General features: G+C 42.1%; 1 protein-coding gene and 1 non-coding gene across 2 annotated transcripts; one reads left to right on the plus strand and one right to left on the minus strand.

The window, feature by feature from the left end:
* The first annotated feature begins 8,308 nt into the window (after window positions 1–8,308).
* On the plus strand, window positions 8,309–8,435 carry LOC128050116 (U6atac minor spliceosomal RNA). Its single transcript, XR_008199628.1, has one exon. It is a non-coding gene; the product is annotated as a U6atac minor spliceosomal RNA (small nuclear RNA).
* Window positions 8,436–24,983: 16,548 nt separating this feature from the next.
* On the minus strand, window positions 24,984–32,186 carry LOC128050067 (serine protease inhibitor Kazal-type 2-like). The gene is made up of 4 exons (XM_052642364.1): window positions 32,132–32,186; window positions 31,283–31,326; window positions 26,415–26,524; window positions 24,984–25,029 (listed from the first exon to the last, which is right to left on the minus strand). The coding sequence occupies exons 1-4, from the start codon at window positions 32,184–32,186 to the stop codon at window positions 24,984–24,986; spliced, it is 255 nt and encodes an 84-aa protein (XP_052498324.1).
* Between the last annotated feature and the right edge of the window lie 39,903 nt (window positions 32,187–72,089).

Raw genomic sequence — 72,089 nt, forward strand, 5'->3', positions numbered from 1 at the left:
GGGGCACCTCTGCAGAACCATTTTGGACCTGAACCTACCTGTGGGGTTGGTTAAAGCCCTTTGTTGGGTCTGCAGCATAACTCAGCTTCTCCCTTTGTCCAGCCCTGCTTCCTCTTCTTCCCTTTCAAGGGTGATGGTTTCAAGAGCACTGTGATGCCCTACCCAAACATACACACACACCCCCCACACACACAAACACACACTTTAATATGATGCTCCTCATCCTTGTTGCAAAACATCAAGGGCAGGGCTTCCCTGATGGATTAGTGGTAAAGAATCTGCCTGCCAGTGCAGAAGACATGGGTTTGATCCCTGGTCCGGGAAGATCCCACATGCCTTGGAACAACTAAGCCCATTGACCACAATGCTGAGTCTGTGCTCTAGAGCCCGGGAGCTGCAACTACATAGGCCAGCTACTGAAGACCACGCACTTAGAGCCCGCATTCCACAAGAGAAGTCACTGCAACGAGGGGCCCGTACACCACCGCTGGAGAGTAACCCTCAGACTAGAGAAAAGCCTGCGCAGCAACAAAGACCCAGCACAGCCAAAATAAATAAATAAATAAATTTTAAAAGAAGCATTAAGGGGTGGGGACCTGGGGCTCTAGATTCCTAAGTCAGTGAGACCTATGTTCTTCTTATAGGATTGGCTTTCAGTAATTCACTAGTGTGAGCCACATACACACTGGTTTCTTTACAAATGAATACATTAAATTAAACAAATAAAATGTGCATGCATACTAGAAAAAGGACATATTCAACAATTCTCCTCACCCAGGTTCTCATTTTCTTGGAGGGTACACTTTCCTTTTTCTTTGGGAAAGAGTTCTTTCCTCATCTGTAAAAGGGAACAAATAACCTCTTCAAACAGTTGAAGATTCAATGAGTGAGTGTATGTGCCCAGCATGCTGTGGGTGTTATGCCAGAACAGCAAAGAAATGAGAGTACTTCTGAAGAGCAGGTCCCTTTGTTATTCCAGGACTCTCAGACTTAATGTTCAAGGTTCTGCAGTTTCTCTCTGTGGGAGGAGGGTTGTCACTTCGGTCATCTTCACTTGAGACATTTACCTGCATGTGTGGGAGAGGCTCTTTCCTATAAATTTGCCTCATGAGAATGTATATTACGTTCCCCACAGGACCCACAGCAACATCATCACAGAGGTATGTGCCTTATGAATCTTGAAAAGGGTGATTGCGGTACGTGATGTTTCTTAGGCGTATTTGTCCATGAAATCCACCCCCTCCCTTGATTTTTGAGTCATACCTAGCAACTAAATAGTTTCCAGCAGAACACATTTCTGGAAACTCTTATCTCTTCCATCTGATTCTATTAATTTAGGAGAATATTTTCCCCAAATAACAGTAGGCTAGCCGCTACATAGAGCTTGCTGAACTCCAGTTTGCAGTCACAATGCTAATTGGTAGTCACAGCTACTCTTTGTTGAGCACCTAACTTTGTCCTGAGAGCTTTACAGGCGTCACCTCTTTCAACTCTCTCAATAGTCATTTTAGAGATGGCTCTGGAAAGTCCTACAGTAGAGATGAGAAAACTGAGGAGCAAGAAGGTTAAACAGCTTGTCACATGGCAAGTAGTGAAGTCAAGATTCAAATCCAGGTCTATCTGACTCGAAAGCCCATAAATTTCAATTTCTGGTTTGAACTATACATAGTGGTATAGAAGTAGCATCTCTCTTCTTCTCTTCATTGAAATCAGCTAAAAGCAACTGAGCTAGAGAAACAAAGACAAAATTCCTTTTCTTAGCAATGTTAATATGTTTCACTATGATTATATTTTTTCTTTTCCCTATTTCTTCTGATTTTTGCTTTATGTATCTTTGTTTCTTTGTTTTTTGGTGTCTAATGGTTTATGATGTCTATCTTCTTTGTGAATTGTACCTTTTATCATTAAAAAATTGATCTTTGTTTCATTTAAAAATAAATAAATTTAATTTAAAAATTCTTTTTCTTAGAAAGTAGAGGATACATAAAACCTCAGGTCCCCAGTTAGTTGGAAGGGCTGCCAAAACTGAAGGCCAAGGGCACATGTGGGAACAAGAAGAGAAAAAGACCTATAGTAAGGGGACAGAGTGGCTGTGTATCTCAAAAAGAGCTGGATGCTCTTCTCCAAATCAAGGAGCAAAACCTAACCCTCTTGTTTGCAATTTTGGGGCAAACGTGTCTGATGGTACCAAGAATTTCCCTGCACCCTGCTTGGTATCAAAATGAGCTTTCCAAAGAACAGAGACTAGTCACATTTTCGAGAAGCTCTGTCTCTGTGGCAGCAGAGAAGAGTCTTTGAGCCATTAAAACTTCACAGCTGCTCATCTTTGCGTAGGAGAAACAAAAGCTAAACAAACTCTGTTAAAACCCCAAATCAAGAAAAATTCCAGCTAGCCTGACCCTTCTCCTTCACAAACCTTCTGCAAACAGCTCATCAAGGAAAAATTCATATCCTGCAAGGATGAATAACATAAAAAAAAAAACAAAACTAGCACAGAAACCTACACAAAAATACTATAAGAGAAAAAAAAGGTAGAAAAGAGCAGGAAACCAGACAGGAGGCAAAGAATACACCCTGTATGTCACTATGAAACAGATAATAGTTATGATCAAATATTTCATCATGAATTTTTCAAACTTAATGAAGCAATTGTCTGTATGAAACCAGAACACAAAGCAAACAGTGCTAAAGATCAGGAAGGAAACAGTGGGACTGATGGGATGAAATGAACTGACAGAGTTCAGATGTCAGCACAAGCCCAGAAACAAAGCTCACCCATTTTTCTACATGCAGCACTACTACGGCACAAAAAAGGATGATGATAGCAAATGGAAACAGGGGAGTTTTCTCTTGTGACCAGAGCATGACTGGGGCTAGATGAGCTCACCAAAAGAAATCCAAGATGGTCTGCTATTGATTTCAGTTCAGCTTCAGGACTCTTGCTACAACTTTCATCAGATATGACCACTTCATAGAGCTGTAAGGTAGAAACAAGTAGATGGTGTCAAAATCTCTCCTGGCTGTCATATTGTTGCATGGGGAATTTAGTTTAAAAGAATCATGCCGGGGAACTAGATCCCCCATGACGCAACTGAGTTCACATGCTACAACTAAAAATTCTACTTGCTGTAACTAAGACCCAGCACAGCTAAATAAATAAATGAACATTTTTTTAAAAGAGCTGTAACTTTAAAAAGGAAAAAAATAAATTCATAGGAGAAAAAAGTTGTGAAACTGTATTTATTTCAAATGTTCGGACCAGTTTATATAGTTAAGGTTTGAGCTCAAAAGAACATCACCTTCTATCCCCTTAGCAGACTCAGTGTAAACCTGTAATTATGGTCCAGATTCTCCTTCCTCTTTCCATGCTTAACTCCAAAGGTCATGGCCTTTCTCCATTATAGTGAGTTAGTTCAATTAAACAACCTGCTTATGAAAGAGCACGTGTGTGTGTATGTGTGTGTGTGTTAAATTGCTTCAGTCTTGTACAACTTTTGGCAACCCCATGGGCTGCCAGGCTCCTCTATCCATGGGATTTTCCAGGCAAGAATACTGGATTGGTTTGCCATTTCCTCATCCAGGGGATCTTCTTAATCCAGGGATCAAACACGCACTGGCAGGTGGGTTCTTTACGACTACCACCAACTGGGATGCTACATTACATTACATTAAACTTCTGCAAGTATGAAAAAGAAAGATAAGAAACACATACCTATACATATATTGAAAATATTAAGCTAGAGCTATAGAACTGAAATGACAGGTAAATGTACTAGAATGAGGCATGTTTAGATTTAAATTAAAATGTTGTTCTAATATAAATTTACATGGCATTTGGTATAAGACAAGTCCATTTTGGCCAATGCCTAGAGGAATTACTGAGGCAATTGTTACACTGTGTGGCCATGTTATCTAAAGTATGTCCTTGCAACAGAGATCAAGAGGATAGTATTTTATCTCCACTAACCCAATGGCCAATTCCTAATTATCCAAAAGTAATATCCAGCAATTTTCCAAAAATAATATATGTTGCTAACAAGTGATCTTGCGTTTTACAAAGGGTTTCCCAGGTGGCACTGGTGGTAAAGAATTGGCCTGCCAATGCAGGAGATGCAAGAAACATGGGCTGGATCCCTGGGTGGGGAAGATCCCCCAGAGAAGGAAATGGCAACCCACTCCAGTACTCTTGCTTGGAAAATTCCATGGACAGAGGAGCTCAGTGGGCTACAGTCCACGGGGTCCCAAAGAGCCAGAGACAACTAAGCGACAGCCTGCATGCACGGTCTTATGTCAGTTAGCTCCTTCTCATCATTCCCAAGTCCATTATCTTTATCTTCAGAATGGCCTTCTCCTCCTGGCCCACAATTCACAAGGCCTATAAGAAGACAATTTGTGTCTATTCATTCCATCATCCATTCATTTAATAAATGCTCAGTACATACTTGGGCTTCCCAAGTGGCTCAGTGGTAAAGAATTTGCCTGCCAATGCAGGAGACACAAGAAACACGGGTTTGATCCCTGGGTTGGGAAGAGACCCTGGAGTAGGAAATGGCAATTCACTTCACTATTCTTGCCTGGAAAATTTCATGGACAGAGGAGCATGGTGGGCTACAGTCCCTGGAATTGCAAGGAGTCGGACACAACTGAGAACACACACAATGAGTACTTACTATAGGGTAGATATTCTTCAAACCACTCAAAACAGGGTAAAAACTCAATTCTAGCTTCCTATCACTGCTGCAACAATTACAGAACATTCTGTGTTTCACAAAGTGTTTCCAAATTACTTCTTTTGCTCTGTGAAATTTTTCACCAAACACTTTAACCTCTCAAAATGATACTAATTCTACCCACCCATCTCTAGGTTCACAGGATTTTTTTTCCCCCCTAACTTCAGTACCATTTAATGAGGGTTACTGAGGCCCTAAATTTTCCTAAACATAAGGAATAATAGTGATAGCTCTACACAGAAAGGCCTAATAGGAATTTCTTATTGATAAGTGGTTGCAAATGTAGGTGATGATGACATTGTAAAATCACCATTTATAAATAATACAATGCACTTGAAAACTAAGTGCATCTCTGAATAGCATATGATGCAAACTGACACAGAGAATCAAATGACCAGTGAGTTATGATAATAAGTGCTTTATAAATACTTACTTATATCATATTAAACTTGGGTAGAAAATGGGGTTGGGGGAAGCTATACTTACATGTATCTCTCTTTCTCTTGTTCCTGAATATTTCTCAGGCTTGTCCTTACAAGGTAGGCATTTGGTTTTAAACTCCATGTATTAGAACAATGGCCAAATTTCCTTAGATGGACCTGAAACGTTATTGAATAAACTCAAGTAAATGATAATATAAACACTTTATTAAAAGCAAGAAGAACATTTTGAACATGTAGCAACATTTTCTAAAAATAGATGATTCCTAGAAGCTTAAGGCTAAAAACAAAACGATTCAAATGATAGTGTGAATTTCTCAGATTTTTAAATGTAGACATTAGCATTATATTTGCTAAAATTTTATTGTTTGGTTTAATATGAAAAAATAATTTGAACACATTTGATATGGGTGGCTGAATGATAGTGGTCATTTGAAACTTGTTTCTCAGAGGCCATATCTAGAGGTCAAGAAATTTAAGATCTAGTTTTGTTTTTCAGTACAGAATGAAGGTAACAAATGTTAAAAGCTATTAATTTTACAGATGATGAAAATATAATGAGAAAGAAAAATGTAATACTCTGTTTTCTTATGACTTCAAAGAATGCTATAGACATAACTTCATTCATCTAAGAAAACAACCCTGCTAATTACATTATATGTAATTATATTATTATATATAATAAGCTAATTTCATAGTTGCCTGTTTTATAGAAAGAGAATTCAGGTCTTGGGAGGAAAGTTGAGCAAAAGTGGAAAAACAAGAAGCCCCTAGATCTTCCAGCTCTTTGGCCTAGAGTAACCCTCCTTGTACACAGAGACGCATTTTCCTTTTGATCTAACTGATCCAGTGGATTGTGAACCCCTCCATGGTGGGAATGTATCTTCTTCATCTCCCTGGTTTCCATGTCACCTCTCACTCACCTCAATTCTCTTCCTATCTCTCCAGTCACTTTCCAGTCTTTTGTAGGTTTGTCTTCTACTATGTACCTCCTACATCTTGCAGCAATTGGTCCTTCCTTGGCCCTTTTTCCTTTTTGATGCTCTTCATTCTCCCTGGGTAAATTTTCTTTCCCAGGTCTTCAACTACCAACCATATGCAGATGGGTTTCAGCTTGAATTCCCAATACCAGCTTCTCCTGACTTCCAAGCCTATGTGTCCAACTGTCTAGTGAATGTTTCCTGGAGTTCAGCATATTCAAAGCTAAGATCCTCGCCTTCCCCTGAAGATGTGCTCTTCATTTCTCCCATGTCACACATCTACTCAAACATTGAAACCAGAGAACTAGGGATCATCCAAGATTCCCTTTTTCCAACAGCATGTGTGTGCTAAGTGACCCTGTGGACTGTAGCCTGCTGGGCTCCTCTGTCCATGGGATTCTCCAGGCAAGAATCCTGGAGTGCCACCTGGGAAGCCCTCTCTCCACAGACCCTGCATCAAACAATCAAGTCCTGATCATCAGCTCTTGAAATCTTTCTCAGACTTACCTTTCCCTGTCTGTTCTTTTTTTTTTTAATATAAATTAATTTATTTTAATTGGAGGCTAATTACCTTACAATTCCCTGTCTGTTCCTATAGTTTCTGCCCTTTTCCCCCCCCAGATTTTCGTCATTTCTCTCCTGGATGAACACTATCCTCCTTTACTGGTCTCCCTGACTTCAGACCCAGTTCCTGCCCCTCCTCACCATGTACCACAGTGCCTCCAAAGCAGCTCTAGATATTAATTCTCTGCTAACTTTCAATGGATCTTCATCTAGGACAATATAACAGAGTCCTTCTCTACCTAAACTTCCTTGTCTTATGCCAACTTCATACTTTGATAAGTCCTTCCTTGCTGTATTTGATGCTCTAAGAGCGTCAAACTCTTTGTAACTCCTCAAATGTGCTAGCCCTTCCTGCCTTTGCATGTTCTTTTCTCTCTGCCCCATCCCGATGTGTAGCTGGCAACGCCCAGATGCCCTTCATGTCCTGGTTCAAGCATTTCCTCCTCTGTGAAAGGCTTCCCTCACTCTCCAAGGCAGATTTTATCCTTCCTTCTACAATTAAGAGGTGAATAGGTGGAGAAGAGAGTAACAGGTACCTGGAGATTGGGATAGGGACTCCATGCATAGAGAAAAAAAATAGAGACGCCTAGGGTGCAGGTTCTTTGTGGGATTTGCCTCGGGCCTACTGTACTTGTGCGTGAATAGGATTCAGTTCTGGACCTGGGAAGGCTCTGACAAGAGGATAGAGATGTTTTCCCCTTCCCCCACTTCCTCACAGTAGTCATTGACACTATGGGAATTTCCTGGCCTGCTTGGCAGCAGTTTTCTGTCTAGGATTATTTGGTGCTTTTCTAAGTAAGAAGAGAGCTGAATTGGACAACAATAGAAGCAAACCCTGGGGCATGTGTCAACTCACCAAATTGTTTCCTGGACTTGTGATGCAGAGGACTATGTAATTACGAGACTGTCATACACATATATGTTGGCTTGAAGAAATTAGACATAGACACCCAATTGCCAACAGCAATGAAAAGAGAGACTTGGCGGAACTGAGTGAATGGTGTGGTTTCCAAAGAAACTTGGAGGCCTGGGTTTTCTGATGAGAAGATACTGCTGAATTAAATCTAATTACCACAGGAAGTAGCCCCCACTTTTCAAAGCAAAGAGGTAGTAATGGCGTTGGCAAGGTTATGAAGGTGTGTCCCAAGATTTCCTAAAAAGATTGACTGCCAGAGCAGCCCATCGTTCTCCTATTTCATTGGGTCTTCTCAAATGGGGTGAAGAAGATCTATTTCTCTCCAAATTCACCTCAGTTGTGCTTCTGTCCTAGTTATTGAACAAGTGATGTACCCCTTGCTGTAGCTTAGAAACAATGCTACAGTCATTGATTGTAACTTCAGTGTTTTTGGAAACTCAGCATCTCTCTGCTCTTCACTTTTCTTGCCAATGGCTCTGTCAATTTCCCAACCTAACTAAGATCATGGCATCCGGGCCCATCACTTCATGGTAAATAGATGGAGAAAAAGTGGAAACAGTGGCAGATTTTATTATCTTGGACTCCAAAATCCCTGCAGATGGTGACTGCAGCCATGTAATACAAAGACACTTGCTCCTTGGAAGAGAAGCTACACAGCATATTAAAAAACAGAGACATGTGTTGTATGAAAGGAAAGAAGGTTAACACTACTCTTGACAAGGATGTAAGAGGCTCTCAGGCCTGACAACATGCATATGATTAAGGCATTGCCTACCTACTTTGTGGCATCTAACCAAATTCTTTTGTGCTTTCCAAAGTAGGGGGATGTATTTTAAAGGATGATTTATCTTGTGAAAAATAAATATTAAATTTGAAAAATAAAAATTTTTTTTTAAAAAGCAAAGACATCACTTCGCCAACAAAAGCCTGTGTAGTCAAAGCTATGGTTTTTCCATAGCTGGACCATAAAGAAGGCTGAACACCAAAGAACTGATCCTGGAGAAGACTCTTTAGAGTCCCTTGGACAGCAAGATCAAACGAGTCAATCCTAAAGGAAATCAGTCTTGAATATTCATTGGAAGGACTGATGCTGAAGCTGAAGCTCCAATACTCTGGCCACCTGATACCAAGAGCCAACTCACTGGAAAAGACCCTGATGCTGGGAAAGACTGAGGGCAGCAGGAGAAGGGAAAGACAGAGGATGAGATGGTTGGATGGCATCAATGGACATGAGTTTAAGCAAATTCTGGGAGATGGTAAAGGACAGGGAAGCCTGTCCAGGGGGTCGAAGAGAGTCAGACATGACTTAGAGACTGAACAACAGTTTTCACCAAGAGCCAAGGAAATGCTTGTTGACTCTATATCAAGAAAACAAGGCAATCACTTGTTCATCTCAGTATAGAGGTGGTGGTGGTTTAGTTGCTAAGTTGTGTCTGACTCCTGCGACACCATGGACTGTGGCCCACCAGGCTCCTCTGTTCATGGGATTTCCCAGGCAAGAATACCAGAGTGTTCTTGGGTTGCCATTTCCTTCTGCACAGTGTAGCGTTAGCAGGACCTTAGTGCTAAAGCTTGAAATGCAATGGGTACGTAGACACCCAGGGACTTCTCTTGCAGGTTTCACAGGGGAAGAAAAAAAATGGGGGGTGAAATGTCCCAACTCTGTGCTCAAGAGATAATTGCAGGTACAGGAATAAATAGGTGTGTAAGAATAAATCCACACTAATGTCTAGACAGAAAAAAGTATCAAAAAGAAATCAAGAGAAATTTGCCTTGCTGGGATTAGCATCTTAGAACCAGGACAATGAAAACATCAGCAATTGCTCCCAAAGATCACTGTATTAGTCAAAGTTCTCCAGAGACAGAACAAATAAGATAGAGGTAAAGACAGAGTCAGAGCCAGAGATTGAGGCAGAGGTACAGGTAGATTCATGGGGATTTCTTGTGAGGGATTGGCTCATGTGATTATGAAGGCTGAAAATGCTGAGAAGATTTGCTGTCTGTAAGCTGGAGACCCAGGAAAGCTAGCAGTGTAATTTAGTGATATTCCCCAAAACACCAAAGTTACAATCAATGACTGTTCATTTGTTTCTAAGCTACAGCAAGGGGTACATCACTTGTTCAATAACTGGGACTGAAGCTCAGCTGAGATGAACTTGGAGAGAGTTTTTCTTCTTATTTATTTTTTAGTTTAGCACTTTGAAGTGTTTCCTTCTTCACTTGGGTTTATGTGGTGAATACAAAATATTCATCAAAAATTTGTTATCTTTACATTTGGATTTACCTGACAAACATTTTCATTGAAAAATAACACTGGGGATATTTTTCAGTTGATGGCAAGGAAGAAAATGATGTGAAGGAAACCCTCCTCCCCCTTACTTGTAGTTCATATTCACAAGGTGTCTATCCCTACCCATTTCCTACACTTCCCTTGTTTTTACAGTTATCCCAAGATGAGGTGGCCATATTCCCTCTAGGGTGACAGCACATTTATAGGGAATCTCCCTTGTGATTATTTTGTATTATCACAGTTCCGAAGGAAGTAGATGCAGACGAGATGGAGCTGAGCCAGCTTCCTCTCTCCAGCCTTCCTGTTTCCTCGCCTCTGTCCCTGCATCGGGGCCCCCAGAGAGCAAGCAGTCTCTGCCACGGGTGGCAGAGGTAGCTGGGTGTCTACCCACGGCCATTTCCCCTGCCTCCCCACTGGTGAACATTTGTTTTACTGCGAACATCAGTATGGTCAGTTCAGTAAGGGAGGTCGATTACTTTTCCCAGCCTCTCAGGTTTTCAGGAGCGAGTGGCTCTGGCTGACGAGTTGGGAGCAGGAGTTGCTGAGCAGGGTATCTGCAAAGCTGCTCGAAAGTGGGAAACAGGGACTTCCCAGGTGGCCCAATAGCTAAGACTCTGCACTCCCAGTGCAGGGGGCCCAGGTTAGATCTCCTGTCAGAGGACTAGATCCCACATGTGGCAACTAAAAAAGATTCCACATGCTGGAACTAAGACCCAGTTCAATCAAATGAATAAATAAATAAATAAGGGGGAGGAAGCTTAACTGGGTCCCCTTTCTTGCTTGTGTATTTTAAGCACAAACATGCAACGCTCCATCTAGTACAAAGAGGTATGTATATTCAACAGAATATCCATCACATAGGAGTGGAATGCCTGCAGGGGGCAGGCAGTCGGATGAGTGGCTGGTGGGAATGGAGGGAAGCAAATTTTACAAAAGAGGAGGCTCTGTACAGTCTTCCCATGTGAAGGCGTTCTGAGATCAGTGCTTACTCACCTTAACTCTGCACCTGATGTCTCAAAGGAAACAGATTGGGGGTGGGGTGGGAAGGGGAGAGGAGAAAGATAAAGGAAAGCAGTGCAGAGAGTGATTGTCAATAATCCTATGAAACTGCAGGATGGTACAAGGATAAAGTTCATTTGGCGTCAACAGACCCAGGAATCCAGGACAGCTCTCCTAGGCTCAAATCTTCTCCGTCTTGCCAGGAGTCTGACTTCACCTGGGGAGCTCTTGGATTTCCGGCAGTCGGGGCAGCCAGCGCGCTGCGGATGACTCGGGGGAATTCTCTGCCTGCGGTACCTCTCCTTGCAGATGTGAACAAGAACCCCACGGCGCTCCTGCCGCAAGCACACGGGCTGCTGGCCAGCCCTAACGTCTAAATCCAAACCCTGGATTCCCTTTCCAGATCCTCTGTCCTGGGCTTGGGCCCCCACCCAGCCTTAAGGCCTGGGTCAGTCTTTATACAGCTGTCCCTTTTAAGATTCAGAGGACCTAACTTCCTGTTTAGGTTCTGTTCTCCGAGAAAACAGACGGTTGGCTGCCTTCTTCCTATAAGTAGAGGTGCATACAATTAGATGTTACATAAAACGTCCTGGTAAAAGAGATATTTGACAGAAGAGCCTTGAAATAGAAGCCTCAGGAGGAGCCCGGTAGCCTGCCATGATGGTAGCCCGCCATATTGGTAGCCCGCCATGTGGGTAGCCCCAGAGGAGACAGGCCTCTGGCGTTCGCATCCCATGTAGACCACTGTTCTTGATTCTCAGGGGCTCTGTGGCCTGTTTTAACCCAAAGGATGAGGCAGAAATGGTGATGAGTAGGTTTGGGGCCTGGAACTTAGGAAGGCCTGGGAACTTCCGGCTGTCTGTGCTCTGGGGCAGCCTGCTGCTAAGGAGGAAGGTGGATTCCCCTGAGGCCATCAGGCTGGGAGGCAGCCCAGGACAGGTTTTAGAGAGCTTTGTCCCCAACACTCATTAACCAAAACAAAGAGCTAAGACAGCCATTGTATTTAGGGTTTAAACATAGACATTGGATATCTTTCTACAGAAAATATAATGGAAAGATTTAGGAGGAAAGGTAGTATTTCTTCACTCAAGGGAAAGAGAGTGGTCTTTTGACAAATGGTCTTCCAACCCAAGCTTAAGAGAGTGCATGCTTCTGCAGAGCTTTGTGTGAGTGTGTGTTAAGGCTAACTGCATGCCCCCTCTCCTTCACCCCCTCTAAAGATGCTGTTGCCTGTCCCCTGGACTTGCCTAATGCTGCTCCCACTCCTGTGCTGTACCAACACTGGTATAGGCTCCTCCCATCACTCAGTTCAGTTCAGTTGCTTAGTCGTGTCCGGTTCTTTGTGACCCTGTGGACTGCAGCACACCAGGCCTCCCTGTCCATCACCAACTCCTGGAGTTTACCCAAACTCATGACTATTGAGTCGGTGACACCATCCAACCATCACATCCTCTGTCATCCCCTTTTCCTCCTGCCCTCAATCTTTTCCAGCATCAGGGTCTTTCAAATGAGTCAGTTCTTCGCATCAGGTGGCCAAAGTTTTGGAGTTTCAGCTTCAGCATCAGTCCTTCAAATGAATATTCAAGACTGATTTCCTTTAGGATGGACTGGTTGGATCTCCTTGCAGTCCAAGGGACTCTCAAGAGTCTTCTCCACACCACTGCTGTGATTCAAAAATCCCACCAGTTCTTGTGAACCACCATGAAGTAGGGCCACTGTATAACTGTTTCCCAGCAAGAGCTCTTCCTTTCCTCTGAGCTCCATTCCCATAGCAACTCTAAAATGGAAAATTGATGGGCTGTTAACCATTTTGTATCATCATTTCTCTTATCTTGAACTGACATGTAACTATATTTTGATTTAACTCTATACCGGTTTATTTCTTTTTCCTTAAATCAGATTGCAGCTTATTAATGATGGGAACATGTTCATCTCCCCTCAATAGAAAGTCAGTAAATATTTGTTGATGTCTACTATGCTTTTCAGCTATCCCCAATCCAAGGGATGCACTAGCTGCATTTCCTTTTTCTTGCTTTCTTTTTTTTTGGTATGAAACTTGAGATAGTGCTTTTGCAACATGCCGGTTTTAATTTGTTTTTGAAATTGAGATATAATTGACATAAAACATTGTGTTTTTTACTGAAGTATAGTTGATTGACAATGCTGTATTAGTTTGTAGTATACAGCAAAGTGATTCAGCTATATATATGTATATAGACATATGTACATATATGAAAAATATGTGTGTATACACATATGTGTATATACATAACATATGTATGTATACAAATATATGTAAATGCACATATGTATATATCCTTTCTCATATTTTTTATAATTTTTTGATATTGAATATAGTTCTCTATGCTATACAGTAGGACCTTGTTATCTATTTTGTGTACCACATTGAGCTGGCCAAAATGTTCGTTCAGGTTTTTCCATAATATCTCTGAATGTTTTGGGCAACCCAATAGTTTGTATCTGCTAATCCCAAACTACAAATTTATCCCTCCTTCACTCTCTTTCCCCTTTGATAACCATAAGTTTGTCTTCTATGTCTGTGAGTATGCCTCTGTTTCATAACTAAGTTCATTCTTACCATATTTTAGATTACACATAGAAGTGATATCACATGGTATTTCTCTTCCTCTATCTAGCTTACTTCCCTTAGAATGATGATTTCTAGGCCTATCAATGTTGCTGCAAATGACATCATTTCATTCTTTTTTATGGCTAATATTCCATTGTAACATTATAGTAGTTTTCTATTTTCCTTTTAAAGTTTCAAGTTCCTATTAAAATGGTTGTAATGAGGATTCTCTGGTGGCTCAAGAATCCACTTGCTAATGCAGAAGACGCAGGTTTGATCCCTGACCTGGGAAGATCCCACATGCATCAGAGCAACTAAGCCCATGTGCCACAATTGCTGAGTCAGTACTCTAGAACCCTCAAGCTGCAATAAGAGAAACCGCTGAAATGAGAAGCCGTGTACTGCAGTGAAGCGTAGCCCCCACTCGCTGCAACTGGAGAAAAAGCACACATAGCAAGAAAAACCCAGCACAGGCAAAAATAAATTTTAAAATAAAAATTTTATTTAAAATATGGTTGTAATGATTTTAACCTCTTGCGCGAGACTGAGGGGGTTCCTGGGAAGTGGGACCTTCACCGTTAAAACTGGCAAGGTCTCTTGCACACCAAGATGAGTTGTCTACCCTCCTTCTACAAGTTACTGCCATACCTAATTCACTTGGTGCCCCACCCGAGTTTCAACTGCAGAAACTGCAGAACAGGGGCCTAATCCTATTTTCACATAAACTGCCTTTGCACACTATAAAGTCCAAGCAAGTGGTCTCCTAAAGGAGTTTCAACATCATTTACGTTTGATAGGAAGGTTTTTTGAAAACTACTTGTGGTAATTATATGTTAGCATAATGATGGTTGTTTTCACAGCAGCACTTATAAAAAGGAAGATTAAAAACTTGCTGGATTTTCTCCAGCGTGGTTCTAGAGAGGGAAGTGATATGGCAAGCACATTCAGTCCAGAGCCCAGAGAGTTTACTCTAGTCCATTTGGCAGCAAAGAAAGTCCAGCACATCACTCATACCTTCATTATAGCATTTATTGCATCACATTGTATTCATTTCTTAGCACGTCACTCTTTATGCCCCAGGACTATGAGCTTCTTAAGACACAGGTGTATTTATGACAATGTTTATAAAAAATGTATATAATATACCAAATAATGTTCTCTGCTTTTTACAAATGTTAACTCATTTAATCCTCATATCTCTCATCAGATAGATGCCATTTTTATTCTCATTTTATGGATGAGGAAACTGAGGCACAAAGTAGTTAAGTAACTTGCCAAGCTAGTAAGTGACAGAGTTGGGATTTGAATCCAGGCAGTCTGGCTCCAAAATGTGCTTCAACCATGGCACAAGCCTGTCTAGCTGTTATTTATTGTTGTATCCACAGCGCCTAGACCCACCCCTGACCTAAGACTCAATGAATATGTATTAGAGAATGAATAAATGAACAATTATCATATGTAAGACAATCATAAGTCCAGGATATTATTGGAGAGTTCTAATTTTAAACGTTCTGCCATATTTTCAAAACATGTACGTGGACCATGTACGTGGACGATGTATCTAGATTTAGGGGTCAGAAACTGCGGCACAGTTTCCATAATATTATGAATTCCATTTATTCTAAGTTCAAATTGATATTCTTAGTCCAAAAAATATGATGCCAGGAATGAGGTGCCCTGGATAACAAGTTTCAAATACCAGATATTGGAAAAATATCAAGTGTTCTTTGTTCTTATTTACTGTGATCAAGTTTGAAGTTGAAATAGTAATGAAAATACCCATTCTATATGATTTTGTAAGGATTTCGGGCAAAGAATTTGAGAGAAGATATAAGAAGGCATCTTCTTAGATCTGTTATTATCAGATGTAAAAACCCTTGGAAAATCTTAGAAGGGTTGCCTGGCCAAGAATGCACTTTGTTAAGAAAAGGGCTGCTATCTCATGTTTCGATGTGGTCTCCAGAATATTTTCAGCTAAGGACTACCAGGTCCAGAAAATTATCTCCAGCAATGATTCTTAAAGTATGCTCCCTAACCAACAGAACCTCCAAAGAACTTGCTAAAAACAAATTCTAGACCCCACTCTAGACCTAAAGAATCAGAAATTCTGGGGTGGGGCGCAGCAACCTGTTTTAACAACAAGCCCTCCAGGTGATTCCGATGCCAGCTAAAGTTTAAGAATTACAGATCTACAGTAACTAAACTTGTTTTGTTTTTAACTTAATTCTTTAACAACAAAGATGATTTGAGAATAAGTGAACCAGTCTTTGAGGTGAACTAAACACAAAATTGTTGAGTTAGAAATGTAAACAAACATATATATTCACACTTGCTGTATGTGACAGTGTGACCCAAGTTTCAAAAGTCCACAAAGGGCTGAGAGGTGTGTTCATCTCACATTTAATCAGAGTCTGCAGCAAAAGCCTTCCATCTGTCTCAACGGGTCCTATTATTTCATACCATCCCACCAAGAGGAAAAGGTTTCCTAAGACTGAACTGGTGGCTCCCGGTACATGGTTCTTTCTTTTCTTTCCTTTATACCATGGCCCCCTCTTCCCAGGCGCAGATTTTGTCCCTGAAGGAGCTGGAAGCCAAGGTGCTTAAGATCAGCCACCCCTAGAACACTGCTTCCTGGGGACAGTCTCAAGTCCCAGTTATCAGTCCAGCTGGCTCTATAGAAAGTCCTACTGTCTCCCTTCTCAGTCTGTTCTTCTAGGCTCACAGTCATACATCCAGTTTCTACATGTCTGAACTGCAGCTCTACTGGATTCCACCTCTTTCTCACAGGGTTTCTGGATCCATGTAAAATGAGGGGTGTGACGGGATACATGTTCATCTGTATCCCTGAGTGTGGCAAAACAGTTTAAAAGCTCTCAGAAATGTCTACATAATTCTACCTGGGTAGAGTATGAACCCACCAACCGCCCCCCAACCTTTCTGTCAATGTAGTCTACATTTTTTGCTTGTACTCTTCAGTGGCTACATCATTCTTTTTTGGGAGGAACAATGCAAGACTTCTATGCTGGCCACTGAACCTTTGGTCTCAGGTCAAATATCAGGCCGAGAACAGAACTGATAGGACCTTCACAGCCTTCACTCCTGTTGCTATTATTTCTTATAAGCTTCCTTCATTTCCAAGGTGCTTTCTGCAATGTGCCAGCTGCAGCTGCTACTCTCTTAAAAGGACTTCTCTCTATATGATTGTTGCTCTGTTTTTATATGACAGGGGTCACAGGGACTGACTTTTGGTAGGAAGAGAACAAATTCAAGTTGTTCAAGCAACACCACAACACGTAGAACATCTCCCCCAGTGTGCAGGAGACATTGACCTCATTGTTTTTTTCTCAGTGACACTATCAAACTCCCCTTGGCAGTAGCTGCTCAACATTTTCCACTGAACGGTTTCAGGCCCACTATGTGTGGGCTTCACTTGGATTAGGAATAGAAAAATATCTGTGTGCAAGGCTTGATGAATGAGCTGTTGGGAGATGGATGGTTACCCATTTAGGAAGGTCTGACAATATCCTACTGTTGTAAAGTAAATGTTCCCTAAAGTTTTATTTTGTAGATCAGCCACCCCAATGTCTTATTTCTCCTACTAAAAATAGTATTGAGCAAAGAGCCTGGGGTGAAGTTGTGATGTAGGATAAGCTTGACCTTAATAGCTCCTCTCATACCCATATAAACCAGTTTTCCCGCTTCTAGAACCTACCAAGCAGATATTGTATTATCAACCCACTTGATTTACACTGCTAGAACAAGGATGCCAAATAGGTTTCAGCTCATGTGCCAACTTCGATAGGCCGGGGTAGGCTGCCAGGTGCAATGTGTTGAGGATTTAACTCCAGACTCCCCAAGAAAGCATGCACATCTGCCATAGACTGGGAATGTGCCAGATTTGCCTAGAATTAGCCATCCCTGTGTTCAGTTCAGTTCAGCCGCTCAGTCGTGTCTGACTCTGTGACCCCATGAACCGCAGCACGCCAGGCCTCCCTGTCCATTGCCATCTCCCGGAGTTCACTCAGACTCACGTCCATCAAGTCCGTGATGCCATCCAGCCATCTCATCCTCGGTCGTCCCCTTCTCCTCCTGCCCCCAATCCCTCCCAGCAGCAGAGTCTTTTCCAATGAGTCAACTCTTCGCATGAGGTGGCCAAAGTACTGGAGTTTCAGCTTTAGCATCATTCCTTCCAAAGAAATCCCAGGGCTGATCTCCTTCAGAATGGACTGGTTGCATCTCCTTGCAGTCCAAGGGACTCTCAAGAGTCTTCTCCAACACCACAGTTCAAAAGCATCCATTCTTCGGCGCTCAGCCTTCTTCACAGTCCGACTCTCACATCCATACATGACCACAGGAAAAACTATAGCCTTGACTAGACGGACCTTAGTCGGCAAAGTAATGTCTCTGCTCTTGAGTATGCTATCTAGATTGGTCATAACTTTTCTTCCAAGGAATAAGCGTCTTTCTATTTCATGGCTGCAGTCACCATCTGCAGTGATTTTGGAGCCCCAAAAATAAAGTCTGACACTGTTTCCACTGTTTCCCCATCTATTTCCCATGACGTGATGGGACCGGATGCCATGATCTTCGTTTTCTGAATGTTGAGCTTTAGGCCAACTTTTTCGCTCTCCTCTTTCACTTTCATCAAGAGGCTTTTTAGCTCCTCTTCACTTTCTGCCATAAGGGTGGTGTCATCTGCATATCTGAGGTTATTGATATTTCTCCCGGCAATCTTGATTCCAGCTTGTGTTTCTTCCAGTCCAGCATTTTTCATGATGTACTCTGCATATAAGTTAAATAAGCAATGGGATATCTGCACATTAAAAGAAGAAAGTGAAAGAGAGCAGTTTATTATGTCCAATAATAAGTGGATGTTCAGGCATTTGTTGAAGGCCAGTGTGATATGTAATTTGGGGAATCCTTAGAAAGAGAGCAGAAGAAAGTGAAAGGGAGATTTGTTGCAAAAGAGAGTCAGTTTGAAAAGATGCAGAGAAGTTGCGAATCCTAGCCTTGCAAACTACCATTTTATAGACTTATAATTAACTCTAATATTTTGGTTAAGAGTATAAAATGTATACAAGGTGTTTTGATTTGCTTTGCTGGTAATATTGTTTCTATTTAACAGCAACAACTTTCCAAGATTTACATTACCCCCTTTGGTCTATTGTTTGTCTTAGTCTCATGAGCCAAGTGACATGAGCCAAGGAGCCTGAGAAGGTGGTTTATGGGCTGTACCATATGGCACAGACTGTACCAAATGTCATTTTCCTACTGGACCAAGCACAGGCTTGGTGCTCAACAAATAATAAACTACTCAAGTGCTGCCACGTACTCTGTTGTTGTTGATTAGTTTGTAAGTCGTGTACGGCTCTTTTGCAACCCCACTGACTGTAGCCCACCAGGCTCCTCTGTCCATGGGATTTCCCAGACAAGAATACTGGAGTGGGTTGCCATTTCCTTCTCCAAGGGATCTTCCCAATCCAGGAATAGAACTCAGGTCTCCTGCATAGCAGGTGGATTCTTTACTGTTGAGCCACCAGCAGAGCCCCTATTTAGAGATCAACTTTTTTCCAAACAGGGTCTAGATAAAAAGTTCCTCATTCATCAGCACTGAAAATATCAAGTGCTTTTTGAGCCTTTGTTTTTTATGTTCAAAAATGGAAAACAGTAGCCACCAAATCCACTGCAGAAATACGAAGCAAAAGTGGTCTGGTGATAGCATTTTCTTAACAGAGTGTGTAATTTTCAGAGCACAATGATTAAAAAAAGAATCCCAAATTTAGAATCAAAAGATGTGCTGTGCCGTTTAGCTGACCATGACATTTAACCTGTTTGATTTTCTCCTAAACCATAAGCATAGAAACACAACAACCTCTAAGTTTCAATCAAATCATTCCTGGTTGACTATCAAAAGAGAAGACATCATGAATCGACCTCTCATTTCCTATAATCACAATGCTATTTCCTGTCACAAAAATTATAAAACTGATAGAAAAATAGGAAAAAACCTCCAAACATATGTGCATTGATTAAGTAGGTAAAACCACACAACCGTCAAAACTAGCAAATGCTTCTTTTGTGACATTCTGTGTGGCTTAGACTTGTTGCAGTTTATCAAGATACATAGTTTAGGAGACAAGTTTTCCTAATAAATCAACCCTATAGCAAACAAAGGATTTCTTCACTCCTCCAAAGACTAACACACCACATTGTAAGTTAGGGTCATCTGTCTCACGAATATTCATTGCCAATTTCATATGCATGCGTGCCCATGGAAAGTCTTTGAGTGGCAAATGCTTCTACAGAGTTGCCCTGCCCTTCCCTTCCTCTTCAGAAAGGAATTCATTCCTGAGCTTCGTAAACCAGATTCTGACACTTCCATTCTGCCCACATCACACCCTTTACCCTGCAGCTTGATCTGTAGGGTAAATGCGATGCAATGAGCTTGGCATTTGGTCCTCAGACTTTAATTTCTTGGTAATAACTTTGGTCAGTATGATGGAGTCTATCTCCAGTGATAAAGTTCACTGAAATGGGGAGTGAAAAGTCAAATCATTTCAAATGGAGTCAAATCATTTCAATGGTATGTGAAAAACATACTTGAAAGTGTTTTATAAAGTATGAAAGACTTTGGAAACTGTAAATAGCTAAGCTGATATTGGATATTATGAATTTTTCTGACTTAATAAATATACTCACTAGGGCAGAAGTTTTAGTCAAGATAAAAGACATTGAACCAGATGGGGACAGGGAAGCAGAAAACCTAGAGGAGAAAGGTTGGTGGCTTCTTCATAAACCTGCCCACCACAGAAAAGCAGTCTTCTCTGAGGCCTGTCAGGTCAGTTTTTTGTTCGAGTCAGATAAGCTTGCAGCCTATCCTCTGGAAGCTTTTCAAATTCCAGCTTTTCCAGCCACAGTCTGAGAGCATTTGCCTAACTCCTATTCAGAGGGTAAAATTGTTTTTATTTGTCATCATTTCACCTAGGTCCTTGACTCCACATTAGCTCCAACTGGACCATTCATTGTTAGTCACAGAAGTAGTGTCTTCAAAGAATCAAAGCATTGTTGTAAAGCAATTATCCTCCATCAAAAATAAATTTTAAAAATTAAAAGTATGAGTCTTTAAAACTGGTTTGCAAGTTAAATATGACTCCCAGGCCAGTGGCAATGCTCTAGAGAGACATCACTCAGCTGGTTTCAGGCTGAGTGGCAGGATTTGCTGGAAGTGGAAGTTCCCAGGGAGCCACTGCCCCCTTGTGTCTCAGCGCTGGCCAGGAATTGTTCCATGACAGGGAGAACACTTGGCAAAAGTCTGTAAAAGATTATTGGTGGGCTATTTCTGGCTCTTAATTTGTTGGTTCAATTAAGGTTTCCTTTCTTCTCATGGTTTGTTAAACTATAATCTTTCTTTTAAAAAATCAATTTTTAAAAGACATATTTATCATAATTATCAAAGTAGTATATATTCCTTGAAGATAAATGTGTACAATTGTTTAATTTTGTTAACCTTTTGATGTATCTCTTCCTTGTTTTTTTAGATCCTTTTCCATTTAAGGAAAACTAATTTTGCTTGGGGACAGAAAAAAAGCCACAGAACCATTGAATCTAATTTTATCACAAATATTTTGTAAACATGATCTCTGCTCCACAATAAGAAAAGAGACTTTTGAATATGCTAGAGTACTAAGACACACAATTTCCCTTTTTTTCTTACAAAATTTAAAAATTAAACTTAGGGACTTCCCTGGTAGTCCAGTGGCTAAGATTCCATGCTCTCAATGCAGGGGGCCCAAGTTTGATCCCTGGTCAGGGAACTAGATTCCACATGCTGCAACTAAGATCCAGTGCAGCCAAATAAATAAATATTTTTTTTAAAAAAACTTAAAATGTAAAGGGTAGCCCTTTAGCTCATAAAACCTCATATATTTTGCCTGTAATTTCAATTCTATGGAGTAAGAATACTATGAAAGTGAAAAGTGAAAGTTGCTCAGTCCAACTATGTGACCCCATGGACTGGAGTCCGCCAGGCTCCACTGTCCATGGGATTTCCCAGGCAAGAATCCTGGAGTGGGTAGCCATTCCCTTCTCCAGGGGATCTTCCCGACCCAGGGATCAAACCCAAGTCTCCACATTGCAGGCAGATTCTTTACCATCTGAGCCACCAGGGAAGCCCTAAGAATTCTGTATTGAATGCAACTATTAGACCCATTGAATATTATCTCATTTTCAAAACAGGAAAATAAAACTTCTTGCTCTAAAGATGAACTGTGGGAGCTATGGTAATTTGGCAGTCTAAATGATCCAGTCATTGGCAAATGCATCAGGTATGATTTCAGATGTGCTTTCACATGGGATTGGTCACATTTCTATATGTCATAGAGAGATGCTGCTTCTCCCCAACCATGAAGAATGAAGAAACAAAGGCATTATGGGAAGAGCTGAGAATGAGTCATCTGTGCCTCCAAACACCTTTCCTTCTGTATCTTGTTTGTTGTCTGTGCCATCTAGATGTGTATACCGCACAACATAAATATGGGCGGCAGTGTCAGAGACAGTCTGGACAAAATCTAGAATGAGTTGGGAGGAAGTTGACTGTATCTTTAGTTGCTTTATCTGATCCTTTATTTTCTCAAGAGTCAATCTTTTTGGACTTCCCTGCTGGTCCACAGGTTAAGAATCTTCCTGGCAATGTAGGGGACATAGGTTTGATTCTTGGTCCAGGAAAATTCCATGCGCCACAGGGCAACTGAGCCCATGTGCTACAGCTACTGAAGCCCACATGCCTAGAGCCTGTGCTCAGTAACAAGAGAAGCCACCGCAAAAAAAAAAAACAATTCTCAAATTTTTTGATTTGTGAAAAGTGAAAGTGAAGTCACTCAGTCGTGTCCGACTCTTTGAGACCCCATGGACTGTAGCCCACCAGGCTCCTCCATCCATGGAATTTTCTAGGCAAGAGTACTGAAGTGGGTTGCCATTTCCTCCTCCAGGGGATCTTCCCGACCCGGAGATTGAACCCGGGATTGAACCCGGGTCTCCCGCATTTCAGGCAGACGCTTTACCGTCCGACCCACCATAGGAAAAGTGTCCACAGTCCACCTACTTCTTGTATATTACTTAAAAATTGTATATGAATTGATTACCACTTTCAACATAGAAAAATAAAACTTTCTAAAAACAAACAAAAACTTCCTTCTGTAAAGTCAGCCCATGTGAATTATGTAATTTGTTCATTTAAACAATCCATTTATTGGTGATTGCAAATGGCTATCATTATGCGTACATACAAAATAATGCTGTATAAAAAAACTTTAACTAAAAGTCTATTGAATATCAAGCTATTAATTATAGCACTTCAAAATTTCTTATCATTGTTATGACACATTTCTACATGTTAACATGTAGATAATCTGTGCCCTATTTTTGGTACTCTTATTTCTAAATCCACTTTTATTCTTTGAAACACTAAATTCAAATCCAGACCTAGATGGTAGAAACTATCTATCCTGTGTATCTGAGTGGGATTTGCACTTTAAACAAGTCTATGAAGATGATCTGAAGGGTCCAGGGCGATCTACCTGACCAGTCTTTTATAAACACAGTTACACGGGGTGCTCTACTCTAGGGCACACGAGGGCAGAGTAAAAGATGAGGTCCACATTTCTCAAGATGCACATTTGAGCAGGCCACTCAAGATGGCTGTTCTCTTGCTCTCTGTACATCCTCTGCTCAGCCAGTCCCACCCTGCTTCACTCACAGGACTATCCAATCCTAATTACAGGGTTCAGTCTGTAACTACCTATGTGGCCCCAGCTGCTTGTTACCCCCATAGCCTGACATCAGTTCCCCCTATAAATGGCAGCCTCCCTCTCCCTGGTGCAGTGGAGGTTGCTGCCATGGCCTGCCTGCAGGTCTGCTCTCAACAGTGACGTGTCACCGCAAGACCCTTTAGCTTCTTGACATTTAAGTTCCCCCACATACTTAAGAAGACTGTGTTCCAAAAGGTTAATATTGGTCACCTCTAGAGGCTAGTATGGGCAAGAATTTCATTTTTAAAATAAATTTCGGTGTATTTTTAACTTTCTGAAAACCATATACTACTTTTATAAAACTTTTAAGCCAAAAATAACTACAGACATAATGTAGTTGTGGCACATTTATATTATACAACTTCCCACTTTATTGCCTCTATTCCACATAAGAACAGAGGTCTGGGAATTTGGAGACCAGGCTTCTAGTCCACACTGCTTCATAACCTTGTGCAAATTGGTTTGCCTCTGTGGGCCTCAGTTTCTGCCTCCTAAGAGGGACACTTGAACTAACTGTAGCTACTATTTCAGTAGTTTCCATGGACCAAGTGCTGTGCTAAGCAGTTTCCTCACAGCAGTTCCATGACTTGAACATGATCCCTCTTTTCCAGATAAAAAACAGAAGCCCAAGTAAGTGTTGGAATCAGAATTCAAATTCACATTTAGTCCACTTGCCAAAGCCAGGTTTTTTTCTACACACTCTCATCAGTTCTTGCCTCTTGTCTCACAGTTTCCTGACCCTAGAATGTACTTAAACCTAGGACTTGACTCAAAATCCTCTGCCTGGACAATATCTTTCTAAATCAACCTTTGGTCACTCTTATTATTGCAACATCTATTTATGTTGCATCCGACTCTTAAGACAGAGCGTCTCACCCTCAGCACTATTGACATTTTGGACCGAAAATTTCTTGGTTGTTGGGAGGTGTCCTGCTCACTGTAGAATGTCTGGTAGCATCCCTGGCTTCTACCTGCTAGAAGTCAGGAGCACCCACCCTACAAATTGTGATCCCCAAAATGCCTCCCAACATAGCCCCAGCATCATCTAGGGTTCAGAACCTCAGCTCTAGAAGAAGGAAAAGGGCAAGTTCCTGCATTAACTTGAAAGAAAGACTGCATTGGAAGGAATTCTAAAATCTTGTATTTTTATTGCATATTTTTTTGACTCTACCTGTTCAGGCTAGAGTCAATTTCAGCATCTCACATTATTTGCTCTGTGCACAACACTGTACCAATTACCATACACTCTATATCAAAGATTCAGGGAAACGGGAAGGAGAATAAACCTTAACCTCTCAAAAATGACTCTACTTCTCCTTTAGTGAAATTCACCTCCGTCTGAGAGGAAAAGAGCCCTGTGAGGCTGAATGAGAATAGGGAACAGTGGTAACTGAACACAATGCTGATTTTTATTCCAACTAAATTAAGCAATATATAAGTAATCTGGGCGATAAGCTTAACTCAAGGGGCAAATGCCAAGAAACAAGGACTTTTGTTTGTTTGCTTTAATTATCAATCACTGTCCATGGCTCTCTTCCACATCTCATCTCAGAAAATGTGGGTTAACAAGTCTCAGACAAAGAAACGCAGGAAAAGAGAAATGGGGAAAATAAAATCCATCTAGTATGCGGGGATGCTTCTCCAATTTCTCTTCTGTGAACTGCTCCATCAGCAGGGTCCACTTCGGATTATTTTAATATCACGACCATCTTCCCTGAAAATTGACCAATCATAAAAACACATTTATTGAAACTGTCCCACAATTTGTATTAAAAAGACCCATGTCATTATACATTATATTCTTTCCCGGTTGACATTCATTTTTAAAGCTAAATCTAGGGCCTTCCCTGGTGGCTCAGTGGTAAAGAATCTGCCTGCCAATGTAGGAGACATGGGTTCTATCACTGATCCAGAAAGATCCCATGTGCTGTGGAGCAACTGAGTCTGTGCACCACAGCTTCTGAGCCTGTGCTCTAAGTCCAGGAACCACAACTAATGAAGCCCTTGCACCCTGGAGCCCAGGCTCTGCAACAAGAGAAGCCTCTACAATGAGAAGCCTGCACACTGCAATTAGGTAAAGCCCAAGCAGCAAAGAAGACCCAGCACAGCCTAAAATCATTAAATATATATTTTTTAAAGCTAAATCTAGGAAACAGTGAAGGTGAAAACCCAACTCTGCCATTTTTTCCCAAACCTTAGGGCACACAGAACTACTCCCTACAAATCACTCTGGGAAGACCTGGTAATTTACTGAAGACTGAGTTCAGAGTCTGAACCCCTGAAATACAAAGCAGTGTATCTGGAGGTGGAGTCATGGTCACCTAAGCTGGCCAGGTGTCTTACACAGAGGGCATCAGTATAATACACTTATTAGTGAGCATTCTAACAGGCAGAGTTACTAAGACCGGTTTTCTGACCAGTAGTGCAGGGTGTGTAGATCACCTGTACGTGGCTCCTGAAATATTCACTATTTCAGAGTTTAACTACTAAATATATTCTTTTCTTTCTTCTTCTTCTTTTTTTTTTTTTTTTCTGGCTGCTCTGGGCCTCTCTAGTTGCAGAAAGCGGGGACTGCTGTACAGTTGTGGTGCTTGGGTTTCTCACTGGGGTGACTTCTCTTATTGTGGGGCACAGGCTCTAAGCACACGAGCTTCAGTAGTTGCAGCAAGTGGGCTCAGTAGCTGTGACTCTTGGCTCTAGGCCGTGGGCTCAGTAGCTGTGGTGCACAAGCTTTGTTGCTCCTCAGTATGTGGGATCTTCCTGGACCAGGGATTGAACTCTTATCCCCAGCACTGGCAGGTGGATTTTTAACCACTGGTCCACCAGGGAAGTCGTAAATATGTTTTTAATTTTGGGAAACTACCCATCCCTGGGTAGTAACATCACTTAATTATCTGGTCTATAATCGATTAATCACACACCTCTTTTTCTAACCTTGACCTAGAAAATTCACTGATTCTGTGTCTTTTTAAATATGCCTTAAAACAGAGCTACTTATGTCACATTTGATTATGTCCAAGAGCCACAACTTCCTAAGTAATCAAAATGCAAAAGAAGAACTAAAGAATACGTGCCTAGTTTATACTGAAAAATTGCTACCTGATTTTCATGCACAGAGTACACTCATTGGGATAAGTGGACAAATCACTTCCACACACGGGGTTGAAGTCCCGGGGACATCCTGGTAATGTATACTGATGACAGTTTGGCTAGAAAAGAGAAAGGAAGACAGAAATTGGTGAATAACTTGAGACGTTTTTAACATAAGAGGAGAGCAAAGTTCCACCATTAGTCACTCAGTCATGTCCGACTCTTTGGGAACCCATGGACTGTAGCCACCAGGCTCCTCTCTCCACGGGATTCTCCAGGCAAGAATACTGGAGTGGGTAGCTAGTCCCTTCTCCAGTGGATCTTCCAGACCCAAGGATTGAACCCAGGTCTCCTGCACTGTATAGATTCCTCACCATCTGAGCCACCAGAGAATTCAGGCAAAGTCCCAAGTTTCCCTATATTTTCTAGAAATTTCCTACAGAAAAATTTCTATTTTACACACACACACACACACACACACACACACACATACAGACACACAGGTTTTTCTAAGCATCAGATGTAGTGTTGAAGCAATGAGTCAATACCTGCTATGTAAGATAAGGACCTCAGCAGAAGGTTTATGTTGGCTGATTTTTAAATAAAAGTCCAAGATATGCCACCAATGTACTTTACTATCCTCCAGTTTCATAATCTGTTCTTCAGAGCAACTCCATGAGAATGTCCTGTTACATTCCACCTAATTCCGTGGCATAATGCCCAGACACACTCGGAAATGTAATCTTTTGTCTGGACTTGTAAGATACTAGCATTTAAGCAGTAGGAAAACAGTAGGTTCAGAATTAGACCTCAGGGCTTGTTATGGGCTTAACTGCATCCACCCAGAAAGATATGTTAAAGTTCTAACTCTTAGCACTTCAGAATATGACCACCTTATGTGGGATTAGTAGGGTCTTCATATAGGAAATTATCTTAAAGTAAAAAGTTTAGGAGAATAGGCCTTAATCCAATATGACTGGTGTGGTTATAAAAAGGGAAAATTGGGGCACTACCCTGGTGGTGAAATTTCCATTCAGGAATTCTTCCCTGGTGGCTCAGATGGTAAAGAACCCAGCTGCAATACAGGAGACCTGGGTTCGACCCCTGGTTCGGGAAGATCCCCTGGAGAAGGGAATGGCAACCCACTCCAGTATTCTTGCCTGGAGAATCCCATGGACAGAGGAGCCTGGTGCGCTACAGTCCATGGGGTCACAGAGAGTCAGACACGACTGAGGTAGCTAACACTTTTCTTTTCACTCTGGTGGTGCAGCAGATTAGAATTCACCTGCTAATGCAGGGGACAGGTTTGATCCCTGGTCTGGGAAGATTCCACATGCTGCAGGGCAACTAAGCCCATGAGCCACAACTACTGAGCCCGAGCACTGTAGCTCTGAAGCCCATGTGCCCAGAGCCTGTGCTCTGTAATGAGAAGCCACCGCAACGAGAAGCCCAAGCACCAAAAGGAAGAGCAGCCCCTGCTCGCTACAACTAGAGAAAGCCTGTGCAAAAAATAAATAAATATTTTTTTAAAACAAAAGGAAAGTTTGGACACAGAGTCACACACAGAGGCAAGATCATGGGACGACACCAAGAGAATGCCATTTACAAGCCAAGAAATGCCTGAGGCTATGAGACACTAGGAGAGAGGATTGGACCAGATTCTTTCTCACAGGGTTCAGAAGGAACCAACCCTGCCGACACCTTGAGTTTGAATATCCAGCCTTGAGAACTATGAGACAATCCATCTCTGTTGTTTGAGTCACTCATTTTGTGGCTTTATTACAGCAGCCCTAACAAACTGATATTGGATCATGGAACTCAACTCTCAGATTCGACGGAATTGAGGCCAGAGAGGTAATATGTCTTGCTCATAGCCACTAGTCTCCAGCAGAACCAGGACTAGAACTGGTCACAGTGGTCACACCATAGCGTGCAGAGGCTCACTCTAATAACAGGTTGAATATATGACCTGCTGTATTTGTTTTGTTTTAGTAATAGTAATCATCTTTCCTCACTTCAGAATAAGTGTTTAATACTCTGAATAAATGAAATATACCTCTTCCTTCATATTATGTGGGATTCATAGAGACCTAAGTAGGACAGGGCATTGGCCAAACTCTGAACTAAAGAAAAACTTTTGACCCTTTCCATCCTTCGTTCAGGCTTCTATCTCCATTTAGGAGCCTGATGTGTTCTTCCTGCTCTAGGCTCACTAAGATGATGGCTTCCAGGACGGCTTCCACAGGAGACTAGATAGTCTCTTTCCAATGAGATTGGGACAACTGGTAATTGGTCATTTAATTGAAAAAGTCATTAAAGTAGGGAAACAGTAACAAAAATTATAACATACCCTAAACATTTTCTCTTAAAACATATCAGTTCAGTTCATTTCAGTCGCTCAGTCGTGTCCGACTCTTTGCAACCCCATCAATCGCAGCACGCCAGGCCTCCCTGTCCATCACCAACTCCCAGAGTTCACTCAGATTCACGTCCATCGAGTCCGTGATGCCATCCAGCCATCTCATCCTCTGTCGTCCCGTTCTCTTCCTGCCCCCAATCCCTCCTAGCAACAGAGTCTTTTCCAATGAGTCAACTCTTCGCATGAGGTGGCCAAAGTACTGGAGTTTCAGCTTTAGCATCATTCCTTCCAAAGAAATCCCAGGGCTGATCTCCTTCAGAATGGACTGGTTGCATCTCCTTGCAGTTCAAAGGACTCTCAAGAGTCTTCTCCAACACCACACTTCAAAAGCATCAATTCTTCAGCGCTCAGCCTTCTTCACAGTCCAACTCTCACATCCATACATGACTACTGGAAAAACCATAGCCTTGACTAGACGGACCTTAGCCGGCAAAGTAATGTCTCTGCTCTTGAATATGCTATCTAGGCTGCTCATAACTTTTCTTCCAAGAAGTAAGCGTCTTTTAATTTCATGGCTGCAGTCACCATCTGCAGTGATTTTGGAGCCCCCAAAAATAAAGTCTGACCCTGTTTCCACTGTTTCCCCATCTATTTCCCATGAAGTGATGGGACCGGATGCCAAATAAAAACAAAATTGCCAATCTTTTGATGGAAAGACAAAGAGTCACATGGCCAGTTGTAATGCTACCTACACTAAGACAACCTCCTTGCAGCTAGGTATGAGCACACGACCAAGGGCAGGCCAATGGGATGCAAGTGGAATTACTGTGCGCATTTGCTTCTATGTTTGTGTCAGTCATTCAATTGTTCCAACTCTTTTCAACCCCATGGACTATAGCTCACCAGGCTCCTCTGTCCATGGGATTCTCCAGGCAAGAAGACTGGAGTGGGTTGCCACTCTCCAGATTCTCCAGGCTGGGGAGTCTCCCTTCAATTCCCCACCCAGGGATTGAACCTGGGTCTCCTGCATTGCAGGCTGATTCTTTACCACCTGCTAGGAACCTCCTTTAAAAGAAAGTTGGGGTTTGTCCTCTGCCTCCCCCAATTTTTATTTTGTCCATTCCTCCATCCTGCTTCTGGAACAGGAACTCTACACTTTACAGACCAGGATGACAAAGTCCACATCCTAAGATGGCAGTTCTGTGAGCTGTTATTTTCTGCAGCTGAATCTAATCCTGACACAAGACATAAGACTTTTCCTAAGAAATGTTTCAACTAGTTAGAGTTCTGTGTGCTGTCACTGCAAAAATAAATCATAATAAATCATCCATGATTTCTTCTTTTGTTTTAAATGGGATTTCTCAACTGCATTCGTATTTTGGACCAGCTAATTATTTGTTGTGTGAGGCTGTCTCGTGCATGGTAGGGTGTTTAGTAACATCATTATTCTCTATCCACTAGATGCTAGTTACGACTTCCTGGTCATGACAATCAAAATGACAATCTGTCTCCTGAGGGGTAAACCTGCCCACTTTTTAAAATATGGTGAGAATTTAAAGACATTGGCACAGCAAGGTAATATACAGTTAAAAAATAATTCCCCAATTATTTACTGTTGTTTTACTACACCTAAGTCAATTTTTTAGAATTTGTCTTTTAGCAAGTTTTTCAAAAGCATCTGACACATTTTCCATATAAACATTTTCATTTATTTACCCTCATGTTCATGCTGTCTCTACATTTTTTATAAATTAAGACTGTGGCTGGCATAATAGGCTTGTGAACACAGATGCTTCAGTCTTGGTAAGAATACAGCTCCACTCAAGGGACACAAACTGTATGATTTACAGGAGAGTAGTTAAACAAGAGGGTGGTCTGTCTCTAACCAGTGAGTAATTGACATGCTGTGGGAATGGTTAGAGAGAAAGCAGAGAATCATATGTGAGTTGCTTAAATAGAGAGTGGCTGATCCAAATATGCCCTCCTATCCATTCACATAGGACGCCTGCCTTTAGTTCCCACCTCCAGCCTCCCCATGCCCACAGCCTCAATCAGGGCACACCTGATGCCTTCCCTTTTCCCCGTTACAAAGCTTTCCCACTCCTCTGCCTTTGAGTCTCAGCTAAAACACAAGTGACATGGCTGACTCACTTGCTACATTAAGGAGTGAATAACTAGGTTTTGCTTGCTTTCATCTGGTTGGCCTTTGTTTGCTTCCACAACTTAATCTGAGAATATACATAAAATATCTAGTACAACATGTAACTTCTGGGCATAGGACCTTCTAAATCATCAAAGGAGATATTAAAAGGAAACAAAGCCCTGAGGCCTTCAAGGCCTGAGCAATTTTTAACCAAAATTTATACTGTGATCTGTATCAAAAAGCCTGCCTAAGAATCTGGCTTCTAAAGAAGCAGTCAACTGTCTCGAAAGTGGCAGACCTGAAAACCAGCCCCCATCCAAACCACTGCGAGCTTCATTGTATTAGTAGAAACAATACAAGTGGTTTCCTACTTACTGTACTGTATTCTGAAGGTTGACCAAACTGAGCATTGGAAGAGGCTACAAAAAGGAAACAGACATTTTAAAGGATGTGCTTATTCATAAGGGCTTTTTTTTTTTTAAATTCAGCTTGTGATTTAGACAGACTACATGTCTCCCTCTCCCTCACATGTCCAGCTTCTTTGACTCCTTCCTAAAAAGTCGATTCAACTGTGTTCTGGCACCTCTCCTAGCGGGCACACAGAAAACACTTGGAACCGGTTCTATATCTGACTGCCCTAATAGGATTGCTTGGGAAACTTTGGAGCTACCGAATAAAGGTTAGAGAAGTAACTCAATAGTTCACAATGTTGTTTTCCTCTGTGGTCGAGATAATAAGTACAAAATTTGACATTGGGTGTTATCACTTTAACTCCACTTTAAACAGACATCAAGTCCGGCTGGACTAAAGCCGCCTTCTCACAAGCCCCACGGTGCTTGGCGCACTTGGCATTCACAATTTCTGATTCCTGCACATCTGCTGCTGAGGTTCTGCAAGGAAGGCCCCGGGTACATAAAAACCTGACTCCTAACCTTGGATTCCAGAAAATCCACTTTAAGGGAGAAAGAGCAGTCTGGGAAGAAGCCCAAGCAGGAACTAAAGACTGTTGCTGGCTCCACAATGCCACCCCTCAACCCCGAACACGAACATCCCCAAGTTCGTGTCCCTAGGCAACTGCGGGGCGGGCCGGAACCGCCAGTAACGGGTGCGTGGAGGGACACAAAGGACCCCCAGGCCTCGGGGAGGGATAGTAGCGGGCAAGACCCCCTTCTCGGTAACTCCTTGGCTGGTCCTCTGGGGACCAGAGAGACTGGTGAGCGTTACCGGCCGAGTCCCACCAGACCAGGAACAAAACCAAACGCAGCGCCTTGAGCGCCATCATGCCTCCGCGGCCGGCCATCGGGTCCCTGCGCTCCAGCATCCGCGCGACCAGGACGGCTCCCACGCGACAGGGCGGGATGAAGGGGGCCAGGGGAGGTGGCAGGGAGGAAGGATGAGCAGGAAGCGGCTGGGGCGGGGCAAGAAAGGGCGCGTGGCGGTTGGAGAGGCAGTGGGGAGGGGAAGACAGAAGAAGGATGGTTGCTAGTCCCCGACTCCTCGCTCTGCCTACAATGAGAGCAAGCGATTGAAGAAGCCATCTCTCCCTGCAGCAGACAAGGACCTCGTAAGAGCCCTGGATAATCTCGTGGGCTGTCAGTCATCCTCAGTTTCTGCAGCATCTGCTCTCTACCAGGCAGTGTGTGGGGCTGAAAACAAAGGCGGTGCCCGCTCTCTGGAAGCTTTCTGGTGTACGCGTCGGGGATGAGGTTACACATGGAACTTTTTACAACAGATGAATACAGTAATTTCTGAAAGTGCTAGAGAGTGGTGGGGGTAGGGGAGGACTTTGGGAGATCAGGAAAGGCCTCACCGAGGTGACATTTAAGCTGAAAGCTGAAGGATGAGAAAAAAGCCTAGTGAAGACCGTGAGGACAAATATTCCAGGCTCAAGGAAAAGCAAGGAGACTGGAGCCAACTCAGTGTGCTCAGCTGGACCCTAGGTGAGGGAGGGGGCGGGAGAGGGAGTTGGAACCACAAGGCCTTGAACACAGGTGGTGATGTAGGCCCCTGATAAGGGATTTGGATTTGTTCTGATTGCAGTGGAGGATTTTAGGCAAGGTCATGGCCCTGACATGACTTATCTTTTAAGATAATGGATGAAGAATGAAGGGAGTAGGTAAGAGTGGAGGCAGGGAGAGAAATCAGGCAGCTTGTGCAGTAATCTGGGCAAGGGATGATGACAACTGTAGTTAGTGGGTAACAGGGGCCTGCTGAGAAGTGATCAGATTGAGGGTTTCGTTTGGAGGCGGAACCAACTGGAATAAAGATAAGAACCAAGGATGCGTTTTGTCCTGAACAGGTGATGCCATTTCTGTGGGGAAGAACTCGTGGAGAAGATGCCTATTAGAACTCCAAGTGGACACGTGGACTGGGCATTTGGAATTACAAATTTGGAGCTAGAGATATAAAGTCAGAAGTCATCAGCATATCGACAGTATTGAAAACCGTGGACCCAAAGCCCAGGGGAAGAGTACAGCAGAGGTCAGAGGTAAGAGTCCTGGGGCACAAGCCTGTGAAGGAGGAAGAAAACCAGGCTAGAGTCAGGGATTGCTGAATCGCGGAGCAGGGCTGGAACCATGTCAGTTGCTGCTGTGAGGTTGGGAAGTAGGAGGACTGAGCATTGCTACAAACTTTGACGAGGTATAGTCCCTGATGATCCTGATAAGAGCTTTTGCAGAGAAGTGATGGCATCCAGAGCCCAGATGGTCTGGGTTGAAAGAATGAGGTGAGAAAGTGGTGGCAGAGGATGTTGACGGCTCTCATGAGTTTGGCTATGAGAGTGAAGCCAGATGTGGGCAATAAATGAATGACCCATGAAACCTGCATGTCTTCTGGGGATCATGTCAAAAACCCTCCAATATCTTCCCGTCTCCAGTGTCTTAGGAAGAGAAACCGAATTTCTTGCTATGGCCTCCAAAGCCTCTGCTGGTCTCTTACTGCTTTCCCCTGACTCACTCTTCCCCAACCCCAGTGGCCTTCCTGCTCCACCCGAGCACTTTGCACTTCCCTTTCCCTCTGCCTTGTTGTTGTTCAGTCACTCAGTCATGTCCAACTCTTTGCAGACCCCATGGACTACAGTATGCCAGGTTTCCCTGTCCTTCACAATCTCCTGGAGCTTGCTCAAACTCATGTCCATTGAGTCGGCGATACCATCCAACCATCTCGTCTTCTGTCATCCCCTTCTCCTCCTGCCTTCAATCTTTCCCAGCATCAGGGTCTTTTCCAATGAGTTGGCCCTTTACATCAGGTGGCCAAAGTATTGGAGCTTTAGCAACAGTCCTTCCAATGAATATTCAAGACTAAGTTCCTTTATAATTGACTGGTTTGATCTCCTTGCAGTCCAAGGGACTCTCAAGAGGCTTCTCCAGTACCACAGTTCAAAAGCATCGATTCTTCAGTGCTTTTCTTCCAAGGAGCAAGTGTGATTTAATTTCATGGCTGCAGTCACCATCTGTAGTGATTTTGGAGCCCAAGAAAATAAAATCTGTCACTATCTCCATTGTTTCCCCATCTATTTGCCATGAAGTGATGGGCCCAGATGCCATGATCTTAAGTTTTTTGACTGTTGAATTTAGGCTAGCTTTTTACTCTCCTCTTTCACCTTCTTCAAGAGGCTATTTAGTTACTCTTTGCTTTCTGCCATAAAGGTGGTATCACTGCATAGCTGAGGTTATTGATATTTCTCCCAGCAATCTTGATTCCAGCTTGTGATTCATCTAGCCTGGCATTTTGCATGATGTACTCTGCATGTAAGTTAAATAAGCAGGGTGACAATACACAGCTTTGATGTACTGCTTTCCCAATTTTGAACTAGTACATTGTTCCATGTCCAGTTCTAACTGTTGCTTCTTGACCTGCATACAGGTTTCACAGGAGACAGTTAAGGTGGTCCCATCTCTTTAAGAATTTTCCACAGTTTGTTGTGATCCACATAGTCAAAGCCTTGTGAAGTCGATAAGCAGAAGTAGATGTTTTTATGGAATTCTCTTGCTTTTTCTATGATCCAATGAATGCTGGCAATTTGATCTCTGGTTCCTCTGCCTTTTCTAAATCCAACTTGAACATCTGAAAGTTCTTGGTTCACGTACTGTTGAAGCCTAGCTTGAAGGATTTTGAGCATGATCTTGCTAGCATGTGGAATGAATGCAGTTGTGTGGTAGCTTGAACATCCTTTGGCATTGCCCTTCTTTGAGATTGACCTTTTCCAGTCCTGTGGCAACTGCTGAGTTTTCCAAATTTGCTGGCGTATTGAATGCAGCACTTTTACAGCATCATCTTTTAGGATTTTAAATAGCTCAGCTGGAATTCCATCACGTCCATTATCTTTGTTTGCAGTGATGCTTCCTAAGGCCCACTTGACTTTGCACTCCAGGATGTCTGGCTCTAGGTGAGTGATCACACCACTGTGGTTATTGGAGTCATTAATACCTTTTCTCTCTGCCTAAATGTCTTCTTCCCTTTCTTCTGTTGTAGCTCAAATTTCTCCGTATCAGAAATGCCTTCCCTGACCATCCTATAAAACCACAGTACCTCTCTTTTCTCTTCTCCTGGGCCTGCCTTGTTTTCCTTCTCCCATAGGATTTATCTCAACTTGACTTTTTTTAAAAATTTATTTCTGACACTCTCATGTCAGTTCCTATAGGGGAGTAATTCTTTTTTGATTCATGCTATATTTCCAGCACCTAGAAGAGTGCATCTCAACAAATAATTGTTAAATGGATAAATGAATTTCTAGGGGGTCAAGACCTTGCTGCTGCTGCTGCTAAGTCGCTTCAGTCGTGTCCAACTCTGTGTGACCCCATAGATGGCAGCCCAAGTATGGTCCACAGAATAAAACAAACCACTAATATGCCTGAACAAAATGATGGAGACTTCCATGGCAGTTCAGTGATCAAGACTCATAGTTTCCTGACCAGGAATGGAACCCGCACTCCCTGCAGTGGAAGCGCAGAGTCTTAACCAAGTACCTGTCCTGAGCTCATATCACACTGGCCATTGTGTTGTTACAGAGCTGGACATCATCAGCCTAGAAGCAGTGATGTTTTCTATTCCTCTTCTGTATTCCTAGTGCCTAGCACTGTGCCTGACACAAGCTCAATAATGTTTGCTGACTTTCCTGGTGGTGCAGTGTAAGACTCCATGCTCCCGATGCAGAAGACACAGGTTCAATTCCTGGTCAGGATATTAAGATCCCGCATGCCAAATGGTGTTGCCAAAAAAAGAAAAGTTTGCTGAATAAGCAAATGTTTGAAATGTTAAACTGACATTACAGCAAGGAAGAAGACCAAGAAGGGGAAGAGGATGACATAGAATCCAGAAAACAGAAATTCCAACCCAAGGGAGAAGCAAAGAGAATTAGTAGGCAGCGGTATGACAGTCCTAGGGTTCAGCCAATCCAGAATAGAACAAGCAAGAGGCCCCTGGAGGCAGATTCCAGAGGATGACACAGGTAGAATAAGACATGTGTCTTATTTAATTGAGATGTGTCTCTTAATTGAGATGAGATTGACATCAAAGGGGTAAAGGTTAGAGATTGAGGTACAACCAGTACATAGAAAACAAAACAAATAAAAAAAATAATAATTGGCTTCTGGAAAAACAAAGCTGTTCAATAATGTAAATATCAATCATTGATCTCACCAAAATTATGATTCACTATTTTGGGAGAATAGGGAGAGAGGAAGTCTATATGGGTGGTGGGAGTGATGGGAGGTGAGAAAGAGGTACATCTTTCATAGTAAAAATCAAAGGATCGGGACTTCCCTGGTGGTCCAGCAGCCGAGAATCCGCCGGCCAATGCAGGGGACACTGGTTCCATCCCTGATCAGGGAAGCTCCTACATACCTCGGAGCAACAGAGTCCTTGACCACAACTACTGAGCCCACACTCTAAGGCCCACGGGCCACAACGACTTAAGTCCAAGCTCCACAAGAGAAGCCGCTGCAGTGGGAAGTCTGAGCCCCACAGTGAGGAGTAGACTCCGCTCGCCACAACTAGGGAAAGTGCAGGAGCAGCAAAGTGAAAGGTTGTTGTTGAATCACGCAAAGACGTCGGGATTCTTGGCCCCCGGAGGAGAAGAATTCAATCCGGGGCCAGAGACGAGGCTTGATCACTCAGAGCTTTTGTGTAATAAAGTTTTATTAAAGTATAAAGGAGACAGAGAAAGCTTCTGACCTAGGCATCAGAAGGGGGCAGAAAGAGTACCCCCCTGCTAGTCTTCAGCTGGATGTTATATCATCACTAGTGGTCTGTTAATGAAAGAAAGGAATGTCTTAAAACTCAGAATGGCACCAGGCCCCTCACCCATTTTGGGATAATCTTGGCACCGAATTGTTCATCCTGGGCCATAAAATGATTAACTTGAATCTTGAAGAAGGGCAGATCACCATACAAATAGTTTCATTTACATAAATTAGAGGAACAATATCTGAGTACTGGTTTGTCAAGTAGGTTCTGAGCCAAAAGGCGGAACCAACTTAAAGACAGAGTTTGGGGTAAATGCATAGTACATTAGCATAGCTTAAGATAAACATTTCCATAAGAAAAAGGCATTGGTTATCTCTAGGTTTGAGAATAGTTAACTTCAGGTGAAACAAGGTGTCATTATGGCAACACAGAATTTTAAGAGAAACCGCCTTTTAAATTTATATAGAGAAGGAAAAAATATCGCTAGTTTGTTTCCTCCTGCCGCTTAAGAGAGATAAAAATGTCTGATACTTGCAGGCTATTTCCTCCATTTGGAGACCCCTGGCCTTCCTGCCTGTTACCCTCTCAAAAAAAGACCCAGATCAGCCAAAGATAAATAAATAACTTTTTTTTTAATCAACGGATGAAGTCTAAACCTGAAAAAACAGTGAGGCATTATATACATGTTACTTATAGGTGTGAGGTTAACTACTCAAATAATTAGCTAAAAGAGTATAAATTGGAGGACTTCCCTGGTGGTCCAGTGGCTAAGACTCTGCAATCCCAGTGCAGGGGACCTGATTTCAATCCCTGGTCAGGGAACTAGATCCCCACATGCCTCAGCTAAAGAACTTGCATGCCACAACTAAGACTCCTGTGCAGCCAAATAAATACTTAAAAAAAAAAAAAAAGAGTACAAGTTGGATTCTTCCAGAAATTGGAAAATGAAGCAGGAGGGATGGAGTAGGAGTAGCCCACTACTCTTCTTCTTAACAAACTGTGCCCGTGTTATGGGCTGAATTGGGTCCTCCCCACCCAACATTATGTACCTCGGTATGTAACATCGGAACCTCAGAATGCGACCACATTTTGAGATGTAATTAAGTTAAAATAGGGTCACTGAGTGGATTCCCAAGATGACGGATGTCCTTATAAAAAGATATTAGGACACAGACAACACAGAAAGATAACCGTGCGAGGACACAGAAAGAAGATGGCCTGAAAGACAAGGACAGAGGCATCAGAAGAAAAGAGACCTTGACCTTGGACATCTAGCTTCTGGGACTGTGAAAAAATATGGTTCTGTTGTGTAAGTCACCTGGTCTGTGGTATTTTATTAGGGCAGCCCCCGCAAACGAATACAATATGTACAAGTGTTAAAAGATTTTAAATGTCATTTTTTTATTAAAAGAAGAAAATTTTAAGAAATCTAACAAATAAAGGTTACTCTGAGGCACAGCCATCAGTGACCTCTAACAGTACCTCATCTAGTATGAGGACATTTATTTACTGATTTTTTATTCCCTTGAGCAACTTTGACATTCTGACTGATTCTACATACAAATTTTGATAGCACTTCATCAAACCTTGATGAAAGGTTTAGAGAAGAGAAATAATTTGGCCAAAGAGGCAAAAGCCAGCACATTGGCAAATCTGTTTCTTCCTCTCATATCTGTGTGTTGATCTCTTGATCTGTGACATACTCTCCGGTTCAGTCTGGGTCTAGTCTTGAAAACACAGTCTACATCCAACAAAAAGATTCCTGAGCCCAAGTACGGAATTCACTCATTTGAAATAATATATGTTATGCTCTCCAGTCCCGTTCCTGCATCATCACAGAAGTGGGATGAGGCCAAGTAAGTGTGCAAAGGAAAGTGTCTTTTTCTCCCTCAGCTCTTTGTTTAGGTGAGCTCAGCTGCATTTGGTGATGTCTACTGCCATCTAGTGAAAACGAATTGAACTACCGCTTCATTTTTAGGGTACTTCAGTTTTCAAGGTGGAGAAGGCAATGGCACCCACTCCAGTACTCTTGCCTGGAAAATCCCATGGAGCCTGGTAGGCTGCAGTCCATGGAGTTGCTAACAGTTGGACACGACTGCGCGACTTCACTTTCACTTTTCACTTTCATGCATTGGAGAAGGAAATGGCAACCCACTCCAGTGTTCTTGCCTGGAGAATCCCAGGGACGGGGAGCCTGGTGGGCTGCCGTCTATGGGGTCGCACAGAGTCAGACACGACTGAAGCGACTTAGCAGCAGTTTTCAAAGGGCTCTCGTTTTATTTTCACAGCAATCTATAAAGTAGACATTGCTGCCCCAGTTTGTGTTAACTTTTTAGAGATAATATAATTGAGCTTATTGTGATCCAGGCACTATACACAAATGATCTTATGTACTCCCCTTATCAATTTTGTGTGATCTGTGCATATTGCCTGTATTGTTATTCCATTTACAGATGAGAAAACTAAGGCTTAGAGAATTTGAGAAACATGTCCAAATCCCAACAGCTAATCAGGGTCCAAACCCAGGGAGGCAGTGATCACTAACACAAACCTTATCTCCCTTCTCCTCCTCCCCCTCCTCCTTCATCTTCATTATCAAACCATTGCGATCATGTGCCAGGCATTTTCCTAGCTATTATATAATTTAATCCTCGTGATAACTCTTTTTTTTATTTTCAAAACTCTTATCAGTTAAGTATAATTACTATTCCCATTTCTTAGATGAGGCAATCTAGGCACAGAGCAGTTTAAAAAGTTATCCAAGATCATAAGCTAGGGAAAGCATAGACAGAATCAGAATCCAGAGAATTTGTGGGTTTGCTGTAGTATTTTTAAAGATTTAGATAAAATTTGCTTCTTTGAAATCTGTGAAGTGAATCTTCTCTTCCTCATATCTTACTCTTTGTTTTCCAGATTTATTAGGTAACATTGACATATAGCATTGTGCAAGTTTAAGTATACAATACAATGATTTGATACACACAGAGTATGTGAAAGGATTATCACAATAAAGTTAGTTAGCACATCCATCACCTCATGTAATCACAAATAATATGTGTGATGAGAGCATTTAAAATTTATTGTCTTAGCAACTTTCAAGTACAAAATACAGTATTGTTCATTATAGTCACCATGCTGTACATTAGATTCCCAGAACTTGTTCATCTTAAATATAACTGGAACTTTGTACCCTATGACCAATATTTCCTGACTTCCACACAGCACCTGGCAGCATTCAAACTTTTTCTCTATTTCTATGAGTTTTTTTTTTTTAAGATTCCACATGTAAGTGAGATCATGTAGCCTGTCTGTCTCTTGATTTATTTCACTCACCACAGTGCCCTCAGGGGAACCCAGGGAGTATTATTCCAGGCCCCATGCTCTCAACTAGTTCAACTAGTATGCAGTTTGAGAAACAGTTCATTTTGTTCTCATTACAAAATCAACACATATTTAGAAAAGCAGAAAGAAAAAAATCATTGTCTCCCCAAAAATATTCTGTCTCTCAAACATAATCAAAATTAATATTTGCTTCCTTACTTCTAGCTATAATTTTAAGCTATTTTGATTTTAATATAAGTGTGATCATATTATAAAAAACCATTTTGTGTTGTTTCTTTTATTTAACATTTTAATACAGGCATTTTTTATATCACCCAACTATTCATAATTGTTACTGTGAATAGGTCCTTTTATAACTTGTGGACAGTAATGCCTATAATGGATCAGGTATTGGTGTAAGGAATTTCTATGTATTTATTCTTTTAATCTCTACAACATACCACATAGGATGGAGAGCATTTTTAGCCCTATTTTATTGAGGAAACTGTAAATGACAGAGCCCAGATACGAATCTCCACAGTTGCCTGGTTCACAAGATGAGGAAAGAAAGCCAGAGAGGGATAATTTGCCCAAGACCACACCACCGATAAGTACTGAAGCAGTTTGCCACAGATTTTTTCACTGTAACCTTAAGATCTCATCTGCACGCTAAGCTCTAGAGCTGCCTTTTCTAAAACTGTAGCCAGTGGTCCTGTGGCTACTGAACACTTGAAATGTGACTGGTGTGATGTGAGATGTGCTGTAAGGGTAAAATACACACTGAATTTCAAACACTTACCTAACGAATGAGTATAAAGTATTTCAATGATTTTTATATGGGTTACGCATTGAAATTATAACAGTTTGTATTTATTGAGTTCAATTACACTATATGATGACAATTAATTTCACATGTTTCATGTTTTTAAATGTGGCTACAAGAAATTTCAAAATACACGTGGTGTGCATTGTATTTCTCTTGCTTAGTGCTGCCATCGGAGAAGGCAATGGCACCCCACTCCAGTACTTTTGCCTGGAAAATCCCATGGATGGAGGAGCCTGGTAGGCTGCAGTCCATGGGGTCGCGAAGAGTCGGACACGACTGAGAGACTTCACTTTCACTTTTCACTTTCATGCATTGGAGAAGGAAATGGCAACCCACGCCAGTGTCCTTGCCTGGAGAATCCCAGGGACGGGAGAGCCTGGTGGGCTGCCGTCTACAGGGTCGCACAGAGTCAGATACGACTGAAGCGACTTAGCAGCAGCAGCAGCAGCAGTGCTGCCGTAGATCAGCACCTCTTAAATCTTAATGTGCAGATGAATCACTCGGGGATCTGAATTAAAATGCAGCTTGTGATACAGGAAGTCCAGGGTAGACCTAAGAGTCTGCATTTCTAACAGGCTCTCAAGGAAGCCAATCCTACTTGTCCAGAAAGACCACACTGAGGAGCAAGGTTCTAGATGGAAGGGAGGCAGTGGGATCAGCATTAGAACACTTAGCAACTCCTATGTTTGGGGGACTTAAAGGAGGCTCTGACATGGGGAAGGGTTTTAGTGGTCTGAGAAGCTCCTTGCAAAACCAGGACAGAGTGCTGTTGGGGAGGCTTAGATGGCAGCATGTCAAGGTGAAATAATCAACAGCCGTGCCTGTGAAGAGACTCTACGGGGCCCAGCTGCTTTCTCAATGAAGAGGCTACTGATGAATGCAGCAAGGACAGTTTCTGTGAGTGATGAAGACTGAAAGCAGACTTCATAATGTTGGGGAACAGGAGAGGTGGGCTGGATCACTGTCTTTTTTCCTAGAAAGAGAAAAACAGAGGCTAAGGCTGATGTTAGGGGCAAGTGAGCAAAAGTGGGATGAGGAGCGGAGTGGGTTATGGGGAACACTTGTTTGCTTTGGTTTTGCAGAGGGAGATTTATGCACGTCTATGATTTGTGCAGAAAGGGAAAGTTGTGAGGGGGAAGGTGGCCCAGAGAACATGGGCAACTTCCCTCCTCAGTAGAGCAACAGGCTTACTGAATATCAGCTGTCAGGCTGCTTGAGGAGTAAATACGACACAGCCTCTAGGTTCAAGGATCTCAGAGTCATAGTGTCATGGTCTGTGCGCAGGTTGGAAAATAATTTCCAGACAGGAGGCAGAATGAAAGGAGAATCAAGTTTATTAGATTGGGGGAGGGGGTTGTCTGCCACTATAGTGAGTGGGACAAGGAGCAGGGTAGGTCTGGAGAGTCATTTGCTGATTGGATAGGTATGTATACTGAGCAGGAGAAGAGCAAGGCAAACATCTTTTCCTTATATGGGGTGAGAGGGGAGATAGGCAATACTACTCAGGAGGACTCAAAAATTCCACAAGGGTTACAACATGTTGGGGAAGGGTATTGAGGGTTGGATTTTTTCTATTCCTATATTCCAAGACCATTTTTGTTCACCTTGTTCTTTCATCCTTGGGGCACCACACTGCGTACTAAGAAACCTGTGTGCCTCTTGGTGTAACCTGAGAAGGCAGTACAAGCTGGCATGGATGAGGCCAATCTTTTCCACATGAGGCCCAACTCAAGAAAGATGATATGATCCCCAATTTCCTCACAGTTACATTTAAACATTCTGCTATCCAAGATGGCTGCTCTCTTGCTCTCTATACATCCGCCACACACGCCACCCCGCCCCCGCCAACTTGATCAGGGCCTGTTTCCCCTACACCTTACTCATATGACTGACCTTCATACATACTTGCCCCAGGCCCCTTGTTCTTATCTAAGGGGTCCCCTCTTCTGGTTTCCCTGGTAACTGATGAGTCAGCCTGATATAAGTGCCCCCATAACTGGTAATCTCCCTCTGCTCCTGGGAGTGAAACCCCTGCCAGGCCCTGCCTGCTGTCTGCCAAACACCATGGGGTGTTGCTCCAAGACTTTGCTTCAGACACATAAGCCTCCTTGTTCATGAAACCACTGAGTCTCTGTCCCTGACTCCAGGCTCTTCCTTTGGTCTAGAAGCTGGGCAAGCACTGGGCTTGTAGGCCTGGAGGCTGCAGTCCAACATTCTTCATCAAAACAAAATGAAGGTTTCTATTTGTATGCTAAACTTTCACAAACAGCTTTACTAGTAGCACCTATGCAGTGACCTAGGTGACAACACCACCTCTTTGAAGAGGTGCTGAGTGAACGGACACCATGTGGGCTTGGTGAGGAGGTTACAATAGACTCAGGAAAAATATTTGGCTTCAGTATACAGTCACAGACTAGGAACAACCGAAAACCTCTGGCCCCTCAGAAAAGTCTACATTTGGTGGCAACTGTGATCGGGGGAGGTTCTGTCCTTTCAGTGAGAGCACATGGGGAGTAGAGAGTAAGGTGGAGTGTGCAGGGGGAGGAGAAGGGGATGCCAGTGCAGGTGCAAAGGAGAAACTTCACCCTCCCTTATCTCATCAGCCTGGAGAAGGCAATGGCACCTCACTCCAGTACTATTGCCTGGAGAATCCCATGGATGGAGGAGCCTGGTAGGCTGCAGTCCATGGGGTCGCTGAGAGTCGGACACGACTGAACAAATTCACTTTCACTTTTCACTTGCATGCATTGGAGAAGGAAATGGCAACCCACTCCAGTGTTCTTGCCTGGAGAATCCCAGGGATGGGGGAGCCTAGTGGGCAGCCGTCTATGGGGTCGCACATAGTCGGACACGACTGAAGCAACGTAGCAGCAGCAGCAGCATCTCCTCAACCTAAAAACCTCAGCCTCAAAGAGTAACCCATATCAGGCCCCACCCAGCCCATCTTCTGACTAAGGTCTGCTGTCCATTCAGTGGCCTTTGAGATTCCCAGATGAGTTAAAGGTCAATCCTTCAATTCTGGAAATCAGCCCACCTGGGGAATCACATTCTTATGCGAATATTCTGAAGCTAAGAAATCAAAGAACCAGCCCCGGGGAGTAAACAAGCTCTAAAGATACAAATGAAGATGCCATCACAGGCTTCCCTTTCTTCATTTAAGAGGGCCTGCAAGAGCACCCTTTGGCCACCTGATGAGAAGATCAGACCCATCAGAAAAGACCCTGATGCTGGGAAAGACTGAGGGCAGGAGGAGAAGGGGGTGACAGAGGATAAAATGGTTGGATGGCATCATCAACTCAATGGGCATGAGTCTGAGCAAACTCTAGGAGATAGTGAAGGACTGGGAAGTCTGGCGTGCTGTAATTCCATGGGGTCACAAAAAGTCAGACATGACTGAGTGACTGAACAAGAACATAAAATCCTGGAACTCTTTGGAGATTCACCTCGAGCATCTTGGCTTTCTGGGGGTTCAATTGCCTCCTAGCCCTGGGCCAACCCTTCTCTGCCAGCTCTCTGGGTCCTTCTTTCTCCACTAGACAGTCTGAGCCACTTTAAAGCAGTCTGGCTCAAATAAAGGAGAGTCATTCCAGTTCTTTCCCTCAAGGATGAGTGTTTACACAGGCAGAGACGGTGCCTTTAGAAGTGGCTCGTTTAACACATCTCTGGACAATGATCTTCTATTTCTGTAACGACTAGCCCAATACATCAAAGAAATCTAGCCACTTACATACCTTCAACAGTTTTCTGACATCTTAATAACTAAGATCCATGCACTTCACCAAGGTGGTTAAAAAAAAGCAAAAAACTTCCTGTTTTCTTGAAACTTCCCTATTTAAAGCCACTGTCTCTCACCCTGGTTAAGCTTCCTCCTTTCAGCCTACTCCCCAGCCTCCTAAGCACACCATCTGCAAAAACCAGCCTCCAGTGCCAGCATGTAAAAGCCTTGCCAAGCTTTGACCCTTCCATGAAGCATGTCTGAAATTTCAACATTCTCCAAAAGGCACACCCCACCCTCATGAATGACTTCTTTCTCTTCACTCCTGTGGTTATTTTGTAAAATGTCCTCACTCACACTGGTTAATTCAGAAAATATTTATAAAGGCTTACTGCATGCCAGGAGTTTTTTAAGTTCCACTAACAATTCTAAGATGTATAGAGTAGGCAATGCAACTCATTTCAGTGTTCTTGCCTGGGAAATCCCATGGATAGATGAGCCTGGCGGGCTACAGTCCATGGGGTCGCAAAAGAGTTGGACACGACTGAGCGACTAAACAACGACATAGAGTAGGCAGCCCTATTCCCGAGGAGCCTGAAGCTCGGTGAGGGAGCACGACACCTACTGCACAGTAGGTGCTATGTTTGGGATATTCCCCAAGTACCATGAAAAACCATCTCAGACTTGGGGACCCTAAAAAGGCTCTCTGGAAAAAGAAATGGGGAAGAGCACCCCAAGCAGTAAGTAGACAGGCAAAAGTCCAGACACTGGGCCAGCTAGGCCGGAGCGCAAGTTGGGGCAGACCAAGGGGAGGTGGGAGGAGACAGGAGTGGAGCCCAGGGTCTAAAGCATGAAGAATCTTTTCAGTCACTCTCAGAAGGTTGGTCTTGATCCCTGAGGCAGATGGGCCATTTAAGAAAATTGCTTTGTGGTGCAGACGCATTGGATGGGGTGAGGGAGCTGCAAGAGTGAAGCTATGGCATGCGGGATCTGATCCACATAGGATCCAGATGAGGGTTTCTTCCTTGAGGAAACAACTGGAAGGCTTCAAGTTACCCAAATGAGAGGGGACTAAGGCCTGAGTTCAGCAGAAGACTGTCGTCCCAGTATTTACTTCTCCATTCCTGTGTGTATGCACGTCTCCATCCTTGGAATGGAAGCCCTGCGTTGGCAGCAAGAGAAGCCACCACAATGAGAAGCCCAAGCACCACAACTGAAGAAAGCCTGCACACAGCAACAAAGACCCGGCCCAGCCATCAAGAAAGAAATATTTAAAAATAAAGAATTTCTCCTTAAGTTTCTCTAAAGGAGAAAATACATGTGATGGGTGAGCTTTATTTGGGCATGAGTTAAAGTGCTGTTGAACATCAGTTCAGTGTTAATCAACCAAAAATGTGTTAAGTAAGGTGTTTTTAAACATAAACAGCCATAAAACAAAGTTATTTATTCACTGTTGACAAAAAATATTGTGACGGAGCTTCATAGGAAGCTAACCCTGTATTTTCTCTAGAACGATGGTTCAGTATTCACTAATGGTGTGTTTATGGCCACTTTATAGAATATACTGTAACTAATGTGAATTGGCTCTGTGAGTGTTTAAGACTATGATTTTCTTCTGAGCTGGGTTTTTTATGCATCTCAGAATTCCGCTATGTGGAGTGTGCCTGTTACTAAACTTATATCTGTCAAATCGAACCCAGAAAGAATTGCTTTCCAAATACCTTGGGTCCTGTGTGTTTGTGGTTTTGAAACCTTCCTGCTGAGCTTTCTGATGGTGAGACTGGAACTCTACGGCCTACACTCTGCGTCAGCCGGCTGCTGGTAGGTTCTTCCAGTAGGGGGCACTGTGTGTTAGTCGCTCAGTTGTGTCCCACTCTGCGACCCCATGGACTGTAGCCCGCCAGGCTTCTCTATCCATGGAATTCTCCAGGCAAGAAACTGGAGTGGGTTGCCATTCTCTTCTCCAGGGGATCTTCTTGACTCAGGGATCAAATCCACATCTCTTACGTCTCCTGCATTGACAGGTGGGTTCTTTACCACCTGAGCTACCAGGGAAGCCCAGGGGCGCTAGAAGGAGACTTTAAGGCGGGAGGAGGAAGGACGGACTTTGGCTCACAGTGCCCCTTTTATCTTTGCCTGCAGAATCCCTTGGACAGAGGAGCCTAGCGGGCTACCTTACATAGGGTCACGCGACTGAAGAGTCGTAGCACGCATGCACGCCCCTTTACCCTGACAGTAGTAGCAGCTGATTTCAGACTTTTTTCCAGCTGTCTGAACTACTGTAGCCCTCAGAGGTCTGAGTCTCAGCTCTGTGGAGCCCCTCCTAGAACATGGCACATGCTGCTGCTGCTGCTAAGTCGCTGCAGTCGTGTCCGGCTCTGTGCGACCCCAGAGACAGCAGCCCACCAGGCTCCCCCGTCCCTGGGATTCTCCAGGCAAGAACACAGGAGTGGGTTGCCGTTTCCTTCTCCAGCGCGTGAAAGTGAAAGTGAAGTCGCTCAGTTGTGTCCAGGCTCCTCCGTCCAGGGGATTTTCCAAGCACGAGTACTGGAGTGAGGTGCCATTGTCTTCTCCGTGGCACGTTACCTGCAGGCTTTACCTCAGTTACCTCAGTGTCCCTTTGCTTTTTTCAGACCTTTAACATCTGTATAACTAATTTAATTTCCAAGTTAAATTCTCTCTGCTGAGGTACTTACTATAGTTTCTATAGAGGTTTCTTTAACTTTTTATTAAAAATAATTTTATACTTACAGAAAATACAGAATAATACAGAAATGCAGAGTAATACAGAAAAATTCTAGACACCCTTTATACCTTCACTCAGATCCATTATGTATTTTTTTCCACTGAGGTGAAACTCACATAATATAAAATTAACTATTTTAAAGTGAACAAGTCAGTAGCAATCAGTACATTACAATGAATCTATCAACTTTTATCATTTTCCCACATTTGTTTCATAATTCACTATCTCTATAAATACATATATGTGGATGATTTATTATGCATAATATTAAATATTTTTCCTGAACTATTTGTAGATTACATACATCATACTCCTTTACCTCTTATATATGTATTGTAGAATATATTTGAATATAACCATTGGTTGAGCTTCCCTGGTGACTCAGACAGTAAAGAATATGCCTGCAATGGAAGAGACATGAGTTCGATCCCTGAGTCGAAAAGATCTCCTAAAGAAAGAGATAGTTTCCCACTCCAGTAGTCTTTCTTGGAGAATTCCACAGACAGAAGAGCCTGGTGGGATCATAAAGAGTCAGACATGACTGAGCGATTAACACTTTCACTTCACTTTCACTTTGAATTATAACCATTGGTACGTTACTTTAATCTTTGATCCATATTCCACTTTTGCAAAAAGATTCCACAGAGAATGTATCAATTTACAGGGAATACATTTTAGCACTGTTGTTTCTTTATCTTGTTTGTATTCTATGTAATGGCTGTAAGAAAGATAATTTGAAAATAGTGTTAACCAAAGTAGATTCAAAAGATATGGGTTTTTCAAAAATGATACACTCAATATTGCTGAATATAATTCTTAGGATTCAAAAAACTTACCGTATATAGTTGAGATTGGAATTTTAGTTTAATTCTTGTAAAGTACAAGTATTTTCTTGTCTCTCCCACTCTGAAGTCTTGCTATTTGGCTTTATTTTTAACTTTACGATGAGCATATTTACAGGTCTGCTATAAACAGCTGAGTAAAAACTCAGGAAGGTAGCAAACAGTTCATCTGTTTTACAGACATGGACCCTGGCAGAGCAGAAGAGGAAAAACAGCCCTCAGCCTGATTCTCCTGCACATTTTACTGTCCTTGAGGCATTTTCACTGCCCAAAGGAGAAGGAAAATTGTTTTCCAGCCTTAGGTCTAGTGCCAAAGTTATTCTTGGAATTACTCCCTTAATCTGTCAGTTTCATCTTTCCCATGGAGATGTGATCAAGACGGCCATACCTTCCCAGTCAAGAGCTAGGTTGGAACTTGATTGCTCCCATAGACAACTGGTTTGGAAAAAAAAAAAAAAAACCCCTGCAGAGGGATTTCAGTAAGTTACCAGAAACATCAGAGAGCTGGTACTAAGATCTGAAGCTCACCTTACATGTGAGTTCAGTCTTTCTACAGAGCTAGTGGCTAACAGATACAAAGGAATTAAGCACCTCTGTGGAAACTTCCCTGGTGGCCTAGTGGTTAAGAGTCTATACTTCTACAGCAGGGGCAAAGGTGTGATCCCTGGTCAGGGAACTAAGATCAACTTGATCCCTAGATGGGGAAGAAGATCCCCTGAAGGAGGACATGGCAACCCACTCCAGTATTCTTACGTGGAAAATCCCATGGACAGAGGAGACTGGTGGGCTCCTGTCCATAGGGTCGTAAAGAGTCTGACGTAACTTAGCGGCTAAACAACAGGGAACTAAGATCCCAAGTGCTATGAGGAGCAGTCAAAAAAAATCACCTCCAGGGATTTCTTAGGAAAGAAAAGACTGAGGAATCAAATTTCAAAGCTCCTTAGTGTTGGTCTCTAGCTCGTTTCCCAAGTTCTTCATTTTCATTCTCTTTTCCAGTCTGCTCTATTCAAGAATCTGGGTTTTGGTGCCAGATAGACCTCAGCTCACATCCAAGCTTTGTCCTTTCCTGGCTTGGGACCACAGGTGAGTTAGTTAGCCTCCCAGAGACAAAGGATCCTCACTGAAAAAACTGGGCTCACTACCTTCCTTGCAGTGTTGATGTGAGGATTAAAGGAAGTAAAATGTGTAGGCATAGTGCCTCACACAGTCCTGACAAATAAGCCTCAGCAAATGCTAGTTTTTTCCTATTATCACTTTTCTATCTTTCTTACCAATGGACTGAAACTCATTCTTCTGGAGCTTATAGTTTTAAGCAGTATTAAATTAGAAAAGAAACATATGGTAAGACAATCTGAATGAAAATTCCAGGCTTTACCCGGGCCTAACTTCGAATTTAGAAATTTTAGAAATATCCATTCCTTTCTAGAAGGTAAGATTTCAAACCCTCAGAAATGCATTTTGCAGTGTTTATAGCCACACTATTAGAAAAACCATACCTTTGAATGGAATTCTGGCAGGTTTTATAATCAAGTCAAAACTATAATTTATATGTAAGTATTTCACAGTCTTGTAAAGCAATTCAGATACAAATGGAATTTTTACAAAAATCAAGGTTCTCCTTTCTTTCCTCTCCTGAGAGAATATATAAAAGGCAGCTCTCAAGTATACAGAATGGTTTTTATCATAGACAGAGACTTTGGAAATTTTCTGAAATAAGTGGTTTCCAGATTTTATGAACACAAATATGCAGTAATGAATGATTTTACTCTGAATTCTTTATTCATAGATATCTAACACAGACTAACTTATTTAACCACAGTTGTAGAGATTAGCTAGCTGTTTACCAAACCCGCTTCCTTTTCCACCTAGGCACACACCTGAACTATATTTCCAAACCTTCCTTGTCCTTAGGTATGCCTAGTGGTATGCGGTCAAAGCGGTCTTCCCAGGTGGTGCTGGAGAGGAGAGTGAAAAAGCTGGCTTAAAACTCAACATTCAAAAAAACTAAGATCATGGCATCTGGTCCCATCACTTCATGGCAAATAGATGGGGAAAAAATAAAAACAGTGACAGACTTTATTTTCTTGGGCTCCAAAATCACTGTAGGTGGTGACTGCAGCCATGAAATTAAAAGATGCTTGCCCCTTGGAAGAAAAGCGATGACAAATCTAGACACTGTTTTAAAAAACAGAGACATCCCTTTGCTGACAAAGGTCCTTATAGTCAAAACTATGGTTTTTCCAATAGTCATGTATTGATGTGAGGGTTGGACCATAAATTCTTTGGCTGAGCGCTAAAGAATTGATGCTTTTGAATTGCAGTGCTGGAGATGACTCTTGAGAGTCCCTTGGACAACAAGGAGATAAAACTAGTTAATCCTAAAGGAACTCAAAAGATGTTTTTTTCCAAAAATGATACATTCAATATTGCAAAATATAATTCCTAGGATTCAAAAAACTTATACTTTATAGTTGAGGTTGGAATTTTAGTTCAGTTCTTATAAAGTACAAATGTTTTCAAGTTTCTCAACATTTCTCTAAAAATGTTGGGTTTTAAGCCAGCTTTTTCATTCCCCTCTCCAGCACCATCTGGGAAGACCCCTTTGGCCCCATCCACTAAGCATACCTAAGGACAAGAAGGTTTAGAAATATGGTTCAGGTGTGTGTGTAGGTGGAGAAGGAAGCGGGTTTGTTAAACAGCTAGCTAATCTCTGCTGCTGAGGTTGAATAAGTTAGTCTGTGTTAGATATCTATGAATAAAGAGTTCAGAGTAAAATCATTCATTACTATATATTTGTATTCATAAAATCTGGAAACAACCCTGAATATTCATTGGAAGGACTGATGCTGAAGCTGAATACTTTGGCCACCTGGTGCAAAGACCCAACTCATTGCGGAAGTCCCTCATGTTGGGAAAGACTGAAAGCAGGAGGAGAAGGGGACGACAGAGGATGAGATGGTGGGATGGCATCACCGACGTGATGGACGGTGAGTTTGAGCAAGTTCCTGGGGATGATGAAGGATAGGTAAGCCTTGCATGCTGCAGTCCGTGGGGGTCGAAAAAGTTGAGCATGACTTAGCGCCTGAGCAAACAACAGTAAGGTGGCGCTAATGGTAAAGAATCCACCTACCAATGCAGGAGACGCAGGAGACTAGGGTTCCCTGGGTGGGGAAGATCCCCTGGAGTAGGAGTGACAACTCACTTTGCCTGGAGAATTCCATGGACAGAGGAGCCTGGCAGGCTACTGTCCGTGAGGTTGGATGCAACTGAGTGCATGCACGCACACACACACACGGTCAAAAGTAATATGTAGTACTTCCAAGACTTCCAAGTACTTCCATTAAACATCTCTGCGTCGTCCTCCACGCCCTTGGACCCTCCCAGCTGACAGCAAGGGAGATAACCCCCAGGACCACCTTGGGAGACATCTTCGGAATGTGGGAGGAGCCACATATAGAAGGAGCCTTGATCCCAACTAGAAACATCTGCATTAGACTATTTTTGTGAGTGGGAAATAAGCTTTTCGTGTCAAGCTACTGAGATTTGAGGAGGTTTATCTCTATAGCAGCTAGTATTACAATACAGTCTTAATCACCAAATACCATTTCAGAGTCCTCAAATGTCTTTATACCAGTCCCTCCCTGCCTCCCTCTCTTCCTTCCTTCCTTCCTCCCCCAGTATTATCAATAGCTGAGCATCCACTACGTTCCTTCCAGGCACTATGCTAGGCACTGGGGGTTTGGATGAACAAAGCAGATGAATCTTTGTCCTTGAGAAGCTCACATTATAGTGGAGGAGATAGGAAATAAATAAGTAAATAATATGGTTTTAAGTATTGAAAATTGCTTGAACGAAAACTAAAAAAGAATTTAAAAAAGAAAAGAGAAAGAGAGTGACTAGGAGGATCTTTGAGACAAGGTGGTTAGGACAGGGCTTTCTGAGGAGATAGCATTTGACCAGAGACCTGAACAATACAAAGAAGCTAGTCAAGCAAAGATCTAAAAGGGCAAAGAGCTCAATTCTTTCTCTAAAAACAGTGACCTGTAGGAGAAAAGCAAACACAATAATATAAAAGGAAAAACTGAAGTGACTCAACTCAGTCAAAGATGAGTCAAAGAGAAATGAAACTCAAACCCCAGATTTCTGTGTTCTGAACCCAACTTTGCCCTTGGCCAAGGCTCTTTAGCAGTGTCAGTAAGCTCTTCCTCTTATTTTAGCTGACTACTTCCATCCCTCCCAGTCTTCAATGTGAAGTTTGCCCATGTATTTGGGCAACTCAAAAAATACAGTAATATGGCAGACTTCATTCTTAGATATTTATAAATACTGAGAACTCCAACAGGTTGTTTAACTTCTCCAGTTCTTAATTCCCTCTCCTTTAAAAATAGAAAGAATCCCAGTAACTAAGTTACTTCATAGGTTTGTTCTGATGATAGATAAGGTTGTACACATAAAATGCTAGCACAGAATAAGTGCTAAAGAATGTTTTTAGTAAGGTTAACCTAACCTGCTGCATGTTGTCAAATATTTGAGTCCATCTTCTTAAAAAACCAAGATACTTCTGCCTTCTTTTGGGTCGCATCGCACTTCAATCCTGGTCTGAAAGAAAAGGATAGTCTTGCCTGGAGGCTTTGTCAGAAGTGGCAGCCTGCAGCTGGTTGTGGTATGCAGGAAGCTGTATGTTAAGGATGCTTATTCCTTATTCCCAAACAGCTGATCTGAGATACCCATCTGACTGTCTGAGGCAAAATCACCTCCAGCCACTGTCCCATACAATCCCAACCGTGAGTTGTAATCCGTTTGCATGTTGAGAGATCAATCTGTGGATCATGATGGAATCTTTTAAGATGTTATTGAAGTATAAAATAAAAGTGAACACACGAAAAAATGTTGAACTCAGGGAACTTCCTTGGCCGTCCAGTGGTTACGATTCTATGCTTCTGCTGCAGGGGCCCCAGGTTCAATCCCTGATCAGGGAACTAAGATCCTATATGCAGTGTGGTGTGGCCAAAAAAAAATTTTTTTTTTAAGTGTCGAACTTCAGAAAAAAAGCAAATGTCGAACTCAGGAATTAACTAAGACCTCACAAGCCACATAGCATGATCAAAAAATAAAAATAAAATTTTAAAAACTGTTGAATTCAATAAATGTTTACAGAATGGACACACCAGTATAGCCAACCTGACATGAAGAAACAGAAACCCTCCTCACGCGCCCTCCCAGTCACTTCCTGTCTCCAAAGGTAACCACTAGCCTGCTTTCTAGCACTAAGCATAACATTCTGCTTCTTGGAGTTTCACTGAAATAAAATCTTATGGTGTGTGTTCTTCTGTATGGTGCTTCTTTTGCTCAGCATTGTATTTGTGAAACTCATGCATGTAGTTGTGTGTGTCAGAAGTTCTCATTCCCATAGAGTATTTCACTATATGAATATGCTGCAACTTATCTATTCAACTGTTAATGAACATCTGCGTTGTTTTCAGTTTGGGGCCATTACAGATAATGATGTAAAAGAATGGCCATTTTATCATGCCCAAAGATTCTATGAGTTAGGGATTTGTAAAGGGTTCTGTAGGGATGGCTGATCTCTGCTCCAGTGAAGTCTGGGCCTTCAGCTGAGAAGACTCAGTGGTTGTGAGTGAGTTGGCCGTGGCACCAGTGTATATATGGCACCTGGGCTAAAAGGACTCTAAGACTGACTACTGCCATTTGGGTCATCTCTGTGTGAACTCTACTGGTAGTGTGACTTCCTCATAGCTTGGTGGCCTCAGGGCAGATGGACTTCTTACACAAAGGCTCAGAAGTCCAAACAAAAGTGTTCCCAGGAACAAGGAAGAAGCTCCCTGGCTTTTTCTGTTGTAAGACAGGATAACTGATTTGCTTCTACCCATCTTAGGTTCATTGGTTCTGTGTGTATGTGCTCAGTTGTGTCCAACTCTGCAATCCCATGGACTGTAGCTGGCCACGCTCCTCTGTCCATGGGATTCTGCAGGCACGAATATTGATTGGAGTGGGTTGCAATTTCCTACTCCAGGGAATCTTCCCAACCCAGGGATCAAACCCTCATCTTTTGCGTCTCCTGCACTGGCAGGTGGATTCTTTACCACTGCACCACACGCTGTGTGTGTGTGCACTCAGTCGTGTCCGACTCTTTGCGGTCCCGTAGACTATAGCCTGCCAGGCTCCTATGCAGTTTTCCAGGTAAGAATACTGGAGTGGGTTGCCATTTCTATAAATTAGACTCACACACACAGAGAAAAAAACAGGTAAACAGAGAAAAACAAAAGTTTATTAACATATGCTTCTCATACACATGGGAACTCTCCATGATGAGTAACACAAAGAGCAGTGAGAACTTGGGCTTCTATAGTGCCTTAACCGAAAAACAATAAATTTTCAGGGAAGTGACAAGACAAATGAAAAGAATTTTAAGTTTCTAGGACAGCAAATTGTGGGAAGGTAAATATATGCGGGAACTAGTGGAAGATAAGGGCTGGACTTATGAGTCTACTATTGTCTCTGATGATTAACTTCTGTTCTTCCTGGTAGAGCAGAGAGAAGGGGGCCTCATTATAAATTTATGTCGTACAAAGGAGGAAGGCAGAGAGCTTTTCTTATATTTGCTTTTTCCTCAATTGCCTTCAGCTCAAAGAATCCTAATGCCGAGTGGCACACTGTTGGGGAGCATATTCTTCTACCCTCCATTGGCTTAACTTTGGAAGTCACATGGCATCACCTCCACACCATTCTATCATTCCAAATGAGCCACAAGCCTGCCTAGGTTCAAAGAAAAGAGGCATAGATCCTACCTCTCCTAGTGAAGAGTCTCTGGGTTACGTTATAGGGAAGCATATGTGACAGAAAAGTTTTTACAGCCGTCTTTGGAAAGTATGAATTGCCTCAGCTCTATGAACATTCTGGGACATTTTTTCATGACCACATGTACATTTCTGCCCAGTATGTATTATACCTTGGAGCTCAATTGCTGAGTTGAAGTGTGTATGTTTGCTAAACTTTAGTAGATAATGCTAAATAGTTGGTTTTGGCTTGTGCCAATTTATACTCCATAATATGTGAAAATTACAGTTCTTCCATATTTTTGCTAACAATTGACATTGTTTTCCTCAGTTTAGCCACTTGGCAGGATATACAGTGGCACTGCAGGCTTCCCAGGTGGTGCTACTGGTAAAGAAGCTGCTTACCAATGCAAGAGACATAAGAACCAGGGGTTCAGTCCCTTGGCCGGGAAGATCCCCTGGAGGAGGGCACGGCAGTCCACTCCAGTATTCTTGCCTGGACAATCCCATGGACAGAGGAGCCTGTTGGGCTGCACTCTGTAGGGTGGCATAGAGTTGGGCATGACTGAACAACAGCACGTGCACGCACATAGTGTTATTGCATTGTGGTTTTAAATTTGCATTTCTCTGATAGCTAATGAAGTTGAGAACTTTTTCATCTGTTTATTGGCCATTTAAATATCTTCTTTTGTGAAGTGCTAGTTCAGAGGGCCTTTATGGCAGAAAGTGAAGAAGAACTAAAGAGCCTCATGAAGAAAGTGAAGAGGAGAGTGAAAAAGTTGGCTTCAAGCTCAACATTCAGAAAACAAAGATCTTGGCATCCAGTCCACAATTCAAGGCAAATAGATAGAGAAACAATGGAAACAGTGGCAGACTTTATTTTGGGGGGCTCCAAAATCACTGCAGATGGTGATTGCAGCCAAGAAATTAAAAGACGCTTACTCCTTGGAAGAAAAGTTATGACCAACCTAGGCAACATATTAAAAAGCAGAGACATTACTTTTCCAACGAAGGTCCATCTAGTCAAGGCTATGGTTTTTCCAGTAGTCATGTATGGATGTGAGAGTTGGACCATAAAGAGGGCTGAGCACTGAAGAATTGATGCTTTTGAACTGTGGTGTTGGAGAAGACTCTTGAGAGTCCCTTGGACTGCAAGGAGATCCAACCAGTCTATCCTAAAGGAAATCAGTCCTGAATATTCATTGGAAGGACTGACGTTGAAGCTGAAACTCCAATGCTTTGGCCACCTGATGCAAAGAACTGACTCATTTGAAAAGACCCTGATGCTGGGAAAGATTGAAGGTGGGAGAAGGGGACAACAGAGGATGAGCTGATTGGATGGCATCACTGACTCAATGGACATGAGTTTAAGTAAGCTCGAGAGCTGGTGATGGACAGGGAGGCCTGGTGTGCTGCTCTCCATGGGGTCGTAAAGAGTCGGACATGACTGAGCGACTGAACTAGAGGGCCAGTACATTTTTTAATGGATTAGATTAGAAAATATCAGAATATACCATTCATGGCAAGAGTAGATATTTTTTCCTGAAACATTGTTTTAGTTTTATATATTGTAGTAGTTGCTGTGGGGTATTCCTCAGATTCTTTCATTTACGATTAAGCACACACTCCTCAGTTCCTAAGACTGTTGCCTGCTGCTGACTAATGGCTCAAAATCTAACCCTTCCCCAGAAATTGCCCTTGGCAGGTTTATAGGTGACTCAGCGGTAAAGAATCCTCCTGCCAATGCAGCAGACATGGGTTCAATCCCTGGATCAGGGAGATCCCCTTCAGTAGGAAATGGCAACTCACTTCAGTATTCTTGCCTAGAAAACTTCCATGGACAGAGGAGCCTAGCCAGCTGCAGTCCATGCAGTCTCAAACAGTCGGACGTGACTGAACCACTGAGCACGGACACTGAGGGAACTGAGTCACACAGGCTTAAGGCCCCTCCCTAAGGAAAGCCCGAATCCAGTGACTGGTCAACTTGGGAGGTAGGTGCAAAGGTCCAATCCTCCCAGAAGTATTCTGGCTTGCCTGGAACTTTAAACCTGAATGTCCTTTGTCCTTGGAGACCTCTCAATCCTGGGTAAATTGGAAATGTTGGTCAACCCACTCTTGCCACAATTTGAGATGCTATCAATAAATCAATTTGAGAACTCTTTGTATAATCAACTGAAGCTTCACTTAGATTGCAGGAGCATCAGTCACTAAGTTCTACTTTTTCCTCTGCCCAATTCTGTGTCCTTTGTACTTTCAAAAGTACTGATCCTAGAGAACGCCCCAATAAAGGAGCTGCATCAGCTCTCCATCCAGAATCTGCTTCCCAGGGAACCCAAAGTATTACATACATGTGTGTGCTAAGTCACTTCAGTCATGTCTGACTCTGTGCTACCCTCTGTCCATGGGATTCTCCAGTGATAAAATGGAGAATCCCTCTGTCCATGGAATTCTCCAATGATAAAATGCCTTTTCTTGCTGGCTCAAAAAGATATGGAAGCCACTATTAGAGTAGTTATTACTGTTTTGCCCACCCAGTGCTCCTCTCTTCCTTTAGTGACAGCACCCTGCTTCTTCAGGGGAGATAGTACTCCTCTCACTCAAGTCAGAGGTTTTTGTGGGTATATCCAATTTAAATACCCCCATCCTCTGCCAACTCTCAAGCATCGTCGGAGTGGGTCTGTGACTCAACTCAGGCCAATCAGAATCCCTTCCTAGAATTATTCTATTCAGCGTTAGAGAAAAAAAGTCCTTTCTGGGCCAGCCTCCCCACTATCATATTGAACCAGAGGCCATATAACCCATATATAGACAGACAAGCAGGGGAAGTGTGGAGAAAGGGATTCCTGTGACATTACACTTTGGTTCCAAGGCAGCCTGAGACCCATGTGAACCTCTACTTCCCCTGGCTCTCCTCCCCTTGGGCTTCTGCTATTTTCAGTGAGAAGGATTCTAATTAGTGCACAGGCCTTTGAGAAGAGCACGTTATGATAAATCATCAGGAAAATAATCAATAGCTGTCCTGCTGCTTCTATCTAATTTTTTCAATGTCTTCTATTTATCTGTCTTCCTTTCCTTCATCTTGTTTTCTCTACTTAATCAAATTAAATCCCTCCAAGATTTGTTCAAATGCCCCCTGCCCGATCAAACTTTCCTGACACTCCCAGTTTACATGCACGCAGCCCACAAACATTTTTGAGCTCCTGCTACTCTTGTATTTAAAGTGCTGCTGTTGCAGAGGAGGGGCTCAAGAGGGAGGGAATACACGTATACTTATGACTGATTCATGTTGGTGTACGGCAGAAACCAATACAACATTGTAAAGCAATTATCGTCCAATTAAAAAATTTGAGGCCAAAGATGGAACAATGCACAGCCCAGGCCTACAGGTGCTTTGGTATCATGGTGGAGGGAGCCAATAGACAGTTACCCTATGAGGTGTCAAGTGCAATGACAAAGATGTTAGAGAGCCTGTAGGAGGGGAAGTGTGTGGCAGCTAGCCTTCAGAATGGTCCTCAATGATCTCTGCCTCCTGGTGTTCACACTCTGTATAGTCTCCCAGCATCTTATCAGGGTTTGTCTCTGTAACCAATAGAATACCAGGGAAATAATGGTGTATGACTCCTAAGGCTAGGTCAAAGGTTGACCGACTTTTTTCCTAAAAGGTAGTAAATATCGTAAATATTTTAAACTTTACAGGCTATATGGTTTCTATTGTAACCACTCGATGCTGTCACTATAGCAAGAATGCAACCAGTAAGTAAATGATGACCGTAGCTGTGATCTAAAGGAACTTTATTTACAAAGAAGGTAGCAGGATAGCTTTATCGGTCACTTATAGTTTGCCAATTCCTGGTCTAGGTCATAAAACACACTGCAGTTTTGACTTGTTCTTTTGGGTCATTTGCTCTGGGGGAAGTCAATTGCCATGTCATAAGGACATTTGAGTAAGTAAGGAATCAATGCCTCTACCAGCAACCAGCACCAAGTGGGCCAGTCATATGAGCGGCCCATCTTCTAAGCGAATTCTTTAGCCTTATCAAACCTTCAGATGACATTGCAGCCCAGTGGACATTTTGACCATAACTTCATGAGAGATCTCAAGCCAGAAGCACCAAGTAAAGTTCTCCCAAATTCCTGAAATTGTCTGAGCTAGTTAGCATTTATTGTTTTTTAAGTTTTGACCTAGTGCAGAAATAGAGAACTAATGCCAAAGCTTTGTTTTCCTGCTGACCTATGAGATAGCTATTAAGAAACAGTAAGCTGGGACTTCCCTAGTGGTCCATTTGTTAAGACTTCGAGCTTCCAATGCAAGGGGTGAGGTTTCAATCCCTGGTCAGGGAACTAAGATACCACATGGTGTGTGGTGTGGCAAAAAAAACAAGAAACAGTGGCTGTTGGCACATTATGAATCAACTACATTTCAATTAAAAAAGAATAAAGAAAGAAACAGTAGGCTTGCTGTAGCCTAGGTTCTTTAGTTAATTCATTTATTTGAATTACAAATACATAAATACAAACTCGTGGTGAAAAGATTCAGACAGATAATACAGAAGTACAGAAATCAAATAAGAACAGCCTCCTGTATCAACTCCCAACTGTAGATGAAGAATTTCACCTGTTATATCAGTAAACAAAGGATGTTGGGGCTGTCAAACCATCAGTCACTGTAGCCATTTCCCTTAGGGGGTTCAGGATCAAGTAAAGCAGGATGCTGGCCCTGGTATATATCAAAGGGATGATTTCAATGAGCCTATACTGTTGCATCTTCTCATGCATAGAAAAGTGCTAAACTTATTGAGATGTCAGGTTTTCCTTTTGTTGTTGTTCAGTGGCTAAGTCATGTCCCAACTCTGCAACCGCATGAACTGCAGCACGCCAGGCTCCTCTGTCCTCCACTATCTCCTGGAGTTTGCATGGATTCATATTCATTGGTGATGCTATCTAACCATCTTATAATTTTCTTTAATTAACAGTAATCTCTTAAGACTTCTCTGGCCTTCCAGTGGTTAAAGTTCCACACTTCCACTGCACAGGGTGTGGGTTATATCCCTGGTCAAGTAACTAGGATCCCACATGCCTTGTGAGGCATGACCAAACTAAGATTAAAACAAACTAACTATCAAAAAAAAAGAATAATCTTTTGATGTTCCCACTACTTGGGGTTTTTGTTTGTTTGTTTGGCTTTTGGTTTTTTGCAAAAATTTCTTTATGTCCTGGCTTCTCCCTTACCTCTTCAGAACAGTCCCTCAGAGCTATCTGACAAGCTGTCTCCTGGGCTTGGTTCCTAAGCAAGTTCACTGAGTAAACCATATTTCTCAACTTTTTATTAGGTTGTGCTTTTTATTTTTTCCAGTCGACACTATCCTCTTTGTCCCAACACTGCCCTTAGAGGAGGTGTTGGCATGTTTGCGTATCATCTTTTGGCCCCCTTTCTGTAGCATGGGTGCCTACTGGCTTCTTCCTTTCTTATTTCCTCACCTTGTGAGGAAAATAAAATAAACTCAAGAGTTTATTTTGCTCTATTTTGTCGTAATGATTTGTCATTTTCTCCAGAGACAGCTTCCCAAATGTGGGACCAGTGTAATCACATGAGGCCCTGTGCAATTAGAAGAGCCCAAACTTGATTTCAGGCTCTGTTGTCACGATATTGAAATTCTCATAACTATTCTTTAAAATTCTTAAACATATTTTAACGAGGAGCCTCACATTTTGCTTTCATGCTGTGCATGGTTTTCATGTTTATCTTCCCTGAGATTACAAAGACGGGAGCCCCGGGCAGCGATCTTGTGATGGACTTCTTTGAATTCCTCACAGCATCTTGAGAATACCCACAGTAAATGTTTGCTAATATGAAGGGAAATTTTCTTATCTCTGAAGGACTTTTTTCTTACTTTTTTGTTTTGTGAAGCCATGCATAGATGTCTTTGATGACAATCAACAAACATAGAATAATCCAGAGTTCTTATTATCCCAGTGGAGTCCCACTTTCTGTCTGGTTTTTGCATGCTGCTCTGAGCTTCATTTGTTCCAGGCAAAGAACAAAGAAGAATGCCGTTCTCTGTTGCTCATTTAGAGAGATCCATAAACACATTCTCAAGAAGCAAGAACTTCAGCCCCTTGCAGCCTGTAAGCTCCATGTTTCCACAAGACCTATACTCAAAGAAGGATTGTGAGCCAGGCATAATGAAGCTCATGTTTCCAGGCAAGCAGTGAGCAGGAGTTAGTGCATAAGTAAAGGAGCCTATATCTATGATGCTTAATTTCTTTCATCTGTCTATACTTCAGTTAATGACCTTTCTAGTCATTTCAAGTGTTCGATGTTCCTTGAATTTCAGTCATTAGGAAGATTTACCATAATTTCCTGAAAAAAAAAAAAGTTAGATTTCAGGTTGTTCTGGTTAACTTTTTAGAGCAGCTATGTAAATTCAAATTCTCTACTTTTTCAAATTTATATTCAGGTATTTCTTTAAACCATGTTCTTCAAGTGTGAAAATAATTTTTCTCCAATTTTTATTACTTAAATATTTTATGCTTTTGAGAGTGTATCTTCTACGTATGCCATGTTTTATTTATTTATTTTTTGGCCATGCTGTGCAGCATGTGGGATTGTAGTTCTGCAACCAGGGATTGAACCCATGCCCCCTACTGTGGAAGCACAGAGTCCCTAACCACTGGATCACTGGGGAATTCTCCATGTTTTTTAAAAATGGAGTAAACTGCACATTCAGAAAAGTAAAATGGTGAAAATTTAATTCAAGTAGTTTTAACAATTAAAGTGAAATTTTTGTTGTTCATTCAGTCATTCATTTAACAAATATCTATGAAGTTCCTTCTATGTGCCAGGCAGTGTTTCAGTCCTGGGGACCAGCCAAGTTCTCTGCATGCATTATGGTGGAAGAACATAACAGAAATAAAGACAGGCTGGATAAGTAACATAATAGAACGTTTCATTTTAGCTACTGATATGTAGCAGGGCTTCCCTGGTGGCTCAGATGGTAAGGAGTCCACCTGCAATGCAAAATAACCAAGTTCGATCCATATGTATTTGGATATTGATTTGAAAAGATCTTTAGAGTGTAGTTGACCCTTGAACAACACAGGTTTAAAGAACATGTATATGTGGATTTTTCAATGAACTTGCAGTACAGTACTACATGTTTTGTGATTGGTTGAATCTGTGGGCATGGAACCCTGGATACAGACCCATCTTTAAGTTATATCGGATTTTGATGGCACAGAAGGTCAGTACCGCTCATCTGCACATTATTCAAGGGTCAACTGTATATTGTTAAATGAAAAATGGGAGTTGCAAAATAATAAGATATAGGGATCTCAGCTTTATAGGGATCTTGTAGTTGCCTAACCGGAAAAAGAAAGCATATACACTAACATATAAGTATGTAAGATGCTAAAAAAAAAAAAAGAGAGAGAGACCTTTTGAATTAGGGATATCCCAATATTAAGAACAAAGAAAATAAAAGTTGCTGAATTCTCTGGGAACTTCAAAATATCTATCAGATTTTATGGCCACCTAGAGAGGAATTTTTCCTGATGGCATGGAGCCATAATGACAAAAATAATTGTCAGCGTGATAATTAATGTAAGATCTCTGTTTGCATTGATATGCTCCACCTCTGTGGTCAAATTGTCACATTATCTGAAATGCTTTGCAGGTAGTAGGTGCTACATAAGTATTTGCCACAAGCTGGCAGGAAGGAATGTATGAACTCACTGTGGAATGAAAAACAGATGTCACTACTTTGGAAATGTAATCAAACCTCTTTTGAGGTACCAGGAAGAAGCATATTTGCAAATCAGGAAGTACTCAACCTCAAGAAGCAGATGCTAATATGCTTTTGGTCAAAACATCTTTTTCATAGAAAGCCCTGGGTCACATTTTTACTTTCAAAATGTTTAATCTGTCTAGGGAATTTATTTCCAAAATGACATTCTGAGTGACTGCTTCCACTCCCAGCAAGCTGAGTTTTGCAATAATTGCCTTTGATGTCTGTTCTGTGGCTTTTCTCTTTTTCCTCAACCCTGTTGCTGGATATTACTATGCGAGGCTGCCCATAACAATGGAGTCTATGGCCTCAGTAAAGGCAGAGGCTGCAGGCACTGCCAAAGGTTATACTGAGAGCAAAGGGAACTTCCAAGGGTTTCCTTACACTGAACTATATGATTTTCCTTCCTAAAATGTATGCTCATGACAATCATGTCACATGATTTTAGGTTGCAGTTTCATCTCAACTCTTCTTTGGCTTCCCAAGCTGTGGGCAAAGTGATTTTTAGTATTGCAAGGCTACATCTGCAGTATTCAGAGGGCCGATAGAGAAAAGAGATCACTTAGGGTGATAATAGTGCCCTAGGGGCTGTTTTTCATAAACCATTTCAGCCTTCCACACCCAGCAATCTTTCTTGAAGGATGAAGATATTTTATGCTCTGCCAGAGAAAGGAACTAACATTTACTGAGTAATGATTATGGGCTGTTGGCTGTATATGGATCAGTCTTAATTTTCCCTTATTTATGAGGTATTATCAGTCTGGGGCTTTCCAGGTGGTAAAGAATCTGCCTGCCAATGCAGGAGACACAAGAGACATGGGTTTGATCCCTGGGTCAAGAAGATCCCCTGGAGAAGGAAATGGCAACCCACTCCAGTATTCTTCCTGGAGAATCCCATGGACAGAGGAGCCTGGCGAGCTACCGTCCATGGGGTCACAAAGACTCAGACATGACTGAGCACACACATATACACACACATCAGCCCACCTCACAAATGAGAAAAATGAGCCTTCCTTAGGGTCTATACTAAGATTTCTTGATTCTGAAATTCATGTTCTTGATACTACAAGGAGAGAGGGGAATAGGAGTCAAGATTACTGGCTTCTTTGGTATAGCATGCTCAGTAAATGACACCAGAACGGTACTTCACAAGGATGAGCATAAAATAACCTAGTTATACCAGAACAAAACACTTACCTTTAATGCATCCTGATTTGGGGAAAATAACTGAAATTTTAAGACAATTGAAAGTGCCTCACTATAAAATTTTTGACAGCTTTAATAGGTGTCCTGATCCCTAGCCCATCACACCTCAACAATTATCAAGGACTGGGGGCTCCTTTTTCAGATCCTAACTCTCCAGGTTTCCACTGTTGGCCATTTCCCAGTAAGATAAAGGAAGATGCCAGCTATAATGGATAGAGCTGTACTTTGAGCTCCCACTGCTTTTCATAGTTCATCACATTCCAAATATGCTCAAGCACCAGAAGTTACACTCACAGTGATGAACTTCTCAACATCTTCTGAGCCCACCCCTAAAATTGTTTAAAACTGACATATTGTTTCCTATAAATGAAATTGAAATGTACTTGCAAACCTGACAGAGTTGCAGGTAGCAATGGATACAAAGAATTCTTTGAAACCAAGATGTTGTAAAAAGCAGAGACATTACTTTGCCGACAAAGGTCTGTAGGTCCGTTTAGTCAAAGCTACGGTTTTTCCAGTAGTCATGTATGGAAGTGAGACTTGGACCGTAAAGAATGCTGAGCACTGAAGAATTGATGCTTTTGAACTGTGGTGTTGGAGAAGACTCTTGAGATTCCCTTGGACTGCAAGGAGATCTAACTAGTCCATCCTAAAGGAAATCAGTCCTGAATATTCATTGGAAGGACTGATGCTGAAGCTGAAACTCTAATACTTTGACCACCTGATGCGAAGAACTAAATCATTAGCAAAGACCCTGGTGCTGGGAAAGATTGAAGACAGGAGGAGAAGGGGACAACAGAGGATGAGATGGTTGGATGGCGTCACCAACTTGATGCACATGAGTTTAAGTAGGCTCTGGGAGTTGGTGATGGACAGGAAAGCCTGGTGTGCTGCTGTCCATGGGGTCGCAAAGAGTCAGACATGACTGAGCAACTGAACTGAACTGAAGATGTAGAAAGGTAAATTATCAAACTCTTGATTGTGTAGAATAGTACAAGAACAAATCCTCCTAGAAAATGTTAAATTGTCTACAAGCAGAGAAAGATGAGTTTTTTAGAAATAGAAAAAGATGTTTTTAAGTGGCTACTATTGATTCTGGGAGGAAAGAAAGAAGATATGGCAAGAGAAGCCATTTGACTTCTGTTTGACTCATGTTCTTGTAGATGACTTTGTCCCACGACAAAGTCTAAAATAATGTTTCCCTTCCATTGTCATTAAATCCTATTTATCAATATGAAAGGCCAGCTCTCTGAAAAAAGCTGAATACTTAAAAAGGAGCTTAAACTCTGTAGCAAGTCACTAGTATGAGTATACCAAATGTCACAAATTATATTTTGAACCTACAAATTGATTTTGAAAAATATCTGCTTTTGGAAAACATTTCCATGGTAGATTTAGTTTTAATTTGCTCTGCTTCTATGCAAAATACCTCGGAGTTTTTGCACAGAAAAATTCTCCTGAAGTTCTCCTAAGTTCCTTTTACCTCTTTTGTAGCAGCACCTCTTAAATTTTAATGTGCAGAGACAGCTTGTCAAAATGCAATTTCTGATTCAGTAGGTCTGGGTTGGGCTTCAGATTCTGCATTTTTAACAAGCTCTCAGGTGATAACTGCGTTGCTGGCCCATAAACTATGTTCTGTGTGAGACTTAAGATCACAGAATTCTTAAAACTCAGTGGGACCATGTTTCAAAAGAAGAGACTAAGTGGAAGACTTTTCATAAGGGGACATTTAAGAGTGAAAAAAATTAGTAGAACTTATCTTAAGCCAGGACTTGTTGAGGGCTTTACTGTGGAGAAACACTGATAGGTTTTAAGTAAGGAGGAACTTGATTAGACTGGTTTACTATCATCCTTTCTTGTTAAGGTAGGAATCTATAGTAACAACACACAAACAACCACTGGGGAAAGTAGGCAGAAAACTCCAACAAGGCCATATCAAAGTCTTTATCTCTGTCTCTCTCCCTCATGGCAGTTAAGTGCAAGTTAAGAAATTTCATCAAGTATTGAAGAAAAGATACAGTCTTTGCTCAAGATATATATTAATATGATCTCAAAGCTACAAACTCCCAGGCCTTTACAGTTTTTTAAAATACAAGAAAAATTATTTAAGAAAGATTTCTGGATTCCATAATAAACTGCAGTATCTTTTCTCTGATTCTTTTTAAGCCTTGATATCTTTGCAGTATATCCTCATAGGATCATCATGAGGAAAAAAAAAAAAAAAAAAAAAAAAAAAAATATATATATATATATATATATATATAGTCTAGACAGAGATCAAGAATCACAGCAATGGGGATCTTTCTTGGGCCCTTACTAGCCCAAGTGACATCTGAGCTCTCATAACCCCAATGCCTGCTTTGATCATGACATTTAATACTTTGTATTTATAAATCTTTTTTAACTATTGGAAAACGTAATAATAAAGGTGGCAACCCCCTCCAGTATTCTTGCCTGGGAAATCCCATAGACAGAGGAGTCTGACGGGCTATAGTCCATGGGGTTGCAAAAGAGTCAGACACAACTTAGCAACTAAACAACAACAAACATTTATTCAGTACTTACCATGTGCAGGCTTATTCTAAATACTTTTTATCATTACAACAGTCTAATGAAGTAGATGCTACATTCCACGCCCATTTATAGACAAGGAAACTGAGATTCAGAGTTGTGGTAATTGCCCAAGGTCCTTGAGCTAGTTAGTGAAAGGGCTGGGATTGGAGCGCAGGCAGTCAGGACCTAGAACCCACATTCCACTTGAGTTGATGCTTCCTCAAGCATTGCTCTCAATAATTCTATAGCATAGCATAGTGGGGTGTGTAACAGGCATCCATTTTTGTTGGATTTCACATTGGTGAAATCATCAGGATTTTGCTAGGGATGTAATTAAGGTTTGTAGAGTCTAAATCATTTCCAGAAGTCTCAAGTAGCCTTCCTTTTTTTGGGGGGGTGGGGGGGGGGGTGGGGTGGGCTATGACACACAGCATACAGGATCTTAGTTCCCAATCCAGAGATCAAACCTGTGTCCCCTGCAAAGGAAGCATAAAGCCCTAACCACTGGACTGCCAGGAAATCCCTGCCGTTGTGTCTTTCACTTCTGTTCAACCCATTCAAATCCAGCCAGACTTCTGTCTTCATCTCTCCACACTGTGATGTCTTTAAAGTCATGGCTGTCTCCCATTTTGCCATATCTAATACATGCATTCTACTCCTTATCTGGAAAGAGATCCAACTAGTCAGTCCTAAAGGAAATTAGTCCAATGTTCATTCATTGGAAGGACTGATGCTGAAGTTGAAATTCCAATACTTTGGCCACCTGATGTGAAGAACTGACTCATTAGCAAAGACCCTGATGCTGGGAAAGATTGAAGACAGGAGGAGAAGGGAACAACAGAGGATGAGAGGGTTGGATGGCATCACCAGCTTGATGGACATGAGTTCGAGCAAACTCCAAAAGTTGGTGATGGACAGGGAAGCCTGGCATGCTGCAGTCCATGTGGTTGCAGAGTTGGACACGACTGAGCAACTGAACTGACTCCTTATCTGACACAGCCTCTCAGCAGCATTTGACCCAGCCCTCTGGTTTCTCTGACACTGTACTGTTTTGTTCTCTGATATCTCTGCTCCCTCTCCAGTCTCCTTTGCTACCTCTTCATCCTCTGTGGGTCTCTAAATACTGGAATTCCAATTTGATGCTGTATCACATCAACTATTCTGTGTTGGTCTTTATTTCTTCTCTCATTCTTTTCCCCACTCCTTCATCCCTGTTTATCCTCATGACTTTAAATATCTTCTTGATGATGCATGTGACTCCCAAACTTATATTGTCAGCCCAGGCCTCTTTGCTGAACCTAAGCTTAGAACTTTCTTGACTTCTCTACTGGCATGTTTCATGAGCATTTAAAACTCCTTTGTTTGGGACTTTCCTGGTGACCCATTAGCTAGGATTCCACACTCCCAATGCAGGGGCCCTGGGTCTGATTCCTGGGTCAGGGAACTAGATCCCGCATGCTGCAACTAAAGATCTTGCATACATCAAAGATCAAAGACATCATGTGCCTCAGCTAAGACCCGGTGTAGCCAAATAAGTAAGTAAATAAAGTAAAGTTCATGTGTTCAATATTAAAGTTTATTGTAAGGTATAAGCAGAAAAAATAAACCCCATAAGCTGTGGAAACTGAGCAAATCTTTTGTCAAAGAAAATGTCTTTTCCCACATGACGTTGACTACAAAGAAACCAACAAGTAAGGAAAATATTTATTAGCAACTTGCCCAAGGTTAAAATATGGCTCCCAGATATGTGTGTGTGTGAGAGACTTGTTTAACTTACCAGTAAGGGAACTGGTGGGTCAGGAAGATCCCTGGAGGAGGAAATGGCAACCCACTCCAGTATTCTTGCCTGGAGAATCCCATGGACAGAGGAGCCTGGTGGGCTACAGTCCATAGGGTCACAAAGCATTGGACACGACTGAGCGACTGAACAACAGCAAAGGGAACTGGCAGACAGTAAAGCTGTTCCAAAGACCATTTGAAGAATGGAGATTTATAAAGTCATCCAGGAAAGACAATTGCTTCTTGACAGGAAAACTATGACAAACCTAGCCAGTGTGTTAAAAAGCAAAGACGAACTTTGCCAATAAATGTTCGTGTAGTCAAGGCATGGTCTTTCCAACTAGTCATGTATAGATGTGAGAACTGGACCATATAAAAGGCAGAGTGCAGAAGAATTGGTGCTTTCGAACTGTGGTGCTGGAGAAGAGTCTTGAGAGTCCTTTGGACTTTAAGGAGATCAAACCAGTCAATCCTAAAGGAAATCAACCCTGAATACTCATTGGAATGACTGATGCTGAAGCTCCAATACTTTGACCACCTGATGCAAAGAGCTGACTCACTGGAAAAAAATAACCCTGATGATAGGAGACATTGAGGGCAGGAGGAGAAGTAAGAGACAGAGGATAAGATAGTTGGATGACATTATCAATTTGGTGGACATGAACTTGGGCAAATTCTGGGAGATGATAAAGGATAAGGAAGCCTGGTGTGCTGCAATCCATGAGGTTACAAAGAGTCAGACACGACTTTGTGACTGAACAACAACAACCCGGAAAGACATGCTAAATAAATTTGCAAGGTGAAAGACACAACTAGTTAATGTCCTACAGGGCAATAAGACTAGCCATTTGGAGATACCATTTTTGCTGGAGAGGAATCATTTGTCTATCAGACAAAAATCTACAAGTTAACATGTAATTTCCCAGAGTCTCCCAAAAGTGATCATTTCTCTAGAGAATTAAATCATCCTTGTGCAGGCCTGTAAGATAGACCTGAAGTGTGATATTGGAAAGATACACAGCCTTCTTTTTGCCTTATTTCCATGTTTTGGATAATTTTTATTAAGTATGAGAATCTTTACAAACTTTTTTCTTAAGCATACAGTTTATAATAAATAAACAGAATTGGGATTTTTATTCCAAAGCTCATATTTCTTCTACCATATACCACTGACATATGGCTTTTATTTAGGAGAGGTGCTATAGAGATTTTCAGGCTCTAGGGCGGACAACTGAATATCCATTACCAGAACAGAATGCTCTTAGAACTCTGAAGGTTGAGCCTTGTCTCTAGATTTTTTTTTCAAAGCCTGCTCTCTTGAGTCCCATTCAGTTTTCTGCTCCCAGAGACCTAGTAAAAACTTCAGATTTATATCATTCATTTTCCAGGTTACACAATGTTTTATTTATTGATGTTTAGTTTTATGTACCTGTCTAGTCTTCTCAAGGAGACTGTAAGTCTCTCAAAAGGAGGTTTTCTTAATACATTACTGTAGTTACAGCTCCTCGTATATGCTCTACAATGTTCAGTAAGGATTAGCAGTACTGAGGCCATACACAGGTGAAAATGAAAGCTAAACAAGTTGAGAAAAATAAAAGACATATTGTAGGGACATCCCTGGTGATCCAGTGTTTAGGACTCCTTGCTTCTACTGCAGGGGGTGTGGGTTTGATACTTGGTCAGAGAACTAAAGTACTGCATGCTGCATGACAGTAAATAAATAAAAGACATATTGTCAAGTAAAATAATTTTGTTGTTGTTCAGTCTCTAAGTCCTGTCCAACTCTTTGTGACCCCATGGATTGCAACATGCCTGTCTCCTCTGTCCTTCACTATCTGCTGGAGTTTGCGCAAATTCATGTCCACTGAGTCCCATCACTTCATGGCAAATAGATGGGGAAAAAATGGAAACAGTGTCAGACTTTCTTTTCTTGGGCTCCAAAATCACTGTAGATGGTCACTGCAGGCATGAAATTAGAAGACACTTGCCCCTTGGAAGAAAAGCTATGACAAACCTAGACAGCATATTAAGAAGCAGAGACATTACTTTGCCAACAAAGATTCGTCTAGTCAAAGCTATGGTTTTTCCAGTAGTCATGTATGGATGTGAGAGTTGGATCATAAAGAAAGATGAGCACCAAAGAATTAATGCTTTTGAACTGTGGTGTTGGAGAAGACTCTTGAAAGACCCTTGGATTGCAAGGAGATCCAACCAGTCCATCCTAAAGGAAATCAGTCCTGAATATTCATTGGAAGGACTAATGCTGAAGCTGAAATGCCAATACTTTGGCCACCTGATGCGAAGAACTGACTCATTTGAAAAAAGACCCCGATGCTGGGAAAGATTGAAGATAGGAGGAGAAGGGGACAACAGAGGATGAGATGGTTGGATGGCGTCACCAGCTTGATGGACACGAGTTTGAGCAAGCTCCAGAAGTTGGTGATGGACAGGGAAGCCTGGCGTGCTGCAGTCCATGGGGTTGCAAAGAGTTGGACACGATGGAGCGACTGAACTGAACTAAACTGAAATGAGTTGGTGATGCCGCCTAACCATCTCATTCTCTGTCACCTCCTTCTCCTTTTGCCTTCAATCTTTCCCGGTATCAGGGTCTTTTCCAGTGTGTCAGCTCTTTGCATCTGGTGGCCAAAGGATTGGAGCTTTAGCGTCATTCCTTCCAATGAATATTCAGGGTTGATTTCCTTTAGGATAGACTGGTTTGATCCTCAGTATATACTCAGTATAGCACATTAGCAAGCTAAATGACATCCAGAGGCACCATGACAGTTCCCAGGCCAACCATCAAAGACCAAAAAGTGGGTGGTGGCCCAATTTCTATAAGTCTCCAACCCTTCCTCAAAATAGTTGGAATAATCCTCCCACTCATTAGCCTATAAAATTTTTTTTTTCAGTTCTACCAGTTTATTGCTACCAACCCATCACCCTCCACCCTCATGCGCACATGCTCAGTCATGTAACCCCATGGACTGCAGCCCGCCAGGCTTCTCTGTCCACGGACTTTTCCAGGCAAGAATACTGGATTGGGTTGCCATTGAAATTTGTTCTTGTTGTTTAGTCACTAAGTTGTGTTCAACTTTTGCGACCCCATGGTCTATAGCCCACCAGGTTCCTCTGTCCATGGAGTTTTGCAGGCAAGAATATTGGAGTGGGTTGTGCCTTCTTTCTCCAGGGGATCTCCCCAACCCAGGAACTGAACCAGAGTCTCCTGCATTGACAGGTGGATTCTTTACCACAGAGCCACCAGGAAAGTCCCCTATGAAATTAGCCAGCTCATAAAAGCTAACCAGGCCACATTTTGAGGCCACACTCGCCCTCTGCGATGGCCCACACGCTGTCTGTAGTATGTGTTGCTCTCTAAATAAATCCACTTCTTACCTTCCACTTTGTCTCTCACTGAATTCTTTCTGAG

Source organism: Budorcas taxicolor, chromosome 6, assembly GCF_023091745.1.
Source record: "Budorcas taxicolor isolate Tak-1 chromosome 6, Takin1.1, whole genome shotgun sequence".
In the NCBI taxonomy this organism is placed as follows: Eukaryota; Metazoa; Chordata; class Mammalia; order Artiodactyla; family Bovidae; genus Budorcas; species Budorcas taxicolor.

What these genes read in the sequence shown, in the direction of transcription:
- LOC128050067 (XM_052642364.1), bottom strand. Translation starts at nt 32,186, where the DNA reads ATGGCGCTCAAGGCGCTGCGTTTGGTTTTGTTCCTGGTCTGGTGGGAC. An exon ending in AACCTTCAGAATACAGTACA is followed by an intron (nt 26,525 to 31,282) that starts GTAAGTAGGAAA and finishes TCTCTTTTCTAG; the next exon opens with CCAAACTGTCATCAGTATAC. An exon ending in ACTCTGTGCATGAAAATCAG is followed by an intron (nt 25,030 to 26,414) that starts GTAGCAATTTTT and finishes GTCAATTTTCAG; the next exon opens with GGAAGATGGTCGTGATATTA.